The sequence below is a fragment of the Amblyomma mixtum genome, chromosome 4 (assembly GCF_055824585.1).
Source record: "Amblyomma mixtum isolate Tamu chromosome 4, ASM5582458v1, whole genome shotgun sequence".
Classification (NCBI taxonomy): domain Eukaryota; kingdom Metazoa; phylum Arthropoda; class Arachnida; order Ixodida; family Ixodidae; genus Amblyomma; species Amblyomma mixtum.
The window spans coordinates 43,884,981-43,945,928 of record NC_143015.1 but is presented as its reverse complement, the minus strand read 5'-3'; the positions used below and the strand labels follow the sequence as shown (position 1 = coordinate 43,945,928).

Sequence of the window (60,948 nt, the reverse complement as noted above, 5' to 3'; positions counted from 1 at the left end):
TTTTTTTTTATAACGGCGCTCTGTCTACCGGGCTTGCGCTTTTCAGGAGATCAAATTTTCGGTTTGATACCCTTCCTGTGCGAGCTTAGATTGTTTCTTCCACAAATTTCTCACTTGCTTACTCCGTGTGTTTGTTGCAGGACATTTATTTTACCGCCAAGAGCCATGATATTCCTGGGGGAGTCTTACAAAAACAGCAAAGAGCTTCTAAAAAGGGCAAATGTAAGAAGTTGGGCTAGTTTGTAGGTATGCATGGTTAACGAGCGTAAAAAAGACGAAGACGAAGAGAAGAAGATGACAGCAAGACACAAGCGCTCACTCGCAAATGAATGTTTGTTGAAAAAAAAAACAGCAATATGTACACAAAAGGGCCAAAATACAAAGAAGCAAGACACTAAGGCTCAACGACGCCGCACCAGGAATCTTAATCAGGAACGGATTACGCGTGCATCAACAAGAGGTCTAAAGCAATGCAATTTTTGTCTCGACGCCATACTGCTCTGGAATGGCCTTCCTGACAACATAATAACATGCTCCGATCGCCACCTTTTCTGCGGGAAACTGGCTAATCACTTCTCATAAACATCATTCATACAGTGACACTGAAGTGCCAACTGTTCACTGTTTTGTTTTCTTTGTTTATTTCTTGCTTTTAGTTTGTGTAGTATTGAACTCTTTTTGTATCCCGTGTATTTTTGCCCTCTCTTTTTTTGTTCTCTGCCACTACCCTCCAACCTATATGTACGCCCCCCCCCCCCCCTATGTAATGCCTCCGGGCCTTTAAGGGGCAAATAAATGAAATGAAATAGCGGCATGAAAGAAGAAATACACGAGACAAAATCAACCGTCACCAAGGAAAGCTATTTCATGGCTTGTTAGGGTCACTGAGAGGGTGCTAATGCACGTATCGATTGGTTGTGCGATGTAATGTGTTCCTTTAGCTCGTGTGTGAGTTGATTATGGTGTGTAAAAGGACAGTAGTCTTATCAAATATTGGCGCACATCGCTTACGTTTTCCTAGCCGGTCACATTCCCGGCAGCTGTCAGACAGGTTATAGCTGTCTTGGTTAAAGGAATTCTTATGCTTTATAAGGCGTATGTTTAAAGAGCGGCCGGTTTGGCCGAGTAAGCATGGCCGCAGGTCGTCGGAATTTAGCTGAAAACATTTCTACAGCATTCAGCATATCTGTTAACGTGCTTGATGCCACATTCTTTACTGACGGGACGGGGTGTTGCGTCCGCCCGTTTTTGGACGGCCGCGCACGGGCGGGAAAGCTTGAACTTTGAAAAGAGTAAAAGTCTTAGTTCTGAAATTGTACTTTTTCCCTGATCATGTCTGCTGATGTTACGCGCCCACAAGTTAAAAACCATTGAAGAATTATTTTTCTGCGCAGTGAAAAAACATCAAATGTGGTATAGCGGTTTCTTCTCTAAGATCGGCCCTCGTAAAATCATGTCTGCACAACGCTTATCAAAAAGCTTTTCATGAAGAAGTAGCTATGCTGCGAGCGTCGGGGTTCCCTGAAGCGGCCCTCTCAAGTCTATGTGAGAGGCTTGCAAGTTCTATCAGGTCCCACTCTGCAAGCAGTAGGCAGAAGCGCGAAAAAAAAGAAAGGTTGCGGTCATCCGGTGCATTCATGGAACTTCACATTGGCTGAAAAAAAAAAAATAGGCAGCTTTCCCTTCTCTGTGTGGCCGTCCAAAACGGGCGGACGCAGCACCCCGTCCCGTTAGTAAAGTATGTGGCATCAAACGAATGAACAAATATGCCGAATGGTGCAAAAATGTTGTCTACACAATTTTGACGACTTGCGACCAAGCTTACTTCGACCAAAGCCGCCGTTGCTTAATCATACGCCTTATAGCGCATAAGAATTCCTTTAACCAAGACCGCTCTAACCTGTCTTACCATTGACGGAAATGTGACCGGCAAGGAAAACGAAACGATGTGCGCCAATATCTGATAACACCACTGTTCGTTTTAACCACCATAATCAACTCACCCGCGAGCTAAAGGAAGCGTATTACATCGCACAACCAATCGATACGTGCATTAGCACCCTTTCAGTGACCCTAACAAGCCATGAAAAAGCTTTCCTTGATACATTGATTTTGTCCCATGTATTTCATCTTTCGTGCCGATGTTCGCTGCATTGCTTTCGCTCTCTTGTTCATGGGCGTGTTACCCGTTCCTGATTACGATTCCTGATGCGGTGGCATTGAACCTTAGTCTCTTGCTTCTTTGTATTTTTGCCTTTTTGAGCATATATATTGCTCTTTTTTTTAAATATACGTTCAGTTGCAAGTGAGCGTTTGTGTCATCTTGTCGTCTTCTCTTCGTCTTTTTTGTGTTCGCTAACCATCAAAACCGGCAAAACTACTACATTAACGGTACATTGGTTAGAAAAAGATATGTGAGTACGTGTGAGGCACTACAGTAAAGCAAAACCAAAAGAAAAGAATGCACTTGAAGTAGTCAAAGCATTAAGCTACAAATGCAACTTGCAATAGTCTAATTGCAGGTCAGAGATGCGCCACTGACATGCCACGGCAGGTGCTACCACCGATGGGGCTTGCTTTATTTTCGTCAATTTCCTAACTTCATGACCCTTCCTGGCTTCCTGCGATGCCATGAATTTTTGTCCTGTTTAAAATCACTCTCCCCCTTAAGGATGATTGGTTCTCTGTTCGCGGAGTAAAATGAAAAGCTCTTAAACATTTGGTCATAAAAATTTCAACTAAGGTTCCATTTACTTGTCTTTGTTCGCAGGCCCGCTCCCGTCGCCTCATATGTCGTAACGTTATCGTAATTATTTTAGGGGGTAATGCGTTTCACTGAGCTTTAGAGCACTTGCATGGGCCTTGAAGTGCTATCTCTTTTGGCGAGTGCGAGCAAAATAGAAGGCATCATTTTTTGGTTCTGGAAAACGTAATACCCTAGTCATATCACCAGGACGCCACGCCAGTGCACAGCACCCCATTCACAGCCTTTGGCTTTCGCTTCCATGCTCAGGAATTGCGGTCAGTGCTTGTCCTCGACTGATGAATTCCTTTACGATTTATAATACATCGCTGCCATTTTGCCAGTCTGGTCCCTTCTAATACTGGCGAATACCACACTATTCCTATTTTATTATTTTTAGACTAACTTTCTTGCACACAGACCGATGTGCACAAATGACGGGTTTTTTTACGTAAGCTTACCGATAGCGTCATGGGATCAAACACACGCTTACTGCTTATCAATTTGCGGAGGATGACCCTGCCAGCAAAGTAAAGCTCGCGATTAAGTGATAAGGCACATGATCATTACAATCATACGCTCGATTGTTTGCATATATCTGTCTGCTGTTCCATCACTCTCGACAAGTTCACCACTCGCTTCAAATACACTCTTATCTCCTCGCTGAATGGTGGTACCTCTTGAATCCTAAACCAGCACCTTTCCCAGATCGTGGTCGCCGTGTGTACCGTAGTGGTGGAAATGGTTTGAGCAGTCGTCTTGTGCGCCGGGGGGTGCATAGTTCAATAGCCAGTACCTTTGTGTACTGACAGGATATGCAGTTGATGCAATCATTCCCCGGCCTGCTGCTAGACTCTTCAGGGGTGAAATAGTTGCAATGTCGGGACTTTAGGCCACCTTGTGTAGAGCTAAAAACCCCATGCCTTTGCCCTTTATTGCGAAGTAGCCCTTGCGTAATTCTAAATTCATCATCGTTAGGATATACAAACGGACTCATCCAGCCCAGAGCAGTCTATACATTTCAGGGAATATTCCTTCCTAGAGAGGCAGCTGTAGGCCACTTGGTACGACACTGTAACGAGGGAAAACTGTCTTGCGTTCTCGCCTCTTTCCGTGCTGTGCGTTTCACGGCTTTTTTCGTTGAAATATTCCAAGCGTTTAGATACACTTCCGCCCTAGTTTTCACGAACCTCAGACCTGTTTGCTTGAAGATGAGGTCGAGTGACTTTGCTGCAATCCTCCGCATTCAGGTTATGTATAGGGTTTTACAGAATTACCACATCAATGAGAATGTACACGAAAAGCGACCCGCGTGGCGGAAGCTTATTTTTCACGATTTCAGAAATCTTACTGATGGATTCAGTTTACCTTCAACGCTGGAAATATGAAACTATTTTTAAATCTCAGTTTTGAATTACTTTCGGAGTCTGCCTGCTCTTCGCGTTCGTTAACTTTCTCCTTACGCACTTACCTGCTGGAAATTTTGTCTGGCGCACTTGCCAGCCAGCTAGAATGTGGCGATCTTTTTTAGCGCGATAGATTTAAAGAGCTCGTGTCGTAGAAAATCTGGCGTCCCCATCATTGACTGTGAGAGAATTAATCTACGAAAAATTCACAGAGAAGCAACCTATGATTTAGGTTTGACCCTAAGTAATGTAACCTTGTGGCGTCATCACAACCTTCCCATTTGATCCTGAGCAAACTGCGCACCGTGCCAGGTGTCAGTTGAAATAATCATCGATCGCTAGAGGCTGCTCGGCAAGAGCAACCTGAGTTGCACAAGCCACACCGGTGGCTGCGCCTGCCATCGCATGTCAATGGCGGATCGCTTAACCGCTGCAAGACAGCGCCAGGAGTGGTATGAGGACTGCCGGGGGTCTATGAATGTTAAGTAGAGATTGACCCATTAAGCTGCCGGATCATATGCTTTAGGTGGAGCATACGTGTTGCCTGCAATTTTTTGTCTTCTTGTAGTGAAGTCGAAGAAGGCGTAGGTTTTGTGCGAGTCGCTGGTACAGTAAACAGCTCGGTACTCTTGAAGGCGAATTAATGATAAATGGCTCGCTACTTCCAGCTCGTAGCTTGAAACAGCGCGTCATTCATCAGTCGCTCCCTACGCACCAGAAATATTATTTATGCAAAAGACGGCTTACCTCTCACGCTTGAAACTAGGAGCAATTTCTGCGCTTTCCCCGAGCCTTCAGCGAGTGGTACATTTCTCATCAGGTGACACGCGCTCTGTTTAGCCAGCTTTTTCTTTGCCGGATCTGAGGGTCCCATCGGAAGGATCAAAATCATATTTTCGGAACATTTTGAATATGCTCCCGAAAACACAGCTAGCACGGACCATTAGATGAAGCATTCGAGCTTTGCAGCTTTCCTTAGTTCGAGCAAATGATCATAAAGTGAACAATGAAGATTGAGTGCGCGTTCCAGGCGGAGAAAGGAAGCTGGTCACACCTGTGCTGCACCGGTAGGGTTATCCAGCTTTTTCAAGATGCAAACATTGTTTAAAGAGATTTTTGAAGCCGATGACTGCAGGTGCAGAAAGGACGGACGCCTGCGAAACGGAAGTACAAAGCTGGAAAGAAGTGGCAAACCTGTTGAAAATTCCAACACGGTTTTTGCTGCAAATCTTCATGGATACATTGGAAACCACGATGGGTGTTTTGGAAGCATATTGGTGACTTTGGAAATAATACTCGGCTGGGTGGACAGATGGCGGTTACGTTGGTGGCGGCAAGAACTCATGACGACGCCACTGGAGAGATGGTTGGGAACATTGCCGACGTCGTGGAGGCGGTGGGAGCTCATGTTGGTAACGGCGGGGGCAAAACTGGACATGTTGGTTATATGTTGGTCATAGAGTGGGTGGCTGGAACTCAAGTTGGGGGCGATGGAAACAGAGCTGAGTGGGTATGCCTGCCGGTAGCACTGGTTGGTTTAGTTGGTTTATGGGGTTTAACGTCCCAAAGCGACTAAGGCTATGAGAGAAGCCGTAGCGGAGGGCTCCGGACATTTCGACCACCTGGGGTTCTTTAACGTGCACTGACATCGCACAGTACACGAGCCTCTAGAATTTCTCCTCCAAAGAAATTCTAGCCGCCGCGGCCGGGATCGAACCCGCGTCTTTTGGGTCAGCAGCCGAGCACCATAACCGCTGAGCCACAGCGGCGGCGCCGGTAGCACTTGGTGTGCTGAACGTTACTGCTCTCCAAATGCGGGTACGCAATAACAACTGTGAAGCGCTTGTGTGCACCACGCGTGCCACTCGCAAAAATGGTTCGGATGACATTTGAATGGGCTAAGGTATATAGTCTGCGAATTTCCGGGCCATGCAAGTACGCAGGTGATACATCCTAGCTATCGGCGTTCTGACAGTGTAGGCGGCAAAAGTACACAGCCTCAACGCCTCAGCACTGCGCCACTTCGAATTATGTACCCCCGCCCGCAAACGTAACATGAACGCTCGAGCGCGCCGCTCGGAATGATATATATTAGCTGAGCGCTCGCCTTTCTGTGCAAGACAATGCTGCACTGTGCGGAGGCTGACAATAGCGATTGGGCTTCAGCTAGCCTACAACAGCCAAATCTCAGCTGAAATAATGTCAGTCCAAGCCACGCACTACAGCGTTCGCGTTATATTTGCGGGCGGAGGTACATGCGCAGTCTTAAAGGGTTACAGTATTCGGACTGGCGAGAAGGGCTAACCGACGCGCCTATCAGGGGCGCCATGAACGGGAGAAACCGAAAGCATGATCGGCGACGATGTCTAACCTTTCACGCGAAAGCTGCTGAACAACGTTGTTAGGAAACCTGCTATCTGCATGTACTGAGATAGCCCGCTGCGCATCATGGAGGTTGTTCTCTCGACGCGCGTTTCAATGTTGCCGCCTCGCACGTCGTGCTGCCGATCAAAAGTTTTAAGAAACAACGTCACCATGTTTTTACGACGACCTACTATATACGACTGCTACGCTGGGTACTTTGTTAGCCTCGCTGATCTCCCATTAATATAAAAATAACTACCTCATACAAACAGAAATCGGCATGCAATTTTGTGAATGTGCAAAGCAACATTGCGATACTGTCGTGAGAACTCATGCATTTTGCAAACGCAGCGCGAGAAAAAGGTCGTTAATCCGCGCGTTTTTACCAGTGGTAATTGCTGGCAATCGCTGCAATTTCTTCGGGCACCGATACGGCGGAATACCCAATTATAATACCAAAAGTAAAGTAAAAAGTAGGAAAAAAAACTTTTTCACATCGAAACGAAACAGAAACTGGTTGTCACCGCCAGGTGGCTGCCGGTAGCTGTTTTTCTGTATAACCCACATGGCGGTTCGGGCGCTGCAACGCGCTTCGACGCTTGTTACAATTTGCTACATGGATTGTGAGCTGTCGTGAAATGTGTTGTGGTTTGAGTGCGTTTCTACTTGCAGAAGTGTGCACAATCGCGCAGTGCTGTCGACATACCCTAGTCGAGGCAAAGGGTCATTTTTCTGGTCTCTAACTTCTCAGTCTGTGCGCTTCTTTGTGCCGTGCAGGATGGGTGTCCAGGCACAAAGATGCGTGGTCAGTGTCGTAGTTGGAAAGTTCGAAATAAGGCCTGGAATATTTTCTTCTGTGTGAATACGTCCTAGAGAGTGCCGGCTACGCAGCACTCGTGCTGAACTCACACTGGTTGGTGTAGTGCCGGTGACACGAAGGCTAACAGCGTTCTGCACGACTACGCAATCGTCTGAAAGGTAAGCAGTACTCGCGCATTATCCGAAGCATATAATGCTGGAACGGTGACCTGTCGTACTGCTGCAGTTTTCGTGTTCAATGCTCTAAAAAGTGTTCAAGATGGTTGTTTGTTTATTGGTTTATTGGGGTTTTAACGTCCCAAAGCAACTCAGGCTATGAGAGACGCCGTAGTGAAGGGCTCCGGAGATTTACACCACCTGGGGTTCTTTAACGTGCACTGACATCGCACAGCACACGGCCCTCTAGAATTTCGCCTTCATCGAAATTCAGCCTCCGCGGCCGGGATAACCCGCGTCTTTCGAGCCAGCAGCCGAGCGCCGTAACCACTGAACCACCGCGGCGGGCCGAGCGCAGGAAGGATTTTATAGGTCAGATTGGCTGGCAAAATGTCGCCGCCGTCAGTTGCTCGGCCATGAATTGTCGGTACTGGTTTTGGCAAAGGAGATGCTACCTGCGGGCGCTAGCTTTGCATGATTTTAGTACGCGCACGCGCCTGTATGCACGTTTTTTTTTTCTTGTTGAGCACAGATCTGTCAACGTATATGCCCCGTCCTACGCGTTTCTGCTTATTCTTGTTGACACCACCGCGTACCTTTCAAGGATCGGCACTTTGGCTGTGGGCAAAATGTATGATTGTCTTTCGAGATAGCGTTAGCACTTTGAGGACGCGGGGATTCAAACACTTTCTATGCGCCGCGGTTTTCGCTTCGCGCTAGGCTCGTGAACCTTAGGTCATGGGGTCGAACCTGATCGCAGTAACCGCATTTCGATTGGGGTGAAATGAAAATAAGAATGCCCCTGTGCTGTGCGCTGTCAGCTCACATTAAGAAATTCTAGGTGGTCTAAACTAATCCGGAGCCCTCCAATACTCTCGGTGCCCATTTTCCGCGCGTGAATTCAAACCCCACAATATACAAAGCACAGCCTGAGGTTCCAGTCACCACCAAAGATAATATCCGGCCCTCAGGATTTAATTTCAAGTCCTGACTTCTTTTTTTTTATGAGGCCGATCGCGTTTCTGGGTACCCAGAGTATAGGATCTTGCATTTTGATCACTTTGTTTCAGTTTAAAATTGGTTTTTGAGAAAAGGAAGTGGCGCAATAATGGTCTCAGTTATTACGATGTTTATGTGCGCTTTCGAACGGTCGTTTGCCGATTTCTTTTCCTCATAACAAGAATCCTTTATTAATGCTAGGGGAACTGGTGCATTTTAAACAGGGTAGTTTTTCTTTGTGTTGAGGCGGATACTTGGGCAAGTATATTTTTCCTGATCTTGTTACATACATGTGATATTCACTGTTGGGCCAAGTTTGCATGCTTGTTTTTTTAGTCCTGTCATAGTAATAATGGGAAATTGGTATCTGTAGGTGGCTATCCGTCTTCCAGTACGAGTCAATGGCATAGATTTTGTGGCCAGCATATGGAGTCAAAAGGTGTGTTGTAAGCTCTCCTTCCATCGTCACCAACATGAGTTCCAGCCACCCACTCTATGACCAACATGTAACCAACAAGCCCAGTATTGCCACCGCCTCCACCGCGTCGGCCGTGTGCCCAACAATATCTCCAGTGGCCCCGCCATGAGTCCTTGCCGCCACCAACGTAACGACAATCTGTCCACCCAGCCCAGCATTATTTCCAACGTCACCAACATGCTTCTAAAACACTCATCGTGGTTTCCAATGTGTCCATCGATATTTCCAGCAGAGATCATGTGGCAATTTTCAACAGGGTTGCCACTTCTTCCCAGCTTTGTACTCTCCTTCCCAGGCTTCCGTCATTTCTGCGCCTGCAGTCATCGGCTTCAACACTCTCTTCACAGAATGTTTGCATCTTGAAAAAGCTGGATAACCCTACCGGTTCATCACAGGTGTGACCAGCTTTCTTTATCCGCTTGGAACGCGCACTCAGTCTTCATAGTTCACTTTATGATCATTTGCTCCAACTAATGAAAGCTGTAAAGGTCGAATGCTTCATCTAATGGTCCGTGCTATCTGTGTTTTCGGGATCATATTCAAAATATTCCGAAAATATAATTTTTGATCCTTCTAATAGAACTCCCCAAATCCAGCAAAGAAAAAGCTGGTTAAACAGAATGCGTGTCACCTGATGAGAAATGTATCACTCGCCGGAAGGCTTAGGGAAAGCGTAGCGATTGCTTCGAGCTTGAAGCATGAGAGGTAAGCCGTCTTTTGCACAAATAATATTTCTGGTGCGCAGGGAACGACTGATGAATGACGCGCTGTTTCAAGCTACGAGCGGGAAGTAGCGAGCCACCCACCATTAATTCGCCTTCAAGAGTACCGAGCTGTTTACTGTACCAGCGACTCGCAAAAAACCTACGCCTTCTTCGACTCGACTACAAGACGAAAAATTGCAGGCAACACTTATGCTCCACCTAAACTATGTGATCCGACAGCTTAATGGGTCAATCCCATATACGCAGAACTGGTCAATCTCTACTTAACATTCATAGACCCCCGGGAGTCCCCATACCACTCTCGGCGCAGTCTTGCAGCCGTTAAGCGATCCGCGACTGCCCTGCGATGGCAGGCGATGCCAGCTGTTGGCTTGTGCGACCCAGGTTGCTCTTGGCGAGCAGCCTCTAGCGATCAATCATTATTAGGTGCCCATCTATTATAAGGAGCACATTAGGTGCACATCTAAATCATAGGTTGCTTCTCTGTGAGTTTTTCGTAGATTTTTCGCTCACAGTAAATGATGGCCACGCCGGAGTTTCTACGACACGAGCTCTTTAAATCTATTACATTGAAAAAGATCGCCACGTCCTAGCTGGTGAGTGCGCCAGAAAAAATTTGCAGCAGGTAAATGCGTAAGAAGGAAGTTAACTGACGGGAACAGCAGGCAAACTCCGAACGCAGTTCAGAGCTGAGATAAGAAAAAAAAAGTTTCATGTTTCCAGTGTTTAAAGAAAACTGAATCCAGCAGTAAGATTTGTGGAAAAGTGAGAAATATGCTTGCTCCACGCGGGTGGCTTTTCGTGTACATCTCTACTGATGCGGTAATTCCGTAAAACCCTATATATAACCTGAATGCGCAGGATTGCAGCAAAGTCAGTCGACCTCATCTTCAAGCAAACAGATCGGAGGTTCGAGAAAACTGAGACGGAAGTGTATCAAAAGGCTTGCAATATTCCAACGAAAAAAAAAATCTGCGAAAGCCAACGCAGACTGGCGACAACGCAAGACAATTTTTCCTCTTTACAGCGCTTTTCCAACTGGCCTACAGCTGTCTCTCGAGGAAATAATATTCCCTTAACTGTATAGAGTGCTCTGGGCTGGATGCAGCCATTGGAATATTCTACCGATGATAATTTAGAGTGACGCAAGGGCTGCTTCGCGTTAAATGGCCAAGACATGAGATTTTTAGCTCTACACTTGAGGACGTCGAGTCCTCATTTTGTAACCATTTCACTCCAGAAGAGTCCAGCAGCAGGCTGCGGAAATGTTTGCATCAACTGGATGATCTGTGGGTACAGGAAGGTACTCGGTATTGAACTATATGCAGCGCCCGGCGCACGAGGGGAACGCTGAAACCATTTGGCCCCCGCTACGGTACAGGCGGCCACAAATAGAGGACAACGAGATTGTCTGGGGAAGGTGTTGTTTTGCGACTCAAGAAGTACCACCATTGATCGAGGAGATAAGAGCGTATTTGAAGCGAGTAGCCAACTTGTCGAGTGTGATGGAACAGCAGACAGATATACTCAATGAATCGAGCGTATGACTGTAGTGATCATGTGCCTGATCACTTGATCGCGTGTTTTACTTTCCTGACAGGGCCATCCTCCGCTAAGTGATAGGCAGCAGTAAGGGTGTGTTTGATCCCTTGACGCTATCGGTAAGCTTACGCCGAAAAACACGTCATTTGAGCAGCTCGATCTGTGTTAAAAAAATTTATCCTCAAAATAAATAAAATACAAATATACTGGTATACCCTATAAGGGACCAGATTCTCAAGAAGGCAGGGATATACAATAAATGGCAAAGGAATTCATTTCTCGAGGACAACCAGTGACCGCAATTCCTGAGGATGGAAGCGAAAGCTAAAGGCTGTGAACGGGTTGCTGTGGAATTGGCGTGGCATCCTCGTGATATGACTAAGGGTTTACGTTTTCCAGCACCAAAAAAATGCTGTTTTTTATTTTGCTCGCACTCGCCAATAGAAACAGCACTTCTAGGCCCACGGAAGTGCACTAAAGCTTAGTGGAACGCATTAATCCTTAAAATAATTAGGATAACGTTAGTACATATTGACGCTAGCGTGACAATGTGACCGACGTGACAATATGAGGTGAGGAGCGCGGGCCTGCGAACAAAGAAAAGTAAAATGAAGTCTTACTTGAAATTATGGAGGTTAACGGATCAAGAGCTGTTCATTTTACTTGGCGAACAGAGCACCAATGAGCCTTGAGTTGGGGAGTGGTTTTAAACAGGACAAAAGTTCAAGGCTTCGCAGGAAGTTAGGGAGGACCATGCAGTTAGGAATTTGACAAAAATAAAGAAAGCCCCACCGGTGACATAAGCTGCCGGAGCAGGTCAGTGGTGCATATCTGATCTACAATTGAAAGTTCAGTTGTAGCTTATTGCTTTGACTATTTGAAATGCATTCTTTTCTGTTGGTTTGTTGGTTTTGCCTTACTGTACTCCCTCACACGTGCTTACATTTCTTTTTCCAACCACTGTATCCTTAATCTAGTAGTTTTACCTCTTTCCACGGTTAACGAACGCAAAAAAGACTAAGAGAAGACAGCGACTACGCGACACAAAAGCTCACCAGCAAATGAACGTTTACTGGGGAAAAAACAGCCATACATACACAAAAAGGCGAAAGTACAAAGAAGCAAGAGACTAAGGTTCAATGACGCCGCAACAGGAATCTTGATCAGGTATGGATTACACGCCCTACAACAAGAGAGCAAAGCAACGCAGTGAACAACGGCACGAAAGATGAAATACATGAGACAAAATCAATGCATCAAGGAAAGCTACTTCAGGGCTTGTTCGGTGACTGAATGGGGTGCTGATGCACGTGTCGAATGATTGTGCCATGCAATAAGGTTTCCTTTAGCTCGCGTGTGAGTTGATTATGGTGTGCAAAAAGAACAATAGGGTTATCAAATATTGGCGCACATCGCTAGCGTTTTCCTTGCGAGTCACATTCCCGTCAGTGGTCAGGCAGATTAGAGTGGTCTCGGTTAAATGAACTCTTATGCTCCATAAGGCGTATATTTAAGCAGCGGCGGGTTTGGCCGATGTTAGCTTGGCCGAAGGTCGTCGGAATTTTGTAGACTGCATTTTTACAGCATTCAGCATATTTGTTAACCTGCTTGATGCCACATACTGTACCGACGAGACGGGGAGTTGCGTCCGCCTGTGTTTGAACGGCAACGCAGAGAACGGAAAGCTACCTACTTCTTTCAGCCAATGTGAATTTTTATGAATGCGAATGTGAAGTTCTATGACAAAAACCTTTTTTTTTCGCGCTTCTGTCTACTGCTGCCTGAATGAGACCTAATAGAACAGGCAAGCCTCTCAAATAGACTTGAGATGGCCGCTTCAGGGAACCCCGATGCTGGCAGCATAGCTACCAGTTCATGAAAAGTTTTTTGAGCATTGTGCAGATTTGATTTTACGAGGGCCGATCTCAGACAAGGAATGGCTACACCACATTTAATGGTTTTTGACTGCACAGAAGAGTAATTCATCAATGGTTTTGAACTTCTGGGCGCGTTACACCATCAGACATGATCAGGCAAAAAGTACAATTTCGGATCTAAAAACTGAAGATTTTGCTGTTTTGGTAGTTCAAGCTTTACGTCTGTGCGTGGCCGTCCAAAAACGGGTGGACGCAAAACCCTGTCCCGCCAGTAAAGTATGTGGCATCAAGCACATTATCAAATATGTTGAATGCTGTATAAATGTAGTCTACGAAATTTCGACGACCAAGGGCCATGATTATATCGACCAAACGAGCCGCTGTTTCAACATACGCCTTATAGAGCATAAGAATTCCTTTAACCAAGACCGCTTTAACTTGGTTGACCCCTGCGGGAAACGTGACCGGCTGGGAAAACGTAAGCGATGTGCGCCAATGTTTGAAAACACTACTGATCTTTTAAAGCGAACGCTTTACTACTTGCACTTCCAGCCTTTGCCCTGGCGCGGCGGTGCCACCATTGACCTTTAGTTGACCTCTGTGTGACGTCATGTGTGACATCACGCCGAAGGGCGACCGACTCGCGCCGTCGGAAGCCGCGGTGGTGCCACCGCCGGCGCCTAACTCCTGCGCTCTCCGCTAGGAGCGCAACAGGTGCTTTGTGACGTCACGCCGAAGAGACGGGCGACCGACCTGCGCCGTCGCAAGCCGCGGCGATGCCACCACAGGCGCCTAACTCCTGCGCTCTCCGCTAGGAGCGCGATTGTGGCGGTGAGCTGAAGAGATTAGGCTCGACTCGCGTCGCTAGAAAGCAGTAGCTGTGCCAACCACCAGCGGCTTAACATTGCTTCGCGATCTCGCGCCGTCCGTGTGCGACGGCGGTGCACATGAACGGCGGCCTTACTGGACTTGATTGTACTAGACTGGATTGGATTGGATTAGAATAGATTAGATTACATTACATTAGATTACATTGGATTGGATTGGATTGGATTGCATAACAGATGCATCGCCACAAGTGTAACCACAAGCACCACCACCAGCTACACTACCAGCTGAACCATGGCGTAGGTACGGATATTGCTTTCACAATTACCGGGCTTAACCAAGCTAAGCCACAGCGAATTTTCTTTACTCACCGAAATCAGCTCACAAGCGAGCTAAATGAAGTGAATTACATCGCATAACCAATCGACACGTGCATTATCACGCCAATCAGTCACCCTGACAAGCCACGAAATAACATTCCTTGATACACTTGATTTTGTCTCACGTATTTTCTTTCGTGTCGATGTTCACTGCGTTGCATTAGATCTCTTGTTGATGCGCGTGTAATCCGTTCCTGATTAAGATCCCTGGTGTGGCGCCATTGAAGGTTAGTCTATTGCTTTTTTGTATTTTCGCCTTTTTGGGTGCATATTGCTGTTTTTTCTTCCAATAAACGTTCCGTTGCGAGTGAGCGCTTTTGTCTTGCTGTCGTTCTCTTCTGTTCGTGTTTTTATGCTCGTTAAACATGGATACCTACCAATTAGCCCAACTTCTTACGTTTGCCACTTTTATTTGCTCTTTGTTGCTTTTTTCAAGATTCCCTAGAAATACCATGGTTCTTGGTTGTAAAATAAATAAACAACCTACAACAGACACACGGAGTAAGCAAGTGAGAAATTAGCGGAAGAAATTAACTAAACTTGCACAGAAAAGGTATAAAACCCAAAATTTCATTTCCTGAAATGCGTGAGACCGGTAGACAGAGCGCCATTATAAGAAAAATTCTTCATTAAACGGGGAAGTAAGAAAATTTGCCATTTATAAAATCAAGAAATAGAGTACTGCGAAGCAGTGTAGCAAAAGCAAGAACTTTTTTTTGTTATGCAGCAATCGGATGTACACAGTAAAACCTACTTCAGCTATGTTGTTCCCAAATGACGTGTCGTATTCTCCGTTCCAGCACAGGAAATTCCTCGTGAGCTCCATTAGCTAGTCCCTTTTTGAAACTGCATCGCCCACTGCCGCAGCTTTCAACTAAGCTCATCTGAAAGGATACGCCATCCGTTGCTTCGTCAGTGAGAGGCGGTAGGGTAATCCAATTGGAGGTCCTGGAATTCTCGCTCCGTTTCTCCGTTTCTGTAATTTTCTGTGGCCTTTGAACTTCAGGTTTTGAGTCTCCTCTGGCTTGATAATTACACCGGCAAGCTTCTGCGAGTATCCCTATTTTATCACCGATTTGTAAGCATGGCGCACGCGCTCCTTCGTGGGCTTAAGTGCTCGCGGAAAGATTGAATTCAGAGCAGCTACTGCAGGGCTGTAATTAGTATCGTGAGAAAGAAGACAGACATTCCTCCAACGCATTTCCATTCCTCAGCCACGGACCGGAGTGGTGACCCAGTGGCTTCGGTGCACGTCTAGGTTTGTGGAAGCCGTTGGCTAGAAACCCTCCGCCCGACACAAACCGGTTAACTTAAGTACAAGGGCCACCTGGACTGTATGTCGCCCGGCTGCTTTGTTCAAGGGTGTGGCCTTGGGAAAAGCTTCATAGGTCCCTCCACGCCCCTTGCGGGTCCCGCCTAGTTGATCTTGCAGCCTTGCGCCCCCCCCTCCCCCCCCCCCCCACAGACACACAAAAATACCTTTGCACATCTTGCCGAATGTCCGTTTTCGAGCTCTCATAGGGCGAGATGTTATTTTTGACGCAGAACTAGATGACTTTTTCGTGTGTTATTTGTCAAGTACCCAGGCAGCACAAGAACATTGGCCGAACGTCGCGCAAGTGTTGGCAAAACTTGGCACGAACATCGGTCCTACACTGGCATTTGGGCCGAGCGCTACCACTTCACACATTGGCCTTACTTTCATGCCAGTTTTGGGCCAACGCTCGGCCGATCAAGCGGCCAACGCAGTCCCGATGTTCGTTCTGCAGCATGGACCAGCAAAGGTCTCATACTGGCATCCAACTTTCAAACATCGGTAGCCAACTTTCAAACATTGGTAGCCAGCTTTCGAATAATGGTTTCCAGCTTTCGAATATTGGCATCCAGCTTTCGAATAATGGTTTCCAGCTTTCGAATAATGGCATCCAGCTTTCGAACGCTGGCACATGCAATTAACCCACTCGCCAATGACCGGCACTGTGGATGGATGTACATACATACCATTCTACCTAGCAAATATTCATAAATGAGGTTGCGAAAGAATTCCAGAAAAAAGACCCGTTTATTGCTTTGAGTTACAAGAATCACGCTTCTAGCGCACACAGGATGGTTTGCGCTACCACCAGCCACCGTGGGGAGTAAAGAAAAGGGGCCCAAGAGCATGGTGGCAGAGGCTGTGGGAAAACAATTTATTTTCAAGTTTGGTGCGTGCCGATCAGGTTGGACAAAGCATCTCGGCAAGCTGCTGCGGCACGGCTAAGGCATCCATAAAGCGCTCAACGGAGCTGTCCTCCAGTGAACTGATCAGTCATATCCAAAGTAATCGTTGCACTCCACTTGCAAGGGGACTGCTGGACTGCATTCAAAGAAATTCCTCGTCCAGTTCTTGCACGATGGCCTCACGAAGCGCCAAGCCTGCAAACAGATGCATGATGTCATGGTAAGTTGAATTATGGCCATCACAGAACAAAAACAAAAATGATTAAATAACACCGAATTCTGTGAAACACAGTCATCGTGAAGACACTAGCAACATATTTTACAGGATAATTTTTAATTTATTCTTAAGAACCAGCACCACATTAGTTGCACAAAGTGGAATTTAATTTACTAAACTTCCCTTATACCAAATGGTTTAATTTAGTTTAATGCGTCGTGTCGCACTCCCAGCAAATATATTCAATGCGAGATAAGCAAATTAATGTGATATTGAAAACAGATTAATGTATTATTTTGTTTTAATATAACTCGTATCTCTAAATTGCGAGGTAATTTTTTATTCCAGTAAACATGCACAGGTTGTAGCGTCTCTTCCACATGGACGTCAAAACAACATTTCTGATTAGTTTTATTTAATGGGGTTAAAAATGCGGCTTGCGATTTTTGACGAAATACGCTGAACGCAAGGAACTCAGGGCACCTTTGTTTTACCTTAGTTGCTTCGCATGCATGCTATAGTTGGATTCGAAACTGCAACTTGAAAACCACACAAAAATACTAGTCTTGTTCCCTATTTTGTACGTTCACCGTGAATGCGACTGTCTTATTTCACACAATTCTAGGTACTACAGGTTGGTAGCTACACGGGCACATTTCGTAGTGACTGTCGAGGTATCGTGGTCATGCCATGCCCCCGCCGTTCTTTTGCCTTGGCGCCAGCGCGGCGACGACGACGGAGGCGGTGACATTCGCCCGCAGTTGCAGTGGCCAGCAACCTCGTCGGGGCGGTAAGGAGCCACCCATTCATGTCTTCATCCCGCGATTGGGCACAGCGAAGCCAGGAGGGCATCGTCAGTTTTTGGCTTGACAAGGAGCGCCGACCAGAAGGCTTGTCGGAGGGGACGAGGGCGGAACGATGCCTGCTCCCAGAATGAAGGTGGCTAACGCAGCCCGTGAAATGCCCGGGGAGGTGGTTTGATCTTCCTGGACACGCCGTGGCGGGATATCTCAGTCATCGACCTGTTTTTCTCTGCTATCGAAATGAATATTGTTCACATTACCGTAAACACCCAAAGCATGACTTGTAGTATAACATCTATAACGTTTGCCGTTTATTTTTCAATAACAAAGCGCACAAAAATTGTTGCACAAATAAAATGCCAATAAAAAATCATTCCTTCTATTTTTTTCTTCTTTGGCATTGATCCGTTAGTTAGTAGAGTGGCGTGAAAAATCCTTTTTTCGGGCCGAGATTAATGATAAAAGAACCCTTGTTTTCAAGAAAGGGCTTGACGCGCTTAGGCGTTTTATTAACGACCTTTCTAGGACAGCGCGCTGTTTGCGATAGCAGCGTCTGGCCCTACGTCTCAGTCTGCTTCCATTGCAGGCAAAGCAGCGGCCGAGATCTGACACACACCGAAGTGTTTCGAAGCTCATAGTCACATATTCCAAATTTTTTGTTTCGACGGAGCGGACGAGCAGTGGCCTGGTAGAAAGGAAAACTCCTGCTTAAATTTCTTTCACAAGAAAAACCGAATCGCCACTTTCTAGCAGGTAAGAACAATACACGAAATTAGAGGAACCTGTGGAATAGCAAAATGCTCAGCCTCTTTATTACAATCTTTAGCAAAAAGCAAGAATGACTTCATTGTGGAATGGTGGTAGCAAATGTTTTTCAGTTTTAAAATTTCAGTTCCCTTTAAAATTCTGATAGGCTTTTTCCAAGTGTGTCAGCCGCTTTTCCTACCAAATCGGCGCGAGTTGTCAAAAATAGGTAAGACCTGAAGATATTATATCGGAAGGTTACCGACGTTGTCCGTTGTACAGAAACTGCGTTAGGCGAAAGAAGTAGTCATATTATGGAGGGATGGTGATGGGAATGTGTCGCTCTGCAGCTGACAGAGTGTCACTGCCTGTGGCAAGATAAGGAAGCATGCGGAGGGAGCTTAAAATTGTAAAAGATGGGGGTGAGTTAGAGGTACTCTCGATTCAGGAACGGATCATCTGTGAGATAAGGATAGCCTTTTTCCTAGCGACCGAAGAAGAAACTTCCAGCTTTAGTACGAGATGAACTTGCGTCAGAATTCGCGAAGTATGTACATACTTGTTTTTGTGTTTTAGGCAAGCACATGACTGAGTAGTCACCCTGTGTTATTGAGCAACGCCGCAGCAACAGCATGACTTTTTGTGGCATGTGTTCTGGGAGGAGCGGGGTGGGGGCGGGGGGGGCTCTGCTCATATAGGTCGTGGGTGAGTGCCTTCTCTTCGTAGACGTATAACGGTCAGTTAGTGTCCGGTGAGAACGAGCACTGGGTCAAGATTTTCATATAGCTCTACCACAGGAATTGGAAAATGAAAAAGCAGTTTTCTCTTGAAGGCAGATGAAATCTCTGAGCACAAGTACGCCGTAAGCCTGAGAAAGTGGATGTCCCTTTCTAAAAAAAGGCAAAATTTGAATGAGTAAGAAACAATGGACTGAGTTTCGTGACTAATACAGGATCTTTGGAAGCAGCTTTCAACATTGTCACAATGCTGATTCTGATTATTGCTTAAATGGCGGCTGGTCTTTACGGCGTAGATTCTACTTTTTCGAGTCTTGTTTGAAGAAAATATATTTTTGTTGAAGCGTAACAAAGTAAGGTGACGGTTCAACAAAATTTATTCAAGCAAGTGAAAATTACCAACGTTTTTCACAAACACAGACAACATACCTATATTTAATGTTTTCAGAATTCTATGCACTGCGCAATGACTTGCTTCTTGTCTACAGTCTAGGCACATTACCGATGTGTGTTGCGCTGTTCCTTTCCAAACAGGAATATTTTTCTTGTATCATGACAGGAATGGAAAAACGTCCCCACGTATCCTTGTTCCTGAAAGCAAATTTTGGGGTGCTGTTCTCAGTGGCGGCACTGGTAACGCAAAATAGCTTCGCTTGCTACGATCGGATACCAAGTAAGTCCACCGTTTTTTTTTTAATGCACCACTTTCACGTGTAGACAAGAGTACTTAGTTGGGTTCTCTAGTCCTTTCACGTGTGTGATGTGCTTAGTTTTCATGGTTTACTCGCCTGTGAGCAGCACTAGAGCAAGTTTCTCTAACTAAAAAAGCCTAAATTTCATGCAGATATGCATGCGTATAACAGTTTAGCTAATGGACGTTACGATACCGGAAACGGGCAGAGTGAGTGAGGGAACGAACGCGGGTTAACGACATGCTATCTGAATTCAAGCGGAATGAATGGTCTTTGGCTGGGCATGTAATGAGAAGCCTAGGTAACAGCGGATCCTAAACCGTAACTGAGTATATTCTGGGAGAAGACAATTGTAGCAGGGGAGGCAGGGAGGGTTGAAATTTAGAGGTTTTCTGGGATATGGTGGCCGCAGTTGGCAAAGCACAGAGTTGATTGGAGAGACGTGGGAGAGGCCTTTGCCGTGCAGTGGGCGTAGTCAGGCTGATGATGATGTTGAATGAACACAGTTTCTTCACGCCAACATGCAAGCATGGGGGCTGCTTGAGCGCCGTCGTGGTCAGCCTAGAACCGGCTGTTGCGTCCGCAACCTCCGGGTGGCGTTCTCTAGTTTCCTCGTCATATAGCCAGCTTTTAGATTGAACCTGCTCGCAAACACCTTTCAAGAGACCGATGATGGCAGACTAAAGCGTATGACAAGAAGCAATTTTGTGCCTATAAATCCTAGTTGTTGCGCGCTGGTTGTTGTAGCACGACCAAAATGAGAAGAACGCAAACAAAAGACGAAGTAGGAAGAGGGAAAAGGGCGCTATCCAACCGACTTAATTTATTAGGCTTATTCACAATAAGTTGTCTTGAGGCGACTTATCAGCTGAGTCAACGACAGGTTAAACATGAAATCAGTGAAGCATTTACGGCATTCTAAACCTCATTATTCCTTGCTTATGCTGTAGTTCTGATCTCATTTATAAAACAAAACGGCTGTATTTAAGTAGCACAGACCTTTGGGCTAGTTGGTTCATAGCAGACACGTATAAGCGCAAAAAAACATGGACAGAGAAAGAGTCTGAGTAGGACGCTGGTTGAAATAAAAGAATATAGGAGAGTCGGCACAATTTTTTCTAGTCTACAGATATCTTGGGGCGCATGAACGGTTTTCTTTTTCTTAGTCTTTGGGCTAGTTTTGAAGATTTTTGTATATCATGAAAAATTCTATTCTGCAAATTACTTGTGCATGAACGAATCGCAAAGTGCACGTAAGATGGAAGCATCTATTTGGTTTTATGTAAGCCCTAGATGGTTGTGTCATTCATAATATTTGCAATGAATCTGTGTAGTAGTATATCGACCTGACGCATTCCTGCCAACGCAAACGCACAATCCTCAGTGATGTCAACCCTTAAAACAGGCTCTACTTTTGTCTTAACTCGAAGCTGTCGGCCCTGAACACGGAATAAATTTCACCCTCCGCACATATACACAAGTTACAGAGACTATGATTAAATGCGCGGAATGAACAGTTACTTGGCAACTAAACACACCGTTACTCAATGGTCATTTTATATGATATCGTCAGTAGTCTGACTCAAGGGAAACAAGGAATGCCATTTAGATCAGTATTCAATGCCAGATCGGCTAAAATATTCGCATGAATAATAGGCATGAAGGTCTTAAAAGTGAAACCTATGGTAAGCAATGCAACGGGTTTGAAAATGCTGAACAAATATTTGAAGGTTTGAAGGTTTTGAAGGTTTGAAGGTTTATTTCCGCAACTAGGTGTTGCGAGGACAGCCAGGGAAAAAGCTGTATAGACAGCTTGAGAGGTCCTGGCTTCCTCTTACAGTGCAGCGTTGACGGCGGTGGAATAGGACATCAAACAAATTGTAAGAAAAAACTCGTACGTTGTGTACATAGAATGACACATGTACGTTCAGTAAGCAGTACATTCTGCTTGTAAAACAAAAAGAACTATATTAGGTCAAAGGGACTATAAAGGCAAACACAGGGAGGAGAAAATAAAGGACAGCAGAACTGACAGGTGCACTCAAAATGGTAATAGCAAGAAAAAAAAGAACTACACGAATATTTGGGGCAATTCTTTCAGAGAAATATTAGAGACATCAAGATTCTTGTGGCAGTACAACTGGTTCAGAAGTGTCGGTAAGGTATGCTGCAACATTTGTTTGCCATAGTTTGTGCGGCATTTCTTAACATTCCAAGGCTCTGCTGCGCGCGTATCATACACAGTTCTGCTTTGCTCTAACCTAGCAAGTGTGAGTATGAAGTCATCCTTTTTCATTATGGCGAGTTTATCTTTGTAGCACAGCCTATAGTTATACATGAATTGCATTGGAATAACGTTGTGTCGGTGGAAAAGGCTCGCAGTGTGGAAGAAATACGGAACTTTACATGCAATGCGTATAATACGTTTTTGTAATACAGTGAGTTTGTTAATATTTTCAGCTGTTGTTGTTGCCCACACCATACATCCGTAGCTGGCTATGGAAGAGAACAAAGAGTGATAAAGTAACATGTTGACTGACGTAGGAAAATTAAAGCAATGGCGGCGCATGATACCAACTGTTCTGGAAAGTTTCTGAACGAGGTAATTAATATGGTCATTCCACGACATATCTGCTGCAAAGTAAATGCCCAGAGTTTTCACAGACTGCACAAATTCTATTCTGGTATTGTTTAGTTCAATTAGAGGAAGTTCAAAGTGTTTGTGACGTGGGTGGAACATGACGGCTGCAGTTTTACTAACGTTAATTCTTAAGTGATTATCAGCAGTCCAAGTATTTATTTCTTTTAAGGTTTTATTAGCTCGATTTGCGAGATCAGCCGTTGAAGTACCCGAAAAAAACAGACTAGTGTCATCTGCATAAATTATGTACTTAGCAGTGCTATCGATGCGAACAATATCATTAATATAAAGAACAAAAAGAAACGGACCCAAAATGCTCCCTTGTGGAACGCCAGAAGCTACCGCTTTCAACTGGGAGCATTCACCGGCAAAACTAACAAACTGAGATCTATGTCGCAAGTATGAGGAAATCAGCCTATCGGCTATGCCTCTAATACCGTAGTGGTCTAATTTTTTAAGCAGCACAGAGTGATTAACAAGGTCAAACGCCTTTGAAAAATCTAAAAATAAACCAAGTACCATGTTTTTGGCTTCAAAATGTTTTAGTATGAATTCTTTCTGAGCAAGGAGAGCTAACTCAGTCGATCTATTTTTACGAAACCCATATTGAGCGGTAGTGATAATGTTACATCTTTCAGTGAAGGAGGATAGCCGTTTAAGAATAACTTTTTCGAGGCCTTTGGAAAACGGAGGTAAGATTGATATCGGGCGGTGGTTTCCCATTTCATTTTTGTTTCCTTTTTTATAGACTACTGTGACTTTTGCCCTTTGCATAAGACGTGGAAAAACACCGGAAACTAAGGATAGGTTGAAGATATGGGCGAGGGAAGGTGCAAGAATGTCGATAGTAAATTTTATGGGCTGTATCTGAAAACCTGACGCATCTGTAGCTTTACTATTATTAAGCGCTAAAAATTCTGTTATTACTTCATTTATTGTAACCGGTGTTAGAAATATTGTTTTACCATTTCTGGCACTCATATAGGACAGATTTACGTCGCGGCTTGATGTGTCAGCAAAGGAAAGAAAGTAGTCATTAAAGGCATCTGCTAGATCAGAGCCTTTTAATTCAATCCCTTCATGATTAATTTTTGTGGTCGGTTCGGAAGAATTACTGAAGATAGATTTTAAAACCTTCCAAACTTTTTCAGATTGTCCACCAGATGAATTAAATCGGTTATAAATATATTGCTTTTTAGCGACGCGAAGTTGCTTTGTGAAGAAGTTCCTAAATTTTTTGAATGTTTTCAACGCTTCAGGACATCTACTTTGTAAAAACACTCTGTAAAGTTTATCGCGTTTTCTTATCAACTGCAACATGTCTTTGTCGACCCATGGTTTCTTACTTTTCTTTGACTGGGAGTATTTCTTAAGTGGAAAGGAAGCATTATAAATGTCAGTAACAATATCTAAAAAATTTCCGTATGCTTCATCAGGGTCGCTTTCCTCAGAAACATGTTCCCAGTTAACGATAGATAAGCGTTCTTTGAACTCGCATAACGTGTGATGATTTATAACTCGATAAAATGACATTTGGTCGGGTTGTCGTTGAGAAATCGGAGCAAGATTGACAGATATGAATATTGGCATGTGATCACTGAGAGCATAAGCAATGGTGCCTGATTTCAAGCTTTCTGTTTTGGAGTTTGTTATGAAAAGATCTAAAAGTGTTTCTGATTCTGTCGTAATCCGTGTAGGTGACATGATGACATTTTCACAGGAGTGGACGTTAAGTAAAGTATTGAACTCGATTGTTGTGTTATTGTTGGCCAGCATGTCAATGTTAAAATCGCCACCTAAAATTAACTGATATTGGTTCATGTTAACAAATTCTAGGAATGAATCAAGAAATAAAAAGAGCTCAGCAGAACTGCTACCCGGTTTTCACTCTCGCTACCTGATTAATGTTTGAAGGTGCTTACCGAAAAACATTTTTAGAGTGCTTGCAGCAATATACAACGGCCGATTGCGTCGAAGGCGTAAAAATAATTAAAGTCAAATTATTCGACGACAAAGAATGTTTCTATTATATACATGTTAATCTTTCCGCAGCTGTGTTCAAGAGGACCTAGAGATTACCGCATCAGAGGCAATATTCTGTGGTACTTACTCCAGCAACCCACCAGAGAAAGACAGCATACACAACACAGCCATATACAGTTTCCTTCATGCAAATTCGAATGGCCGCCTACATGGCGAATTGTCGATAGTGTATTTTTTATAGACATTTTTTCTCTGAGCTCTGCACGGGTCTTAACATAAGTACATTCCTGCATTCGGTTGACAAGGCAATCGGAAGAGGTGCCTGTTAGCTTCCGTCATGTTCCTCCCTTGTCGTATTCGTCCTGTTAAAAAAAATAACCATTAAGAATATGCAAAAACATATCATCCCTAGTGGTTTTCATCCTGTTTAGAAAGTAACCATTGAGAGTATGCAAAAACATAGTTTTAAGGCGCGACGACCTCATTGCTCCGGCAGGCCGATATGTCGACGGTGGTTGCGGCGCAACTTGCGCCGTCACGCTTGCAGACTGGCTCGCGCGGGCGTCGCAACCACCCTCGACATATCGGCCTGCCGGAGCAGTGGGGTCGCCGCGCCATACCAGCAGCTGATTTTGCTCACGCAAGCCAGGATTGTGAGCAGCACAATCGGGGCGCGTGAATGCGCTAGTCACTTGATTTTTTTTTTATTTCGCGGATTTTCTTGGAGCTCGGAAAAAAGATACACGTGAGACTTTCTTCATGGCAAATAAATCGAATGGGGGTTTCTGAAGGTGCTCTCCAACTTTTCTGTTCACATCTGCCGTCTAAAGTCAGTATTTACGCATTTAGAAAAATTATCTTAATTCCTACTTAATTAATAGCAATAGAAAAAAATTGGCGAGATGCGCAAGCAGGCTGGTAACTGTATGTAAGCGGTTTCCCTGGCCTACCTCAAATATCTTACTTTTTAACCCTTGGCTAAAGTTAGCCTGGACACCCTCTGTATGTTTTCCTGCATCACTGTACTGGGCCTTCGAAATAAAAGCTGACTGTCAGCTATTGGTTTTCATTGGAAAGAATTACGAATATCTTGCCATATTTAGCCGGCAACTGGTATAGGGAGTCCGGACAATCAAAACGCAGTTCTTGGGATGTCATATCTTGTTTGTAAATGCCTTCACTACAGCTGCATATCATTATAGCTCGTGTGCGAAGGGCGCAGACATTTGACTTCCTTTCGCTTGAGAGGCGCTACCTGGTTTAGTCGGTCATGCTCGGTGCCTTCTGGTACCTTTGCTACATGGTTAAACCACCCCTCCATGTCATAAGGTGGGTGCAGAGTAGTTTTCTCGCTTTTTCGTTGTTTTTTTTTTGGGGGGGGGGGGTGGGGGGGTCAGGCGAAACCGAGTTTGTGGCTGGTGCTGTTCTTGTACAGACACCGGAAAAAGGAGTTTTTGACTTTTCATATTTGTCCGTCACGTCCAAGCTAATAGCTTTGAAGGGTATTTTGCCTAACCTTCTTGAGGACGCGTCTCCGGCGCGAAAACTCATCCGGTACTTTTTGGGTCCTTCTGTATGCTTTTTGGATCCCGCGGCTCCTGGTAATCATGGACCTCACTCAGAGCAGCCTATTGCTTCCTGCGCTTCGCCAGTGGCCTTTTTCAGGCATGTAAGAGCAGTAGCACCTGATATCAGCATCGTCGCAGGAGGAAGAGGAATGAGAGGAAAGGCAGGGAGGTTAACCGAAAGAATAATCGGTTTGCTACCTTACACGGGGGGAGAGGGGTCAGGGGATGAAAAATTAAAGAGAAAGGAGAGTAATAGAAAATTGAAGTCACATTAAAGTTAGCATTCGTGAAGTCCCAGCCTATGATGCAGGCCTGAATTCCATTTCCCCATGCTTGCTGTTATATCCATTGTCCTGAATAAATAGCCCTAAGATTCTGATTTGATCTACCTTTGAAACTGGTTTCCTCTCTACTTTAATGTCAAATTTCGAGTTATACTTGCATCGGAGTGACTTCGGGTTATAGACGAATAATTCTGATTTTTTTTGGAGAGCATGAGAGACCCCAACTGGCAGCATAGTCCACGACAGTGTCCACTGCAGCCTGGAGGCGCTCCCCGATACTCGCATCGCTGCCCTGGCTGATCCAGAGGTTGATGTCATCCGCATACATACTGAAACCGAGCCCCTCTATGCTCCGCAGAGGTTCGGGGAAGGGCGTCATCGCCACCTTGAAGAGGAACGGGGAGAGAACCGAGCCCTGCGGCGCTCCAACCCGATTTTATGGAGACCTCGGAGGATTGCTTCGTATTTGACATTATCAAAAGCCTTTGCCAAGTCTAGGCCGAGAATTACTTTAGCGGATTTATAACGCGAGTCCATTATGTCATGTTTCAATCGAAACATGACCTCCTGCGCGCACAAGTCCGGTCGGAAGGCGACCATCTCGTGCGGCCGCAGATTGTGTTGCTCCATAAAGCGCTTCATTCTGGTCTGGACAACGCGCTCCATCCATTTCCCTATGGATGAGTTTAGGGAAATAGGTCTTAAATTTTCTAGTTTCAGTGGTTTACTCGGGTTAAGGATTAGAATTACATTTACCAACTTCCACTGTCGAGGCAGGTGGCCTTTAGTCCAAATTTCTTGCATGTACTCCGTCAGAGCGCTGATGGAGTCGTCGTCCAGGTTTTTTAAAATTTTGTTAGTTATCCCGTCAGGGCCCGGGGCCGATTTCGTTTTTAGTCCCAGTATTTCTGCCCTGACCTCCGCCTTCATGATGGGTGCGTCGAGCTCCTTGTTGGGAGCTCCGTCGTATTCTGGGGGGGGGGGGGGGGGGGAAGGGGGTACTTTGGTAATGCCATTGTACATACTAATTAGTTTGTCCATAAATTCCGCATCTGTTTCCCCAAATTGCCGATTGGGTTTTTGGATTAGTCGGATCTAATAGGTGCCTCAGCAGACCCCACCTTTTGGAAAGGGTGATGCCCTCTTCCATCTCGTCAGATCTGCTACACCAGTTTTGTTCGCATAATTTGATCGCATAATTTTCAATTTCCTTGTTATGTCTAGCGACCCTCCTTCTAAGATTACGGTTCCATTTTTGCTTCTTTAGCCAGTGCTCCATGCCATGTTCTGCCTCCCACATGTGAAGCAGTTTTCTAACAGCTATCTCTGGGGCATCGTCCCCTTCAAGCGTCTTTGTTGCCTCTCCAACGTGACGCATGAGGGACTCCGTCCATTCCACTATGTTAGTGATCTTCCCTGTGGCAGCTTTCTCTTGCTTCTTCCGAAATATTTCGCATTCCGTTACCCTCGCATGACGCGCACGACGCGTCTTAACTCCTTTTTTAAGGATCGAGGCCAGATTGAAATGATCGCTACCGAAATTTTTCTCTGAATTGTGCCATTTCAGATCCGTCACATTTTTAGAGAAGGTCGGGTCAGGGGAGGTGTCTGCGCACACGCTATTACCCACCCTGGGTGGACTACTAGGGTCTGTGTGTAGGGTGAGTCCAAGCTCATACGCGTTCTCCCATAGCCGCCAGCCTTTGGGATCTTGTTTAGCGTAACCTCATTCCGGGTGCGCGGCATTAAAGTCACCGACTATTAGCAAGGGGTTAGTCCCGGCTGCCTTAATCGCTTTTCGAAAGAGGGCCCTGAATTTCACCTTTTTCTGCTGTGAGGTACTGTGCACTATTATTAGGAACACGATCGGCTCCTCTTTTCGTCCCGTAAGAACTTCTAGTAGCACTGCTTCGATTTCGCTCGAGTTGACTTCGTGCTCGATTGCCGCAATGTTCCTCTTAATCAACATTGTGACGCGAGATTTCTCACCTCTGTCACTTGAAAAAGCTTGGTATCCCGAGAGTTGTTCTGTTTTGCCCGTCTCCTGAAGGGCTATAGCTAGCGGTTTCTCATCTAATAGCGTCAGGTATTGTTGCACTAACGCCTGCTGGCGTTGGAAGCAGCGACAGTTCCACTACCAGAATAGAGACTCAGTTCGTGCGCCTCTGGCCATTTTGGAGCTGGTCAAATTTTGCTCTGCTTTTTGTTGCCATTCTCGGATGGAAACTAATTCTGCCCTTTGCTTTTGCACTTCAACAGTAAGACCTTGTATCTAGCTTTGAGTCTGATTTATTGCTCCCATAGTTTGGGCCATGAACCAATGAAATTTAGCTTCGATTTTGGCTTCTAATTTTTTCTCTAGTGACATCAACGGATCAGCGTCCCCCTCTTTGCGTTTAGCAGGAGGCGACCTAGTCGATTCTACAATCATTTTTTCCTCCTCCGGTGTCGCGGGCTGTGCGGGAGTCGCAGCCTTAGGCGCCGGGGGTGTTGATCTCGATACCAATTTTGGTGGCGCTCAGTGGGAGGAGGGTGACTCCGTACGCGCCTGCAATTTTAGTTTATGCAATTCCTTAGTGAGCTTATTTCTTGGAAAAAACAGCATGGAAACATGTACCAACTAGCTCAACACTCCGTTTTATTTTAGTGCGCTTATTAATGATTCCTTTTAGTTCCTCAATCTTTTTTCTTAATTTGTCGATCTCCTCGTCCTTGTCTTTAGCCTGGGAAGCCCGCCTATCAAAGCTTACCCTTTTACGGTCCCCGTTAGGACTCCGCTTTTTAGTCCGCGGGCTCGCCAGCTCCGTGGAACACGATCTCTCCCTGGGTCTGGATCCGGAGCGGCCCCTGGTGCGGGAGCTCGAGCGGCTGCGCTGCTGCGGCTTGCTTCTGATGGTCTCCGCTTCCTTGGGTCTAGGAGGTGACGTAGGCCCTCTGGATCCGAAGCGCCCTCTGCTGTTGGATCGCGAGCCGCCCCGACGCTGGTGCTGGCCGAGGTGCCATCCCGTGGTCTCTCCCAGGCTCGGGAAACCTTCGGCACGGTAACCATCGTAGGTTTTGCCGCGCTTGTCCCTGGGGCGACCTTGGCGGATGGAATTCCCCTCGAATGTTTGCTGCGTTTCGTGTTTTGGCGAACTGCCGCGCGCTTTGCTCCCGCTGCCCCTGCTTCACCTCGTATGGCGTACGGTAGGGCTCCTTGCATTTCTTGTCGCCGAGCAGGTGTCCTTTCCCGCACAGCTGACGCTTGATCTCGCATTGATGGTTTTCGGCCGAGTATTCCGCCCCAGAACCGCGGCACTTTACGTTTTTAGGGCCCGGGCACACGTCGGCTCAGTGGCCCATTCTTCCGCATGCGTTGCACACTTCCTATTTTTTCCCATAGAGCGCGCACCTTTGAGCCAATGGCGTGATGCACACCCACCCCGGGACTTTGCTGTCTTCCAACAGTACCAGGACTGTCTTCGATTCCTTGCCGAATCTTCGAACCCTCAGCACCGGGGGGTTGCAGTGCGTCTTGAGTCGGTGCAGTATATCCGCCTCCGGGAAGTAAAGGGAGACGTCGTGGATTACGCCCTTTCCGCAGTTCTCCGGCATGGCGACGTAGGTGGTCATATCTATCGCTCCCCTTCGAAAGTGAGGTGCTTCAGCTCTGCGTATTTTCTTTTTCGCCCGGCATCTCTCGTGGCCACGAGAATGGACTGTTGGCGTGTATTTAGGGAGACGGTGTCCTCTCCCACTGCGTCTTGGTCGACTCCGGCAGTCGGATTATCGCGTCCGCCAAGTGCGCGTTCCCGTATTTCGTCAGCCTCGTGACGCCGCCGCTGGGTCTCATGATTATCTTTTCGGCATCGCCTGGGAGCCTGATGTCTTGCCTTTCCACCGACTTCGCCGCCATTTTCCTTCTGGCGAGCTTCTCGGCAGCCCACCGCCGCTCCACGATGCGCGTCTCTTGGTTGGGGCTAATGTTAGAATTAGCCTCCTTCGGCGCCGCTTTGCCTTTTTTCTTGCTAGTGTACCACTTCCCGGGCACATTTAGCTCGCCTGGATCAATGTCTGTCCCTTCGACGGTTGCCATCATCGTGCCTCAGCCGTTCGGCGGTCCTGGGCCGCCGTCGGTGGCTGCACCTCGCTACGCCTTGCGTTAGGCGTGGACGCTCGCCGCGGAAAAGTCCTAGAAATGACAGGAAAAAAAAGGCTCCCTCCTCGGAAATTTGGTATCCGCAGTGTTCGCTCGTCGTCTTCTGTCGATTCGGAAGGCTTCCGGTTTCTGCAGCGCAAGACTTTCCTACGAATAGGCCGTGGTCGACAGAGCCCATCGACCACATGTCCGCTCCCTGCCGCTGCATCGACGGAACTCGCCTGGGCCGGCGCCTTGCGATATGATGTGACAGGATGGCGCAACATTTAGAGAGTGACGACTTCGCACCCGGGCCGAGTCATAATCTCTGCCACGTGTAAACAAGAGCGAGAAGAAATTATGGGGACGAAGGCGGAAAACCGCGTCAACTGAAGCATCGACTGAGGATTCGAAGCAGATATCGCAAGTAGTGGCGTTGTTTTTGCTGGGATTGAAAGAAGGATGAAAAGGAAATGGCATGGGCCTGCCTACTGGCTCGAGTTGAGCCACAACCGCTGCCACGTGCAGAAAGAGGAGATTTAAGAGATGTAAGTAGAAATAGACCCACGTCGCAACAACCGCGGAAGCAACGACGCCGGCTATAATAGATACCCCCAGATGGAGACGAAATTCCAGCGATGCCATCTGTTAGCAGTAGTCCCGAAAACAATCTCCAAAATTCCAAGCGAGCGTTCATCGTAGAGCGCTCCAGATGGTGCTATAGGATTTTTATTTGCATATAGCTTACACGTTATAGTCTACTTGGAGGCTAGCTTGCGGCACGGGTTCGGACCTATAAAATATGACAGTTCAATTGCAATCTTTAGAGAGAATTGAAGTGCACTGAGATGTCGAGGTTTCACAGCTGCTCCGCCCTTTCCGTTCCTCAAAAACCTTTCCTTTCTTCAAAACGCATGCTTTAGCATTTCTCCACGTAAGCAAAGTGCCATCAGAATTTTTCATGCCGCCTTGGCTGCCTGCTTGGGCGTTGCAGCGCAATTGACGTCACGTGAATGGAGTCTATGCACCGCTGTTTTGAAATTCCATATACCTTTCACTGGAGAACTCGATGACGCCATCAAAACATTTTGACTTTCTCGAACATGAGCGAACCCTAATTTCTTATACGCAAGATTAAACGAGCGCAGTCTCGGCTAACTTTTACTTACCCTGCAAAGCTCTGTTACTTCATGCTCTGATTCACTCAAAAAAAGGCTGTTCCTTCTGGAAATACTGGCAACACTTTAATTCTGCTTTGAGTCACTGGGATGGAATTCTTGTCAAACTTTCTCTTTCAAAAATTAAAGAAAAATGTGCGGTGATCATTTCATGCAACGCTTTTCGTCAAATTGAAGTTACTGAGTACTTGAGAAGCATGTGACTAAAATACGTGATTGAGGCGACAATTTACCACATGCCCAAATAACAAAGCTCCGCGCAGAAAATTACCATAGCTGATGTCCTGTGCATTTTCGTCTACTTTGTGCAGGTCGTGGACCGAGACTGTTTCGGGCTAAAGCGTTGTTTGGAGCTGTTATGAGGGACTGTCACAAAGAAATCTTATATATGGTTCAAATTATACCCCCCAAAGAGTTCAGAGTGGTAAGCAGCATAATTTTCTTCTCCATTTGTCATCGACATACTTCCGGAAAGGTATCTCTTGCACTTTGTGCTTCTACTGATTTTCACGTGATATGACCAACTGCGCCTGTTTCCTCCAATATTCGACATTTACCGCTAAAATTAATCTGGAGCATAGAACAATTGTCTTTCTTTCGCCATTTTATTTCTTTAGCGAGCGAACTTAGCCACCGCAGCATAACGAGAATTATTACAGCTAATGGCCGCGACTTCGCCTGGCCGACGGATTTCAGGGACCACGACGGCCACGGCGCGCCGATTGTGCGTGCCCTAAATCATGCATATGACAAGGACTTAGACAACGCGACTTAGGGGCGCATTTGATACTAGCAACTCAGAATGCTCTACCTCAATTCCTGGCTCAACATGGGGCTAATAACTTTGTTGGGCACATCTCCCTTACTGAATCCTGTGACGTACTTGTCCCGCTCAAGCAGACTGTCTTTCCTTTTTTACGACAAGCAGATATGTTGCCACATTTCATGAAGTGTGGCCTCTAGTGCTCATGGTTCGTATGGAATACCCAGCAGGTTTGAAAGCTCTGTAACGAATTATGAGATGAGCATGTGGTCAGAGAGAATAATTTTCACTGCAGTTCTTCCAGCACACCTGCGCAATAGCTGAAAGCTGCATGGACACCATACCCGAGAACACTACATTGGTGGCAAGTACAACCTATTTCATTTGACTAATGATCGGAGTACACTGCATTCCAAGTTACACCTTTAAGGTGGATTTGAGTGTCTATAATTAACAACGTTACATCCCTAGTAAAAGGCAATTTTAGGGGGCAAAGCCTTCTTATAAACGACGGTTTTCTCACAATTTCACCCTTTCTGACCAGAAACCGTGAAACATGTCACTAACACCCTTTTAGAATGGGTGTAACAGTCATAATTCACCTTTCACAGTCTTTTTGCATTTTTCACATTTATGCCGTGCCAGTCACCCTAGAAACTTTTCACTGCGTTTCGTGCAGTCCTCTCAGAAATATTTCATTGCATCAGTCGAAAGTGCAGCCGCCCACACATGCACAACGTGGCAGAGATAGTAGTTCGAGTTTTCCTTTGAGTTCTGGACGGCCAGGACATCCGAAGAGCATTCAGTAAGGGCATGGACATCAGACATGCATGCCTCGGCAACCTTTATTGATGTGAACCAGCAAATGAACCTTGATGCACTCTTCCAAACCATTGGCCAATGAATGCCTTTTAGCTCAGGCATAGCCACATAAAGGCAGGTGTTCGAATATCCGACACAGTTTGTAGCTCATGTCCAACTGCCGGAAACCACGCACAATGCGGCTGCGCCCTGAAAAGCGACAGCGACCCACGAATTTTTTGTTTTTATACAAAGAGCAAAAACACATCCGCATCTTCAAAAACTTTAAGCTAATGCGCGGACTACACAGCTTCTCCTGTGAAAAAAAAAAACAAAGCAGCAGAAATGAAACAGCAAAACTTTCTCCCTTTTACAGATGACAGCGTTTGTGCGATCTACTAGTTTTCAAAGATAAGGCAGTGAAACCTGTCACCACTCGCTTGATACAATTTTTCAACACGTTACAAGCACTAGGGCATTACAGGAATCCACTGGACTATATCTGCGTCCTTCTGAGGTGCCACAGTTGCTATGCAGAATGCTGTAGTACTAGAATACACAAACTTCACAATTGAAAAATTGTTGACCTGCTAATCTGAAAGAAAAAAAGAAGAAAAAGTTTGCGACAAGATTTTTCTTTGTTTTCACTTCCTCATACGTTATATATGACTTGTGTTGAACTTTTCTGTGAATTTCATTGCTTGTTTTCTTTTGGCTATACATGTTGGTTTCGCTTTTTTTGCACCTTAATAAAGAGGAAGAAGGGGCTCGGAGGCAAAGAAAGCCATATCTACTCGGGCAGATGTACTATGGTCAGATGCAACTCAATAATGAAGGTGCATATGTCCCTGGGAGCAGGTCTTCCATGCAATGGCATAGACCATAAGCTGCGGTTAATCCCCTCTGATCTGCCAAGACCTGCAATGACATGCTAAAAGTTTTAAGGGTATTATCCTCAAAGTCATGACAATCGGTTTACCCCACTGGCTAGAAGGCCTCATTGGAGGGGTTTATGGCGTTTTTCTTGAGTGTATTGGACTATATGGTACTGTATGTTGAAGCCAATTGAGAATGCTTTCTACACAAAATATATGAGCATCAGGAGACGGCTCTTACATTACCAAGAGAGATGGCATATCTCTGCTTATACAAAGCTCAACAGTCTCGAATTGGTAACCTTAAACACAGCTTTGTAATGGAGGTATGTTCAGAGTATTTAAAGTGACGTAAATGCATTGGAACTTGAACTGGCATGACAGCATAGCCATGACAGCCAAGACTGTTTAACTGCTGGGGTGTCCTTAGTGTGGGAGGTGAGTGAATGAGGAGTCTATTGCGCAATGCAAAAAGTAGAGTATATGAGATAACAATAAGGATGGGAAAACTTAGCTCAGCGCAATAACGTTCTGCAGTGCTCTTTGATTTTGTGCTGCCATTCATACACTCAAAATTTTTGTTAAAATTCCTTGGTCCCATAGTGACCGCGGTGGCTCAGTGATTATAGCGCTTGGTTGTTGACCCGAAAAATGCTCGTTGAACTCGTACGGCACTCACATTTCTATAGAGGAGAAATTATGGAGGCTCGAGTACTGCGTAATGTCAGTGCACGTTAATGAACCTCAGGTGGCCGATGTTATCTGGAGCCCTTCACTACGGCGTCCCTCATAGCCTGAATCGTTTTAAGGCGTTAAATCCCATAGACCATAAACCATATCCCCAGCTTCTTTTTAAGCTGTCTCCCTCATGATAGTGCAGTATCAACCGGTTGAGACGCTGCAGTTCCGAAGTCACTATTCCTGGTATATTTTCGAATCATGGAAGAGAATTTTCACGACTCCTCCTGTGTTGAAGAGAGTAATGCTGTTGTTCCCCATGCACATCGTCCAAGTTCGGGCAGGGTGAAATCTCTCCATCATCTGCACTCAGGGGAATAAAAGTCAAAGTGCGCTGTTTAGTTAGAGAAAAGCAGTGAAATTACAACATATTCTTGTAATGCTGTGTAATTAGCCAACATCACTGAGGCAGCTCTGCACTGTCCACAGGGTGCATGAAAAGGTGCTTCATGTCTTCAAAATATATTCTCGCGATTCGAACAAAATGGACTTCTTTGCCAAAAAGAGGGAAGAGGGACATGGTCTGGTGTAGATTATTTTTTTTCTAGGCTCTTTGATACTGCAGCTTAAAAGAAGGATCAAACTTACTATTATTAATACCACTAAGAAATCAAAACTAGACACATCTGCAGTAAGAACGCAAGGCAATCAATAAAAGTAAAATAAGCACGTGAAACATCACCAGTGTAGTTCCTCATTTAAAATAATAACAGACATTTGTAGCAGGTTGGAACGCCTCAATCACAATGCACAATTAGGTTTGTCTTCCCGAAAGCACATGATGCGTGATCAGTCATGACATCAACTGAGGTCTTAATTTATATGACTTTTGTAGACTCCTTTGTGTGCCTTCTGTAACTGCGCAAAATTATGATTTCTTACTGACGTATTTGAGTTGTGGTGCCTGCCTTCAGCGAGAATTCTATTTCAGGCAGCCTTCTGCATGCAGTTCTCAGTGGTGACTCTCACCTGTAGTAAGCGACTTTCATTCGTGTAGAAAAATGGGAAGACGCTAAAGAGAACTGGCTTTAAATTTGGCACTTCATTTGAAAATATAAGAGGATGCTGTGGCCTCAAAACACACACCACAGTCAGGTCAGGAAATGGGAGATCTGAGAGGTCGACGTATTAATCAAAATCACTGTCTGGGCCTGCAAAGAAAAATACAATAGCGTGAAAGCTGTATTGAAACACAACTTTTTCAGAGGCATACACCAACTTTGGCATAGCCGTGAATGCAAAGCCCGTGGAAATCCATGTAGTAACCAGCAGAAATTAGTTACAAGTGACTGAAAAATGCCACACAGAACACTACCACGGCCGCTCAATGGAGAGCGCACTGGGTGCGGCCCGTCGCGTCGCCCGAAAGAGCCATATTGCGCCTAGTTCTCATCGCCACCGCTGCGGCGCCACCGCTCCGTGACGAGTCCGGGCGGAGAGCTGTGCGCAGCGGCCGAGGCAGTGCTTTCGTTCAGGCGTCCGCGCGTTAGGCGCTTTATAATTTTAGCATTTATGAGTTGCGTTTCACACATTATGGTGATTCCACGTGCAAATTTGCTATTGATAGCGTGATAGCGGCATGTCACCATCACTGCGCTTTTCCAAATCGCACGTGCATTTACACCGAGAATCGAGCAGAAGTGCGCTTCGCTGAGTCGTCACCCACTCAGTTACGGGCGCTTCAACCACTGTAATAACTTAGTACATATTACAGTTTTGAACTCGGGAACAGGTTTCGGGCCACTTATTCAACGTTCACTTTCTGTAGACTTACGTTTGTGGTCGTAACGTTCAGCATTATAGTTCAGCCTGTTGCTCCGTTTTCGCTAGAAATAGTTTCAATTGGGCACCACCAAGTACGAAGGTCATCCCAAAATTAAGGTTTGCCTTTCTTTTATAAATCGAAAGATATGTTTACTTTAAGCAAATTACAAATCACTTATAAGCAAATCACAAATCACTAAAAAGGGACACCATTCTTCTACTTTTCGACATAATCGCCGTTGCGGTCTATGCATTTTTACAGACGCTGGGGCAGTTTTTGTATACCCATGTCATACCAGCTCGCCGCTATGCCGTTGAAGAAGCGTTTGTCCGCATCTTTCACTTCGTCATCATCAGTGAAGCGCCTTGCAGCGTGGTGTTCTTTTAGCTTTGGAAACAAGTGGTAGCCACTTGGTTCCAAGTCCGGACTTTAGGGTAAGTGGCTGGTGACGTCCCGTACAAACTGTTCTAGAAGAGCGATGGTTTGACAGGCAACGTGGGGGCGAGCGTTGGTCCTTTTCTGCGGTTTTGAATCGCCCGTCTGAGTTTCTTTAGGGTTTCACAATATCTGTCCGCGTTTACTGTGGCGCCAGGAGCCAAGACGTCTACCAACAACACCCATTTTCGATCCCAAAACGCAGTTGCCTTTGCCAGCAGACTGTGCTCGCTTGAATTTTCGCGCCTTGGGCGAAGATGAGTGCCGCCACTCACGTGATTCTTGTTTGGTCTCAGGCGTGAAGTGGAATGTCAAGGTTTCATCACCCGTAACAATAGAATCCAAGAAAGGTCTCCTTTTCATCTTCAGAACGCGGAAGAAATTCGCGGGAGGAGTCAACGCATTGTTGTTGACGGTCGTCTGTGAGCATTCGCGCAACCCGTCTTGCGCACACCTCCCGATATTTCAACTTTGCAGTCAAATAGTGCTATGCTATCAATAGTGCTTCTAGAAACGCCAGGAACCAAAATGCAGAGTTCGTCGAGGGTGATCCTCCGATATTGCCGCATCATTTGACTGTCTCATCAGATATTGACGGTCTACCGCTTTTTCGTCGTGAATTCCAGTGCTACCAGATGCGAACTCCCTACACGACTTGCTGAAGTTTTTAACATCCATGCAAGACTCTCCGTACACTTCCGTCAACTGGGGATAATTTTCGATTGGCTGAACGTCATTTGCGTGAACTTCGCTCCTGGCGGTAGCGACAAACGGGAGCTCCATTCCAAATGGTTGCCGGGCCAAGACTGACAGGCCCTTTCGCGCTGAGTCATGGCTTGTTTGGAAGACGGGGAACAATGAACACAGTAGTATAGCGAGCAGCCACGCATATAGTTTCCCTGCGGTCGCAGCCCTTTGGAGACCTTACTTTTGGGATTGCCCTCGTAAATATACCGCTGACACAAACAGTTGCAAAGGAAACAACACAAGAAAGCCAGTTCAACCAGACTCCAGCAGACTCAGCCAATGTTTTGCGTATTATTTTGAAGCCACGTGATGCAACGAAGGCATTCAAGCCTATTTTACAAGCGAAGAACTTTCCTCGAAAGCGGTTTATGAGCAAGTATAATTTTTTCCACCGTAAGATTGATGTTTTCTGCCCAATTGGTCAGCAGTGGTCGCATTAGTTTGGTTAGAAAGGCTTTGCAGAAGTTCTCGGTGTGACTGCGGTCTTCTCTCTCGCAAATCAACTCCGGACATTGCTCATAATAGGGAAGATGGGCTGAAACCACCATGTTCAATAGCTTGCTGCTTCTGCGGGAACTCATGGCAACCGATCTTCGGATCTTTTCTTGCGTTTGTGGTGCACAGCGGCACACAGCAGTTGCGTGGCATGGTGTCGCATGCGCTTAGGACGCTGTCTACACAGGAACCGATGACAAGCACGCAGAACTAGCAGAACCACGCGGTCATGCAGAGCAGTTACAGCGAAAACACGCGCCAACACAGCCAGCGCACCCCTTCCGCGTCGTCTGGCTGTCCGTGTCGGCGGCGGCTTGCCACGGAGAGGTGGCGCCCCCGCTTAGAATAACGGCGGAAACTTGAACTTCTCCCAATACGCGCTTCCCCAGCCATTGAGGCGCGACGCGACGGGCCGCACCAAGTGCGCCTCCATTGAGCGGCCGTGACACTACAAACCTCTCGTATGCAACATTCATTTCCGCATATCATGTGAATGGCATGGTCCGCGTTGTGGTTTATGCAACGTCAAACAAGCAGAGCGGCGCAAGCGACCGACGGCTACGGGCGCGGATACACTACGTCGTCACAACGCGGGCGGTGACATGTATGAAGCAGGCAGAAGCAGACGACAAACGCGGCGGTGATGCCAGTGCAGAATTGCACTGTAATGATGACTGCACTGATTGCACTGCACCGCTCCCTATACATACTAAATAACTTTAATGATTGAAATCGCCCTTTAATGAGATGCCGTTGTTATATTAACATGTGCTTCGTATCTTTCAGCTTGTGGACTGCCTCGAGAGAGCTTTTAGTAACAAGGTATGTTCTTCCTGCGCAACCCGTGCAGGCTGGACTTATTGAACACACCTTGGCGTCCACCGCAACTCTTTCATATTTACTACAAAGGTCTACAAATCTGCACAACTGTTGTCATTTCAGCAATGTTGAGAACTTCAGCACATCTCCTCCTGCTATACCCTCCGCATTTTCAGCACAGTGTGCTGACAAGACTTCTCGCACACAGGATTAGTGCTGCCTTAATCTAAGTTTTTCAAAAGGCAGTTTCTAGAAGTATATAGGCTTGAGGGTGGTACTGTGGCCATCATTCTATTAAAATGGGAGAAAATATTCCTTATGGACTGTGTACTCTTGGAGAGAGGAAAGGAGGGCAAATGACTGGAGAGCATGAGCAATGGCGCGGACCTCGAGTGACAATGCGTCAGGAGGGCGTAGATAGGGCCCGCTGGAGTGGATTTCAGGAGCGGGGAGGTAGGGATGATACAGGGTGTAGCCGCAGGAACCTCGAGGAGCCCCGAAAGAGGAATGCGTGTAGGCTACACCCTTGGTATCAAAGAAAGGGGAATGGTGCTCCGTGGCCGCATGACGACGACTGGTGTGCATAACGGGGATCATGTTGGTCGGGAGGGGGAGGCTACGAAGATAGGAAGCCGGACAAGGAATAGAAGAGGTACACAGGAGGAGATGGTTTCGTTTGGTTTGATTTGTGGGGTTTAACGTCCCACAGAAAACGGTTGAACGTTTTCTGTGATGGACATGGAACCACTCTCCAGGCTATAAACTGTGGCGTGCCTCAGGGCAGCCTTTTAGGTCCTTTTCTCTTTAACGTATATATAAATGACCTCGTAAACATTGACAGTGACGTTAAATTCATTCTGTACGCAGATGACACCAATATTTTCTTAACGGGCTCCTCAACAGATCATTTATTAAATCGCGGTAATGCTGTTCTTAAAACTTTGCATGCGTGGTCCGTTCAATATGGGTTGCCTATTAATACCAATAAATCTAAAGCTGTTTTCTTCAGACCTAAAAACGTCAAAATTAACTTAAACGATGATCTTCAACTTGGTAACCATAGAATAGAAATAGTGGACACCTTCAGATCACTCGGGGTAATTTTTGACGCCTGTATGAGCTGGACCGCACACGCAACACATCTTCATAAGAAATTAGCTCCTTCCGTTGGTTTTCTTGCTCGGTACCGCACTGAATTTCCTCCCTGTATAAAACGAATGATTTATCATGCCCTATTCCAATCACACATTTACTATTGCCACATAGTTTGGGCTACCACATCCAAAACAAATCTACAGAAAATTCTAATTCTCCAAAAGAAAGCTATCAGGATTATCGAAGGTGCCAGTTTTACTGCCCATACGGCTGAATTGTTTATTAAGTATGAAGTAATTGGTGTAAATATTTTTCTTGAGTACCGCCTATTATACTATCTCAAATTTTCTTCACCATCAATATGTAATTTTTTGCTTAATATTGCAATGTTAAAGCCCATAGAAAAGTATGTTCAAACCCGATCAACTGCAAAATGGACACTTCCACGCACTAGAACTAATTATGGTAAACAAGCAATTAATTTTCTTATACCTAATGTTCTAAACAGCTACGAATCTAACCAGCTTAGCATGTATAACCTCCGACCGCATGATTTAAAAGTGTACTTTGTAAATAATATTCCATAACTTCTTATCATATATTGTAGTTTGTGTATGTATCGGTGTCCTTTTCCCATTTGTCATCAACCCAGCAGTGTGTGTAACTTTCAAATGCATCTTGTTCAGTTTTAATTGTTTTTTCTAGTTTCAAACTACATCTCTGTGTAGCAATCCGTTCAACTGTAAATGTTAGTTCTTTCTATAGTGTGCTCGTATGCGACCTGCCACCGTTGTATGAATGTGTTTATCTTATTTATTATGTTGTAATGGCTCTTAGATGAGCCACAGGCATTTTCAAGCTATTTTCTTTAGCTTTTGGGCTGTGGCTCATTCTAAAGAATGTGCACATTTTTAAAATAAAGTTTGGATTCAATTCAAAGCGACTCAGGCTATGAGAGACGCCGTAGTGAAGGGCTCCGGAAATTTCGACCACCTGGGGTTCTTTAACGTGCACTGACATCGCACAGTACACAGGCCTCTAGAATTTCTCCTCCAAAGAAATTCAACCGCCATGGCCGGGGTCGAACCCGCGTCCTTCGGGTCAGCAGCCGAGCACCATAACCACTGAGCCACCGCGCCGGCCACGGGGAGATGGGAATGGGCGAGATACCCGCTGGAGTCAATAACCACTCACCCTGACGTTTAACGGAAAGCCGGGAAAGCTGCGAGTCACGATGAAATGAGAAGAGTATGGAGAGGATGAACGAGGACAGTGGCAAAGAGCTTAGCGGTAGAGGTAGTGATAGGAGGTTGACAGCTGCCTTTTGAGGCCCACAAGGGCAGTGTCGAGAGCGTTGAGTCTGAGTGAAGGAAACGTAGGGTGCAAAGTACAAGACCTTGTTGAGGGCCAGCGCGTGGGCAGCTCGGCACGCATGAGCCTCGTGGAGACCTGGGCGTCGAGTGACCACGCGCCACAGGAGATGAGTTACCGAGTGGCAGGTGGTGACCGCGTGGTGGAGGGCTTGCACATTCTTGGCCGCATGAAAAGAGAAGCCAAGACTTTTGCACTGTGTGACGACAGGAGTGGGGGAGCCAGAAAGGTGGAGAGAGACGAAGTGGTTGTGTGAGCACTTTTGTGAGGAATGGATGAAAAGGAGAAGCTCGGATTTTTCAGGAGCAGAAGAGAGGCCAGCGGTGGCGAGAAAGGAGTCGATGAGATCTAGGCCACGTTTCAGGGCGCCCTGTACGTAACCGGGAGAGCCCGACGAACACCACAGGGTGATGTCATCGGAGTAAAATATATGATGCAGGTCGGGACTTTGAGCTAGCTGTGAGGCGAGAGAGGCCATAGCAAGATTGAAAAGGGTAGGAGTGAGAACCTCACCTTGAGGAGTGCCACGGGTGAGGTAGTGTAGGTCGGACAAATGGGTGTCTACTTGAAAGCGAGCCACACGTTTGGAGAGGAATGAACGGATATAAGAGTACAGGCGGGAGCCACAGTCCAAAGAGGCGAGTTGAGAAAGGGTGTGGTCGTGGCAAATACCGTCGAGGGCCTTCCGAATATCGACGGTCACAAGTGCGTTTAATTTGAGTGGGGGTAGGTGACAGCAAGGTGTGCTGGAGAATCAGAAACATGTCCTGTGCCCAGACGCAGCGTCGGAAGCCGGTGAGAGAATGTGGGAAGAAGTTCCTCGCCTCGAGAAAATTAGACGAGTCAAGGCCATTCGCTCAAGGGCCTTACCAACGCACAACGTTGTACATTCTGTTCAAGGATGTAATTGGCTTTTGTTACTAAGGCGCTACCTTAGTTGTCCACAGTGAATTGATTAAACTGCTCTAAAAACATTTAATTACACGCATTCCTACAGGCCGTGACCCCGGCTGTTACGTACAAACAGTGACAGCAGCCTCTCTGTATCTCGGTAACGTCACCGATTGGCGTTGGTCCATGGAGAAATATAAAAATGATTTTTTTTTGTGTTACTCATGTTCTCCGGCAGAGTGCTAATGCGTACACAGTGGCCAAGATTCCCTATGCCCGTGGAAAAAGAATGCTCCGCCTATTGGTGAGCGTTTTCGAATTGATTTTGTGGTATCCTAATATGTGTATCAATTCTATACACATAGGCCTTTAAGAAAGTCGAAGACAAAGAATTCACCTCAGCTTCAATGCTGTTCTAAACCTTCCCGTGTTTTGTATAGACGTCGACTTTGAGTCGAAAATGTGGATACTGCTGTATGAAGGTGCGGGTCGGGAAAAACGCAAATATGGTTTGAAGAGAAACCGCTTTCATAGATGTAGCTTTGGGGACGCTTGCCGCACGCAGCCTCCAATCTCATGAAAGGTGACATGACTGAGGCTGCAGGTTGAAGTAACCAGGTAACAATCAGTAACCAGTCGGTAACCAATGGAGAATTCAGTAACCAGTCGGTACGTACTGATAGGTAGTCTTCCCGTATGCAGTGGTTCTTTACAACACCCAGGTCTTTGAACACGATCAATGGGCTGAGAAGTAGGCTCTCTTTCTTTTCATAATTAGGCGTTCATAGATCTCTGCACACTTCTATGGAAGCAGGTTATTTGCGGGCACTGAATATTGAAACGGCCGTTCTTTTGGAGGTCATCGCACAAATCACGAAATGCCGAAGTTTACCGCTTAAAAAGGCAGAAAGGAGATCACTTCTGGCTCGTGCGTAAGCGGTACGCAATCTGGTCGCACGGAGGCTAATGTGCACGGTCGGTTTCGGCTCCCCATTTCACACCACAAATGTGGAAGTGGCCGCCATCTTTGTAGTGCACAATGAGCCTTCTCGCACTCATAAAAAAATTCGGAGGTCACTTGTCTGCTCACATGGAGGAATGTGAAAGAATTTGTTTTGAGGAAAGGAAAAGGACGCAATTGGTCTCAGATCTCGGTGGACACCTCGAAAGCGGCTTAAACCATGCGACTGAAGGTGGATATGTCATCGACTGAACCTTATCGCAAGCTATAGCCTCTAACTTGAAGACGTGCCTTGACTTGTCGTGCCCTGCTCTTGTTACGTGATCTTGGCGTGATGCAAATGTAATCATCTCGTGATGGTGCAGCGAATAATGAGTGGGAAATTAGCTATTCTAATTAGTGACTGTTTTGTTCTGTTTAATTAGTGATTCATTAGTTATTGTTAATAATTGACAGTTATTTATTGGCTACTTTGTGATGACTGATTAATACCTAATTTTGATGATTAATTAGCGACTAATGGTGACGGTTGATGATATGGACACTTTTTATTCACGTAATCTGCGGACGCCGTTTGTGAGCCAAGAAATGCTTTCGCATTAATGAGTGCGAATCACCGCACGCGCCTCCCTCTGTTGGCTGCAACAAATAGTGATAGTATTAAATACAAAGGTAAAAAGGCCAGTCGCATAGTAAGGACCGTACAGAGAGTTGCCGACTTCGCAGAGAGAATGATGTGGACGTCAGCTGATAAGCGCTGGCATATTCCATCCTAGCATCAAGGTCACATACAGTTGCTCTCAGTGCTAAAACGACGAAATATGCAGCTTGTCACTGACCCTGTAAAAGGAATCACCGTCCCGATGACTAAAGCGCTAGCTCCAGAAGTGAACAGCTGTGAAGTGATAACATGCACATACACAACGGAAAGTTCATGTCTGCTGCTCGCAATAGGATTTTATCACGACCACTAGGACCAAGTCGTGGCGCATGAATCATAGGGAACGCCCTGGTAGTTAAGATCCCGAACTGCCCGTATGGCTCAGTAACCTACAGAACATCGTCCTAGTAATTTTTTGCTCAGCCCTCGTCAGCGATTTCCAAACAGGTCTCACACGTGGCCTCTATTTCGATACTGATCATCATATGTCCATCAGCCTTTGATGCTAAGCGAAAACTCCAGGCCACACAAAACCAAAGCATCATGTGTGTCCTGCGTTGTTGATCTTTAACCGGTATGTCGCCCAGCTGCCGACATCTTCACCGTGCAGCAGGAAAGAGTGTCAGCGTTCAAGTAGTCTATATTATAAAGCATAACATGGCCTACAGCATCGTCTAGACTTCACGGATGTCAACTGCGCACAAGGACACGTTCACTCTGTCAATGTGACAGAGGAAGAACGTCATACCACGTTCTGGTCTAGACGTCTACATACAATGAGAGCACAATAGCAGCAGTTTTGCTCAATCATTCCGTCAATCCACTTGTCGGGGATGGCTTGACGTTCATGCAGTAGCACTCTGTTCAGTCATGAATGTACTCTCCATGTCGGTATTGAAATCTCTGGTACCCCGTAACATAGAACAGTTCGGTACACGAAAAATTATGTACCTGCTAACGAAGTTACGTTCGGAATACCTGTTTTGACATATCGTTTCAGGTAGCTAGCAACAGAATGACCTTGTCGTTCTTCGAGTTTGAAATCAGGAACACCATCAAATGTCCCTTTATATTTGCTGAATGGGTCTCGACGGCAGTTGAGCTGCCTTCAGGAAAAAGTGTGTTTTGTTTCTTGTGCCTTGGCATACTCCTACGTGGTGTTCAAAGTTAGCATAAACTTAAAGGCTGTAATATGACTCCGAAGCCTTACACGCATGCCGTCTGCACCCTAATGTCCAGGTTGGCTGTGCGAAGGTTCATGAGTTCCTCACGCGGGGCACCACAGCAATGATCAGGAGCCTCGTACAGCTTTCGTAAAAGTTTTCTGTGCCTGAATTTCTTTCCAACCGCAGAGTGATGACAGCGCGCACGTGAAAAGCATCAGGCCTCTCATTATTCTACCAGTGAGTAATTCACGATGCGGAATTATGTGACGGCTGGTTCTTGCTTGGTGAATTACACTGCTCAGACTGGATTTACAGAAACATTGCCGTTGATAGGTTTGTTAGGTGCACGATTCTGAGAGACGAGCGCGAGCCAAACAAGTGGTAGCGTTTGGTTTCTGTTGTTACGGCTGCAGACGTTACGTCCACTAGTAGCTGACGGATGTTTGGTAGCTAGGGTAAGGCATGCTTGCAAGTTGAAAAACTTGTTTCGACACACAGCTCTACGAGGGCGTTTTTGTCGATGTGCCTAAGTACTGAGAACGTCTGCATATGGTGTTTAAATTTGTTAACTACTTTTGGTTGCACTGCCTCACACGCGAAGGCCGGGTCTGTCTTTGTCACGAAGGTCAAAGGTTCTGCGGTCCAAGAGAAGCCTTTTACGAAGCGTCAGTAACCAGAACGTCACCCGCGAAATCGGCAGGTTGCATTTCCGTTTGCGGCGGCAGATTGTTGCCAGTGTGCGTTTTCTTCGCCTCTCGTTGAACTTCCTCTTCAGTGACACCCTGTTTCAAGCTAATCAGACGTGCATTATGTTCGCCTCTGGTGAAAAAATCTTAAGCATTGTGTGCTAATATTTTCCACCACCTCCCCTTTTAAAGAATAGCATTAATACTTCAAAATCTCTAAAAATTCACGCACATCGCGTCTTCCTTGCTCAGAGAATTTCAGAACTATTCTCTAGCGAAATCAACTATGCACAGTTATTTTAGTTACCATCCAAAGCAGCTTCCGCAACGAAAAATCATCTATATTTTTCCTTAGTAAACAATTCTACCACTTCCGATAAAAAACGTTACCGCACCAGACGGCACTTCCGAGCAGGGTTGCCAGATTGGGCTATTAATAGCCAAATTGGGCTACTTTTTGTCCGAGTTGGCGTCAGAAATTTCGGTTTGGCTATGTGGCTACTTTTGGGCTACATCTTTTTCATGCGTGAAAAAAAATAGTTAAAGTAGTTATAATGTGCTCTGTTACAATAACACAGGGAGAGAAATAAAAGGCATGTTGGAATAAAAATGCAGGCTATAGCTGGCTAAAGAAATTCAGCGCGTCTGCTACAAATTGACAATTTGTAAACGCTGTGTTCGAGAAAACTTGTGTGTGTCAGGCGGCCAAGGATCATGGCCTTTCGATTTCTTTTATAAAGAGTGGACACTGCGTGAAAGTTGCCCCCAGCAAAACTCTTCACGGCCTATAGATTCCACTTAATTCGCGAACTAACGCCACCCGCGCGCCACCGAACATAGACTGTTGCCGTCTGCCCACGTGAGCGTTCTCCCATTGACGTGTACGTGCACCACGGATGACCATGGTACCAGAATAGAGGTAAAACACTAAGAGAACTAAGTCTCCCTACGCGGTGCGAATGCGTAAGCATTAAATGCTACTGTTTCGCTTCTGTTGCCCGGTTTCGTGATCCTCACATATTAATCGTTAACCGCAGACGTGGCCTAGTGGTTTGGGCGTCCGCTTCGGCTTCGGCTGCGGTAGTGGCTGGTTGGAAAACCACCACCAGGCATGTTCTTTTCTTGTATTGTTTGTTCTGGTTCTGCGGACACATTCTGCTCAAGATACGCATGAGGCAAGTAATTGGCTTACGCATTAATAAGGTATTCTTCTGTTTCTACCTATTTCCGTGGTGGGCACAGCAAGCGCGCCACTCGCAAGAGCCTACGCTTTTTCTGCAGCCTCAAGCGGCCCACGTGCAGCCGTCGAGATTCATTGCGAGCTACGCGAGAGCGCCGTGTCCGTTGCGTAATCAGCGTGCACTCATACGGTGCCATGGCGTCATCCCTTGGCGCGGCGCGGAACCCACTGTAACTACTAACGAGGACGGCGGAAGTTAGTGGTATGACATGGCATTAGATCCGTCGCTACGAGAACTTTAATCAGAATGGGCAAATATTATATAGCGTCATATAGCGCCGCCGTTCTTTGCCGCGTGCAGACAGACTGGCTGTCGTAACCCGCCTCAGGTGATATGGCCTACTGCCGCGCATGAAAAGTGGAACTGCGGCCCCGTCTTCAGCACCTGGTTAGCGCACCTGGTTAGCCGCACTGGTTAGCGCGCATGAGGGATGCGAAACGTAACAACGGAAAGAACACGCCGTGGGCACCACCTCAGGCATCATGTGCGGGAAAGAAATCTAATATGTAAATATTCTTGCCGAAAATTACTTTAATATGCTTAAGAAATGTCGTCCCAAAAACAAATATTCTTGGCTACTTTTGGGCTACGCAAAATTTTTGCTTTTGGCTACGTTCGGGCTACTACATAGGCCAATTTGGCTACCAGAGGCCGGAGCCATCTGGCAACCCTGCTTCCGAGGCGCACAGTGAAAGTACGAGACGTCCATGTTTATTTCTTGTTTCAGAAGCAATTGTTTTTCCTAGGCAGTAAATGGCCCTGCCATTCTGTGTAGCATAGATTTCATCTTCATCAACATCAGCCTGACTACGCCCTATGCAGAGAAAAGGCATCGCCCATGTCTCTCCAATTAACCGTATCCTTCGCCAGTTTCGGCCACCGTATTCCCAAAAATTTCTTAATCTCATCCGCCCAACTAACTTTCCACCGCCCCCTGCTACGCTTGCCTTCTCTCGGTATCCACTCCGTTACACTTAAGGACCAGCGGTTACCTTGCCTCGCATTACATGCCCTCCCAAGCCCACTTCCCCTTGATTTCAAATAGGATGTCATTAACCCGCGTTTGTTCTCTCCCCCACTCCGCCCGCTTTCGATCTCTTAACATTACACGTATCATTTTTTTCTATAGTACGCTGCGTTGCCTTTAACTTAAGCTGAACCCTCTTTGTTAGACTTCACGTTTCTGCCCCGTAGGTGAGTACCGGTAAGATACAGCTGTTGTATACTGTTCTCTTTAGGAATATTGGTAACTTGCCATTGATGATCTGAGACAGCCTGCCATGTGCGCTCCACCCCATTCTTATTCTTCTAGTTATTTCCCACCAATGAACCGGATCAGCTGTCACTACCTGCCCTAAATAGACATACTCCTTTACTGCTTCTAGCACCGCGCCACCAATTGCGAACTGCAGCTCTCTTGCTAGACTGTTGAATATTACTTTGGTTTTCTGCACGTTAATTTTTAGCCCTACTGTTCTGCTCTGCCTGTCTAATTCGTTGTTCATGCTTTGCAGTTGATGTCCTGAGTGACTTAGCAAGGCAATGTCACCAGGGAATCGCAGATTACTTAGGTATTCTCCATTAACTCTTATCCCCAACAGTTCCCATTTCAGGCCCCGGAATACCTTCTTTAAACAGGTAGTGAATAGCATAGGCGAGATCGCGTCTCCCTGCCTGACAGCTTTTCTTATTGGAATTTGATTGCTGACTTTATGGAGAACTATGGTAGCTGTGCAATAGTTATAAACATCTTCCAATATTTTCACATAACACTCTTCTACACCCTGATTCCGCAATGCTTGCATGCTTGCATGACTGCAGGTGTTTCTACTGAGTCGAATGCTTTCTCGTAAGCAGTGAACGCTATATATAGGGGCGTGTTATATATTGTGCGCATTTCTCTATCACCTGATTGATAACGTGAATATGGTCGAGTATCCTTTGCGAAAGCCTGCTTGATCATTTGGTTGATTGAAGTCTAAAGTTGTCCTGACGCTATTAGCGATTATCTCAGTAAATACCTTGTAGGCAACAGACAATAAGATGATCGGTCTGTAATTCTTCAAGTCCTTGACGTCTCCTTTGCTATGAATTAAGGTAATGTTAGCGTTTTTCCAAGCTCCAGGTGCGCTCGTGATCACAAGGCATTGCGTATACAGGGTGGCTAGTTTTTCGAGCACAATCTCTCCTCCACCCTTCAACAAATCTGCTGTTATCTGATCTTCACCAGCTGCTCTCCCCTTTTTCATTGCTCTTATGACTTTCTTTACTTCCTCCTTAATTTCTGGCGGGATGTCCTATTGCTGTGCTCTACTGCATCTCTCAGTAACATTCTGATTGCAGTTGCTACTGTATAGATTTGTGTAAAACTCTTCGGCTACTTTAACTATCTTATTCATATTACTAATGATATTGGCCTCTTTGTCTCTTATCGCATACATCAGGTTTTTACCTATGCCTAGTTTTCTCTTCACTGCTTTTATGCTACCTCCGCTTTTTAGAGCATGCTCGATTTTCTTCATGTCAAACTTCCTGATGTCGGCTAGCTTGCACTTATTTCTTAACTTCGACAGCTCTACTAGTTTTATTCTGTCTATGGAGTTAAACGTACTCATGTTTTGCCGTTTCTTAATAAGATCTTCAATCTCCTGAGATAGCTTCCCGGTATCCTGTAGAACCATCCTACCGCCTATTTCTACGGCGCTCTCCGTAATAATATATGTGAGACAATCGTTCATTGTTTCAACATTACGGTCATCTCCAGTTAAAGCGGAAAATCTGTTCTGCAGCAAATTCCTAAGTTCCTCTACTTTTCCTCTTAATGCTAACTCGCTAATAGACTTTCCCTTCACTAATTTCCTCTGTTCCGTTTTCAAATCTAAGCTAATACGAGACCTTACTATTCTGTGGTCGCTATAACGGACCTTTCCGAGGACCTCCACATCCTCTAGAATGCCAGGGTGAGCGCACACTATGAAGCCTATTTCATTTTTAGTCACCATTGGGGCTCTTCCATGTCCACTTCCTGTTGGCTCGTTTGCGGGAGAAGGTATTCATGATCGGTAAATTATTTCTATCGGCGAACTCTACTAATAAGTCTCCCCTGCTATTGCTAGAACCTATGCTTAGGCTTGCCTTGCTAGGGCTAAGCCTTAGAGCGAGGCCCAGAGACCAAGCGTCACGGAAAACGCGGCCAAAAAAGGCCAGCGCCCCAGAAAAGCAAGCCGGCGAGGACCACGGCCATCCTTGATCAGGATGGATTTCATATTTTTCGTCACAACAGAGCTTCATCAAACTTCTTGAAAACAGCGCTAGACTCCTCCAAGAAAAAGTTTCAAAAGTCAAGTTCGCAATCGCAGACGCCACACCGCAAAGGGTTAAGAACTTTACCTTCGTTGTATAGCATTTGCAATTTTACAGGGTAAGCAAGAAGACGTAATTGTTTAAAGGATCTTTTCTGTGCGCCTATCATAGACTTCGAATATGAAGACGAAGAACACGATGTTATCGATGTGGATGAGACGTGAGTTGTCCTAACGTGAGAAGCTTGGCAATTAGACGTAGGAGTAGAGAAGTAGGCAGAGTTTTGCATTTCGGATCTGTAATTACGATGCCCATCAGTATTTGCAATGTAAAGCATACACAATACCGGAACCTTCAACCTATGAAGGCCATAGGGAGTAATAAATAGACCGATTATACAAAGCCCACTGCGTATGCGCGCGTTTACCAGAAGTAGCCAAGCGCAATCTTGAATGTAGTCCTTCGTGGTGTCGTCTGCACGAAAGCCCAACTTACTTGGCACATTGATTGGCATTATACCCCGTCAAAGTAGGTTTCCGCCGTTTCATTTATTGCGTTGAGCTAAATGAAACAGAGGCGCCCCTACGGAGGTTAGAAGGGTGCAGTGCTAATCGTTGAAGGCACATCGCTGAGAGGGTATTCAGTTGCTGCAGGGAGTGGTGTGACCGCGGCGGCATTGCTGCGCGTATTACTCGAACCTCGTATTTAAAAATGTTGCAGGTGACGATGAAAACGCGCTTGACTGTCCCTTTTGCTCATTTTTCAAAGAGAACATTTCTGACTTTACATTTCTGCGTGAACGCCTTTTAACGTCTTCAGGCAGTATTCACACTTCTTGCGACCTCATTTTGCCATGTTAATTTTAGTTGTATTCTTCTAGGTAATCGCCACAGTCCTACCAGATAACGTTTGCTGTCTTTATTTTTCATCATGGTCCTTTTCAAAACTGGGCTTACGGTAGTTCTTTTATTCATATAAACCTATAAATACCTTGAAGATGTGCTCAGCGGGTTACCAGCAAAAAAGCTTAGCGCCGGGAGCGATCTATGCTCTTTTTCCAGACTTGTGAGAAAAGCTTGTGTTCAGTACTTAATGAGAAAAAAATAAGCCATGTTGAGGTTCTGAGCGCACCAAATCAAGGATGAAGAGTTTTTAATTTTGTGACTAATAGGTTGATTTTACCAGATTATTACAAAACGAATTTGTTCTTTTATTTAGCGCAATATAATATTTTCTGCCGGGGCGCATAGCATGCAACTCGCTCGCTATTTTCTCAGTACGAGTCTGAACACGTTGACTGATGGGTAAAATCTAGATTAACCTTTCTCTACTTCACAACCGAAGCTGCAAAAGCAGTACAATGAACAGATCAGCTTGGCTGGCCACTGCATGAAAGTGCTATATTATCGCCGCGGCTGTTCACGCCTTGTGTTAAACTCCAATACACATTAGCGCTGTTCATTGCACATCGCCGAACAGAGCAGAACAGTGCGCGAACAGATCAGATCACCTTAACCTCGATCAGAGCTTAACCCATGTCTAATATCGTCGTCAGACATACCGACGACTCAGAAAAGCAAAACCATGTGCTAAGCAGGCTAAACACATTCTTTTGCACGTGTATCGGGTTAACTATAATGAAACCCCAGCGTTCTTTTTTACTTTAAAAAAACTGAGTAAAACAGCAGTCACATTCGCACCAAATGACATGTTGCTAAAATGTAATATCTCGTATGCTCAAAAACCGATGTGCAACAAAACATCAGGAGTCATTCCTGATTTCATAGGTTCAATAGCCACGCTTTCTCATTCCGTGAAATATAGAAAGCGCTATCGCTACTATATATGGCAGCTTGAGGTGTCAGAAGTGAATACACGCATCAAGCATACACATTATCGATTTCTGCATTTGGCAATGAAATGTCGCACAGCTGTTCGCCCACAACATTATATGGGGCAGAAATCGCTGCAAAAGCGGCTTGACCTCGCAGCACGAAGGTGAATCCTACCGCCTCCAAGTTGGCAATTTAAGGGACTGCCTCAAAGCTTAGCGGCGCTTAAATGGCATTCAGAGCTTCAGACCTTAAAAGTTCACTATTTCCGGTGTGCGCTCACCGACGGGGACAAGACGGAAAAATGTGCTGCCGTGGTGCACAGGCTATCTCAAACACGGACTCCGTTTGATAGCATGTTGAGAATTCGGGCTGAGGAAAGACTGAAGCTTCGAAATTTGGAAAACGAAAACAAGCGGGTTTAATGGCACTTTTACGAAACTTATTTACATACTGAAGACAGAAGAGCAAAGAATCAATGATTAAAAGTTGATAGCGTCGAGCGACTGGATCAGCCTTTTCGACAGGGCCCAGAGCCTCCTTTCGCACTCAGCAAGGTCCATAAATCCCCTAAGGTTTCGCCACTCCATCAGGCGGGGGCCAATCCAACACGAGGCACATTTCCCCAACTTGGGCACCAATCAAATTTCCACAGCACTGTGGCACACGGAGTCACTCTTTGCAGAGTCAACCCGTGGCAACGGGAGAGGAGCAACTGCAAGTGCGCTGCGAATTCCCGTAGTCCACCAACAGTGGTGCAAGCGGCTCCGTGTCACCGAAAACACATGTGGCTCTTGCGACGCCGCGGGCCTCAACTGCGGCGAGCTCTCTACGGTGGGGCGGCTCCTGACGGAAACGGGCTGTCACTTGATGGCTCCGTCCATTTATTCCCCCAAACAGGCGCCCTTGATTCCGTCCATCATCGGTCGCTGTCCCCTGGCGTCCTTCTCCAGAAAGGTCATCCCCACCCAGCGAAGCGTGATGAAATCCCGCAGGCGCTTTCTCAGCGCGGTATCCTTCTTAGGGGTCGTCGTCTGGTCAAACGCAGCTCGCAAGCATCGTCATAACTAGAGACCGGATTTTAGGCAAATGCCTATTTTTTTCAACGCTTCGTAGGCACACCATTTTTACATATGAGCACGAATTAGGTGTTGACGATATGTTTAACACTCTTTTTATAGTGCCTATAAATGTCTATTTTTGGTGTCAGTGCCTATAAATGCCTATTTCCGACGTCGGTGCCTAAAAATGCCCTATTTTACAGAAAAGGGGCCTGAAATACGCTGTAGTGTTGCTTTCAGATTCTGTTTGCTTTCGAATCCATTTCGGTTTTGAGTAGAACACACACGTGGCAACATTAGATGACCTCGTCAGTTGGCTGTGGTGAACACTGCACCTACGCCGGCTGTGTACACAATACCAACCACGTCAGCCAAAAATATCGAAGCAACCTTTTTCCTTTGAGACGGAAATGGTAATAGCTCTGCAATAAGACGTACACAAGAACGACTGACACAGGACATGCGCTCTCCTGTGTCAGTCTTTCTTGTGTACGTCTTATTGCAGCGCTATTACCATTTCTATCTCAAATAATGAACCTTTTTCCTATTTTCTGCCATTTTATCGTGGCAGCTTGTTGATGACTTTGGCTGTTAAAGTGGTAGTTGACCAGATGGCATCACATTTCGGAAAGTATACGGAGTAAGTTATAGGTTCGTCCAAATAATTCCAGCTGGTTCCAATTGAAACCAACTGTAAAATGTTCCATAAACCTGATGGAAACAGTTTAACTGATTAAAATTTCCACCTGGGTAACCTGCCTTATTTTCGTTCCTTGTGCCCCAGATGGTGCTTGTCTGCTACTGCTTCCATAGCTTTAACAGTGATTTCTAGTTGGATGATGTTTATTTTACCATGGATCCTCGTGGATGTACGTAGGCCCGTGCAGAGCTATGATTCTTTTCGGCATATTCCGCATCAAGCAGCACTGTGTGTAACATTTTCTAGCATCTCGTATTTATGGTTTCCAGACCCTTCTAATGGCAAGCACCATTTGATAGTCGCGTGGCTCCAGACACGGGAAGCCACAAACTATAAAACACTGTTTACACAAATGACAACATATTTATTAATGTTGAGGCATAGTGTATGCCTGCAATAAATAAGTTCAATTCCTGTGTGAGCAAGGACTGAACTCTTTGTCAGATGCTTTGAATTGACAATGTTTCTATCAATTTCTAAATACATGGCCTCCTGTTAAGGTGTTCATTGTTTCTAGTTTTGTACACGACAAGCGAACTGTTTGTTTCGAGGTATACCAAAGTGTTTAAAAAGGGTTGCTGACCGTCCCTTTTGCTCTGCTGAAGCATGTGTATTGTACGAAAAGTTGCGCGAAAGCCTTAGAAAAAACGGCTTCTAATGTTCGCACATTGTTTAAGGTCCCAAATCATTCCTGCTGTGTTTTTGTTTTATTTTACGGCAGATATTGCGCGCTGAACTTCGGAACTGTGTGCAATTTTGATAAAGTTTATAGAGCCCATTTTTCTCCGTTAGGTGCCTAAATTGCAATTTTAGCCGCCTATTTATGGCGCCTAAAACGTGCTTTTTAGTGCCTAAAAATCTGGCCTCTAGTTATAACAGTGCTAAACAGGACTTCTTCAGCTGCCTGTCATGACCATCTGCACCCTCTGTCTCGTGGACCTTTTCGAGAAAAGGAAAAATCCGGCGTCCTTTGCTTCGCGCACTTGTCGGAGCACATGAGACGCCTCAGGTGGACCCACTTCTCTCACAAATAAATCATCCATGAAGAGACATACCGCGTGGCGACGCAAAGAGGACTGCTTCTCGCGCGTACGCCACACACCGAGCCCGCGGGGCTGCCGGCCGAATTCGCACAACTGCCAGAGTGCATCGCGGCCACGGTGGCGCAGCGCAAGTACTGGCGAAATCAGCCTAATAGTCCTTCCCGTTGCCTGTGGTCGCTGTCGATTTTTTGTCGTCACTATGCTCAGTTGTGGTCAGTGCGCAGCCCTAATAAACACTTTAGAGCACTTTTACGTGTGTCTTTTACACTATGGCTCTGTATCGTACTCTTACGTGTACAAGTCCGGTACTAGTTGTTCCAAGAGAACATATTTCGCTCAGACGTAATGTCAACAGTGGAAGGCAGTTTTCAGGTTGCACAGTGACTTCCCTTGTTTGGATCTGTCGGTCGCCTAATCCAAATGCCATGCAATTATTTAATACCCTATTAGTGATTAGGCAGTTCTTAAAAGCAGTGCGCTGTCAACTATTTTGGCACAACCCCCGCTTAATTCCATGTGATTGTTGACTAATCTTGCTCCTTTGAATTCTATAGAACATTGATCAACCGTTTTTAACTATATTTATCGAGGATTATACAAATAAGCAGAACAAAGGAAGTCGACTTTTTTATCAAACCCCAGCACCCTTAAGTTTCGGCTGGATTGCAAAATTATGAACGCAAATAGACTCCTCACGATAAAGAACAAAAATCAATGCCACTCAAGGTTAACTGGGAAAGTCACTGTTCCACTCGTTCCTCCACATTCGAGCCGATCCAACTACAAAAGCCAACAAGTATCGTGTCATAATGTAGCCGCGCTAGGATACCTCTGAACCACAGTGTTTCTTCCAATGAATATGGAGTTTAGAAGAGAGGTCAGAATCATCGACTGGAACAAGGTCTGCCGGCTGAAGAATGCCCCGTGTCATTCATGAAATTTGTGTCTTCCGCGTGTATTCTTGTTTATTGACGTTTTTTTTCTCTCTTTTATGGTAACAGGCGTGCTTTCGAGAACGATTTGGCAACACATCCTTTGAGACCGTAACAGACAGCAGGGCTTACGCGGTGAAGGCCGTCTACGAATTCGGTTGGACGTAAACAATGTTCTGTACTCCGACGTTGACTGAATAAAATGTTCAACAGAACGCCAGCTGCCGCGGTGTATTCGACGTGGTATGATGTGTGGTGTTTAACATCACGCATTAACAAATGGACGGTGATAGACCCTGCTGTGGACAACTCAGGATTCATTTTCACCAACTGAACTTCATCATGTGTGCTGACTACACAATAAACGGACATGTCCGCACTTCGACTTGATCTAAATGCGGCTTCCACGATTTAATTGTGATCTAAATGGCATGGATTCAGCGCAAAAGCCGGACGAGGGGCACAAGAAAACACAAATGACACTGATATACATATGTGTTTCCTTCTGTAGCTGGTATGTATTTGCTCTGAATTGATCCATTATGCAGCACCAGCTAGTGTCATATGTGTTTTCTTGTGCCCCTCGTAAGGTTTTTGCGCGAAATTCATCTCATTATGCAGCACAAACTAGTGCCATATGTGTTTTCTTCCGTTCTCGTCAGGGGTTTGCGCTAAATTCATCCTATTATGAGCACCGACTTATGTCATAAGTGTTTTTTTGAGTACACTGTCTGGGCTGTGCGCTGAATTCAGCCATTGCGCGGCATCAACTAGTCGAGAGCGTACTCCCTAAATTGGAATTTTGATCTCGCGTCCTTGACATCGGCAGCTGAACACAAGGCATCACGACTGGTGCCACTTTATCTACTGGGGAACGTTAGAGCGCGGAGGCTTCTGAACACATTGGCTTGTCGGTTAGAGGTCCTCGCGTTAATTTTCATTTCAACGAGGCACTGTGGTTACGTTTAATAACCAGGGTTCACACGCGAAAACATAATTCAGGAAGGAGCGACCGGGAACAAGCTTGATGCCTAGACTTAAAAAGTAAAAACGACCAAGTTGTTCCCCCCCATAACCACTCATAATTGCGGGCAGTGATTAGTTAAGGAACGCCAAAGCATGAAAGCCTCCAACCTTACGGACAGAATAAAATTCGCAGAGCTATCAAACTTATTTAATAAGCTAAAGGTAGCCGACGTAAGGAAGTTCAATACGGAGAAAGTCGAGCACCCCGTAAAAAACGGAGGTAGACTCAAAGCATAGAAGGGGAAACTAGGCACTGGTAAAAACCACATATATGTGATAAGAGACAAAGAAGGCAATGTCATTAGTATACATAGATGAATAGTTAAAATAGCCCAAGAGGTCTACAGAAATCTATACAGTAGCCGAAGTAACAAAATTTTAATGAGAGAGGCAGTAGCGCCCATCAATAGGACATCCCGTCAGTAACAGAAGAGAAAATAAAGACATCCTTAGAAGCAATGCAAAGTGGGAAAACAGCTGGTGAGGATCAAGAATCAGCAGATCGCTTGAAGAAAGGAGGGCAGATTGTGCTACAAAAGCTAGCCACCCTGTATATTCAATGCATTATGGCCTCGAGCGCACAAGAAGCTTCGAAGAATGCTAACATTATCTTAATTCATAAGAAAGGCGACGTCAAGGACTTCAAAAATTAGAGACCGATCATCTTACTGTCCGTTTCCAACAAGGTATTTACTAAGATAATCGCAAATAGAATCAGGACAACCTTACATTCCAATCAACCAAATAATCAGGCAGGCTTTCGTAAACAATACTCGACAATAGACCATATTGACTCTATCAATCAGGTGATAGAGAAATGGAGGTGTTCGAGAGGTGTTCCGGAAAGGAGGTGTTCCCAGGCCTGGATTGGGAACATTTGGTGATAAGAGTTAATGGAGAATCCCTAGGTAACTTGCGATTCGCTGATGGCATTGCCTTGTTAAGTCACTAAGAAGAAGAGCTGCAAAGCATGATGAATGAGATATACAGGCAGAGCAGAACGCCAGGTCTTAAAATAAACTTGCAGAAAGCCAAAGTAATGTTTAACAGTCTTGCAAGAGAAAAGCAGTTCACAATTGGTAGCGAGGTGCTGAAAGTGGTAAGGGAATAAGTCTTGTTAGGGCAGCTAAAGTCCGTAGATCCGGATCTTGAAAGGGAAATAAGTAGAAGAATAAGAGCGACATGAAGCACATAAGGCAGGTTCCCTCAGATCATGAGTGGAAGTTGAAGAATATCCCTCAAAAGAAAAGTATACAAAAGCTGTTCTCACCGGTACTCATATATGGAGCAAAAACGTGGAGTCTAATGAAAGGGGTTCAGCTTAAGTAAACGACAACAGAGTGAGCTAGGAGAGAGAAATGTTAGGTGTAACGTTGAGAGACCGCAAGCGAGCAGAGTGGACGGGGGAACAAGAGCGGGTTAATGAGATTCTAATCGGAACCAAGAGGAATGAACGGGCTTGGGCAGGGCACGTAATGCGAAGGCAAGATAAACGCTGGTCCCTAAGGATAACGCAGTGGATTCCACGGAAAGACAAGAGTAGCAGACGGCGGTAGAATGTTAGGTCGGCGGATGAGATTAGGAAGCTGGCGGGGATACTGTGCCGCAGCTGGCAAAGGAGAGAGCTAATTGGAGAGACAAGGGAGAGGCCCCTACCTTCTGTCCTGTCGTTTTCAAAATACATATAACGACGGAATCTCCAAGTTACAGCCGGTCAGAAAGAAGCGTAAAGAGTTTAAATCGTGATCCGCAAGTGCGATAGCAGAAAACTTATATTGGGGGTTTACGGTACAGGACAAAGACATGCAAATGTTCTGTCTGATGCGATGTGGCGATTACGCGAAATTTCTACATCTGCGCGAGCGAATTATACCAGCAAACAACATTTGCATCATAATTAAAGGCAACCTTCCATCATTCGACTCGCGCTAGGCTTGGTCAGCTGGCTAATCAGAATCACGCCGAAGAACGGTAAATTCTAAGAACATGCGAGCCTGTGGATGCCAATTGGTCTGACCCTATAGTAGGATACAACTTAAAAAAGCAGCAGTTGCTAACACTAAGCTGCGGTCTGCGACGTTCTGTATTCTTCAGCTGGCTAGTCGCAACGGTAAGCGAAATGAACTTTTTAATGTTTGACCTTATTAAACAATGCACGTATCAAAATCTAGAGCTCGTAACCTTTTCTTGTGATAAGCTTCTTATTTAGGTAGCAAGAAACGTTTAACCAGCGCACTACTTTTTCGTCGCGGAGGAATTTTGTGCGCGGTGGCTGAATGTGGAAGGAGCTTCACTGCAAATTTAAGTTGTATTCGACTATAAACGCGTGAGCTGCTCATGTTTCGAGAGCAAGAGAGAAGAGGGGCAGTGGCTTGAAAACGCAAGCCGAAATTCGCCGAACGGAATATGGCTGCGCATATGGCACAAATTGTACACCATGGTGCACCGCGTTGTGACGTTGTGACGTATTCATTTGGTGCAAACTTCGGAGGATAAGGAATCAATGCCGGGTGGCACTCATGTTCGTTATAAGCAAGCGCCAACGGACCTGAACATTTTGAAACAGCGGCAACAGCTAAGTTTGTGTCTGCTTGGAAATTCGAAACTAGAGAGTCAGGGACCATTTGGTGTAATTTTAGCAATTTGTTTCAGCATAGCGCAGCTTATCTGTTTAGCGCTGCTTGCCACACTTAGCGGGAGGGTGTGTCAGTGTGAAATAATCACGGAAGATAAACATATGTCTTCATTTATGGCTCTTTCACATCAGACCTTTCTGGCATGATTTCTAGAAACATTATAGTTGTTTTGAAATACAGAATGAAATCAGAAGCAAATACACGAAAAGCACATTAACGTACATTTCACCCGTAATGTACTAAATAAAAATAACAAAATCTCTTATAATCAGCGCACAAAACTGGGCTAAAATATGTTGTATTTAATGCCGAACAGACCTGTAGCACATTCGACGTAATATATAGTGAAATGTCCCAAGTACAATGAGAAGTGGGAAAACTATTCAAAGGATACGCTATTTTCCGCACCCTAAGGAAGAATGCTTCCCACACTGATGAGCTCAGAGATTATTTCGAAAATCAGTATAGTGAACAGTAACTGTGCAGAGCCTTGAGTTAATGAAACCCTACGAGCGCTGGCGCTGGACCTTGCAAAAACCGGAAGGCATAACCACAGAGCCGTTATCTAAGATATTCATCAGCAACGCAAGCGCTTCCTTGTCATCCAGGATACCGCACACTCTAGGACCTTGCATAAGCTCTTCGGCCGTCAGAGCAAGGAATCGAAATTTGGGGAAGAGAGGTCGCATCACATCTCGCACGCTGACAACTCGCCCCTCCTCTTCGTTCTGCAGAAGGCACTGGTGCTGAGCCGACGCGTACCCAGCCGCGATCACAGGCGCCTCCCGAATGCCCTTCAGGTGATCTAGCGCGTATTTCAAGGTGTGCTCTCTGCACGCACTGAAGCTCCTCGAGATTATTTCGGCAAGCCCTTGAGTGCGCAAACTTGCCTTTGCTGGCACGCCCGTCCCTTGTTCACCCGTTGTATGAATGTTGACTAGAAGAGGGCACACGTCGTCTGGTTCTATCTTGGTGGCTATATAGTCAGCGCATTTGGCAGCCAACTCAGGCAATTTCTACTTGATTGCCGCTGATCGAGCGTACGATGCTCCTGGGACATTTTCGACCTGAGGCTTACCGGTGTAGATGTATCTGGAAAAAAAGATTACCTGTTAATGATGCATATATAAACATTGCATCTTTCAATCTTCCCTTCAGACGGTACAGCTGAACGAAAGAGGAAATTAGTGCCCCTGTAAAGAGAACAATCACTCACGCAGCCATTTTCCAGCGGTAAGCAATGACTACGATGTAAGAGATCGGTGAGCACGAGCCCTTAAAGGGACACTGAGGAGAAATTGAAGTTGGCTTGTATCGACAGAATACCAGCTCCTGATTACAAAAACGCCACTCATACTGAACACAAAGCTCTTGTAACGTAGAAAAGAGCAAGAACCAAAATAC

General features: G+C 45.7%; 2 long non-coding RNA genes across 2 annotated transcripts; both read left to right on the top strand.

Moving 5' to 3' along the window:
* The first annotated feature begins 18,154 nt into the window (after window positions 1-18,154).
* On the top strand, window positions 18,155-31,920 carry LOC149346349 (uncharacterized). The gene is made up of 3 exons (XR_016292072.1): window positions 18,155-18,310; window positions 19,598-19,711; window positions 31,813-31,920. It is a non-coding gene; the product is annotated as an uncharacterized LOC149346349 (long non-coding RNA).
* A 6,985-nt stretch (window positions 31,921-38,905) lies between these two features.
* Window positions 38,906-56,097, top strand: LOC149346348 (uncharacterized). Its single transcript, XR_016292071.1, has 3 exons — window positions 38,906-38,942; window positions 42,535-42,600; window positions 55,952-56,097. It is a non-coding gene; the product is annotated as an uncharacterized LOC149346348 (long non-coding RNA).
* Window positions 56,098-60,948: the final 4,851 nt, after the last annotated feature.